Raw genomic sequence first — 65536 nt, forward strand, 5'->3', positions numbered from 1 at the left:
TGGTGGCAATATGGACTTTGGAAGAGTTGGTTGATTTGGCAGTGTTGGCAATGGATTGGTAGGCAATGGTGGCAATGTGGTGGTTGGTAATGTTGGCTGAGGTGGGACTTGGGCGCTTGGAAGTGTGGCAATGTGGGCTTTGGCAGAGTTGGTTGCAGGGACGGAGCTATTGTGGGACTTGGGGGCAGTAGCTCCCATTTTAAAAAAAAAAATTTAGTATATATATAATATATTATTTTTAGCAATTTGTCACTTTGTCCCTCTTAATAATATTATTGATTTTTTTAAATCCTATAAAAAAAAATTAGTCCAAGAACAAAAATTAAGCCCAAACAACACTCAAAAAAAAAAAAAAAATCAAAAATCAAAGCTGATTCTAATTAGATATCTACCTAGCCTAGGAGTAGGAAACACCCAACTTACCTCACACTATAATAAAAGGGAAAAAAGAAGGGGATTTCAAAGCCATTCAAAAAAAAAGAAAAAAAGAAAAGAAAAAGGAAAACCTAACTAACCTACGGCTGAACACAAAGGAAAGGAATTCGGCAGCCAACAGCAGAAGCAAAGGTATCCACTCATCTCATATTGAATCCTTGTTTGGGATGACTTACTTTTAATAATGTGTTGACGGTTGACACTATTGTGACTTGTAAAGAAAACTTAAAAGAGAGCACAGAGCAACTAAGCAAGATTAGGGAGGGACGCTAGGAGCCTAGGACGGAGAGACTCAAAGCAGAATAAACTAGAGTAGAGAGAGAGTTAAAAGAGGGATTTTGCTAATGTTAAGGCACATAATAATTAATCATTTTTTGAAAAGTTTTATTAGAAATTGAAAAAGTATTGATAACTTTTTTAATTTTTTAAAAAATATTTTTAAAAATAGATGTCTTAATATGTGTCCTTAAGACACACATTAATCGGTCGCGAGAGGTAAAAATCTGACTGGCCCATCTTTATCTTTCTCCAATAATTTATATTCTTTTATAAATGAAAAAGTTGTCATCCGACAAACCCAACACCACACGCAACAGTAAACTCTTATTGCCATTGATGTTTTGTAATCTTTTTTTTTTTTTCTTTTTTGGTAGTTTTGTCTTTTAGCAATAGCCTTGTGATGTTTTGTGATATTTTTTGTAGTTTTGTTTTTAGTGTTTTTGTCTATTAGTTAGTGTCTTTTACAACATTAAAGTTGGGTAAATATTATTTGCAACTTTAAAATTTATTGGTTAGTTATTGAATGTCTATGTGCATAGTGTTTGTCTATTGTGTGTAATGATTGTAGATTATTGACCATATAATAACATAATAATTTTAAATTATATTTTATTTGTAGATTATGAAAATGTCAACTACCATATTTGATTTTTTCAAAAGAAAAGTTTCAAATGGTTTAGAAGCTAATACTAGTGGTGCAACATTACCAACCACTAATGTTGAGGAAAATCCTGATGTCCCAATTGAGGAAACTCTCGACGTCCCAATTGAGGAAAATCCTGATGAACCTGTTGAGGAAAATCTTGATGTCCCTATTAAGAAAAGATCTTAACTCCACTCATAGATTTGCCCATAAAACGTGTCAAGATTTGATGAACCAGTCTCAACACATAGACAGGGTAGTGGGCAATATCACTTCAGAACAAATTGCAAATAATCGAGTACGATTGAAGGCTTCAATTGATATTGTTCGACATCTTAACTTGCAAGCTATTGCTTTTAGAGGTCGAGATGAAAGCTCTACTTCAACCAATCGGGGAAACTTTCTTACGGCATTGGATTTAATGGTAGGCTATAATAACAATGTCGTTGAAATAATGGCAAAAGCTCCAAAAAATGCCACCTACACATCACCACAAATTCAAAAAGAAATTCTACTTGTTATTTCAACCAAAGTGAAAAAGGCACAGGAATATATTCTCAACTACAGGAACTAAATCATCGGTTTAGTGAGCATGTCATGGAGTTACTTACACTTAGCTCAGCTCTAAACCCTCGAAAGGCATATGAATTTTTTCGAGTCAGTGATATTTGTTCATTGGTAGATAATTTTTATCCAATAGACTTCACAGATGATAAAAAGAATGATTTGAAAGAGGAACTTGGTCTTTATAAGTGTGATGTAGTTCAGCATTCAGGGTTCAAGATTTTGAAAAATATTTCTGAATTATGCCAATGGATGGTGAGAACTAGAAAATTAGAATACTATTCGCTTATTTATAGAGTGGTCAAGCTTGTGCTTGCTCTTCCCGTTTCTACTGCAACTACAGAGTAAGCATTTTCAGCTATGAATGTCATCAAAACTGACCTTCGCAACAAAATGGAAGATGAGTTTTTGTCAGACGCTATGATGTTATTCATTGAAAGGGAAATTGCTGCGACAATTAGTACCAATTCAATCATAGATGATTTTGAAGATTTAAAAAGACGGCAAGTTCCATTTTCATAAATAATTGCATTGTAATATCTTAAAAAACATTAATTTTGTGTATTTTTCTTTGTTGATGGTTTATTAAATGAATGTTTACTTAGAGTTTCAATTTTTATTTTTTATTTTTTATACTTCTGCCCCTCCTAACTCCGAGTCCTGGCTCCATCCTTGGTTGGTTGAGTAGGAAATGTTGGCAAAGGAGTGCTAGGCAATGGTGGCAATGTAGCTTTAGGTAGTGTGGGAGCTGATAGCAGAGGAGGCAATGTAGGCTTTGGCGGAGATGGGATTGTAGGCAATGTTAATGCTGGGGGTGGAGCAGCTGGTGTGTCCAAAAGGTAACGAGCCGCGAGGCTCACATTGATGCTTGAGAGTGACAATGCTATGATAATAGATAGAAGAAAACAAATCTTAGAAAAAGCCATGGTTTAAATGATAGGAGCTAGTTCACTTCTAGTATTGGCAATTGCAAGTGATGTTAATTCAAGAAACCTTGTGCTCCGATGTATTTATAGAGGCCAAATTCTAAAGGATTTTGAGGACTATGCGAGTTTGATGAAATGTGGTTGTAGGGAGAAACATCAGTTAGTTCACCTTCCAAGATAGGCAAATTGGAGCAAAACTAGTACTAACTAATCTAGAAAGATATATGGCATGAAAATTGACATTCACCTTTATGAAATCAGACCAACCTTTTTTATGGCTCATTAAAATATGTCAATTGAGTTATTGAACAAATTTTGGACCAACAAGTTTGTAGTAGGGTTGACTAGGAAGTTTACTTGTCCAAATGGACCATGACTTCTTGTGACACAAATATAGTCGTACATTAAATGAATATATCTTGCAGAAAGTGGAAATCAAGTCTGCAAAATTGGTGTTGGCGTGTGAGTGTATTCCCTTATCTCATCTCCTTTCCCCTATATATATGTGTGTGTGTGTGTGTGTGTGTGTGTGTGTGTGTGTGTGTGTGTGTTTGTTTCTCAACAAAAAAAAAAAAAAAAGTCTGCAAAATTAATTAATCAAAACATATATCCGTAAGTCTAGAATTTTATGCTTTATGGTGGAATTGGACAACATGTAGTTGGCACAGCTTATCTAACTTTTTGTTGCAAGTATTGTAGATAAAAAATAGGAATTAAATAAAATAAGTATATGACACACTTGGAACCCACAAATAATAGGAAAAATAAGCAAAAGTTAAATAATATAAGTAGGTGACTCGCATGGGCACTACAAATAATAGAAAAAATATGCATTAACCTGGCTTATAAGTGCATCCCAAAAAGATACTAAATGCTCAAGTTTGCTCATTTAATTTTTTTTTTTTTTGAATACAAGCTGATCAACTCGAGCTAAATACCAAAATAAATTACTTTTTCAAGTTTGGTTTATTTACTTGTCAATCAAGCTCGAGTTTGTTTGTGAGTTACGTGATTAATTTATTCTTTTCTAATGTATATAGTATGAACATGACTAACATTATTTACACCTTCACAAATCTAGAATTTTTACCATGAATGAGCTATTTATATAATCAATAAACTACAAATAATAAGTTGATATAATATGAACCTATTTATAAATTTATACAGTCCAATCTCAAGTTTATATAAGTATATTTTTAGATAAGTATACATAAAAATATAATATTATCTATATATATATAATAATAGGTGAAGTTGAGAGAAATTCAAATTAGAATTCCAAATTAAAGTTCCAATTTTGCACCATGTGTCCTAAATTATTTATTATTCAAGAACTTTATTTCTTAATTTTAAAATCAAATGTGGGACCACATCATAAATATTCATCCAAGTGAATTATTAAGTACAAAAACCAAATAGTCTAGAATAATGAATCATAAATAAAAAGTGCTTCACAATAATTTTTTTTTAAAAAACATAGACAATTTACATTTTATACCTAATAATATTCTTATAAAATTTTTTAAAGAGTTAACAAAATATAAAAATGACTATCAATAGTATTTAAATTATACATATAGGAATTATATTATGTATCTTATTGTATATCTTTAAGTGTATTCATGCATATGCATGAGGTTACAAGCTAGTTATATGTAATTAAATAGAACATTATATTCATGAACACATCATCATTATGTTTGAGCTTACCTTATTTAATAAATTTTTGATGCACGGAAAAACTATTAACTCTGGAAAAAAAAAAATCCAACAATAAATAAATAGACATTCCGAAAAAAAAAAATCAATTGAAATGAATTCAAACAAGGCAAAAATGCACTTTTGGTCCTACATTTTGGGCCAATTCTCATTTTGGTCCCTAAATTGATTTCGTTCCTATTGTCGTCCCTATTTTTAAAAAATCATTTCTATTTTAGTCTCTGCCGTCATCCAAGTAACGGAACCCTATTACGTGGCAGACGAATTGACCTGGTTACTGATGTGGTGTTGACGTGGCACTAACATGACATTAAAATATTATTAAAAAAAATTATGTGGCATTTACGTTAGCATGATAAAAAAATTTTCAATTTAAACTGAAAAAATCAAAACAAAAAACTTTACAGTTTTAAAGATTGAGAAAAAAAAATTTAGTGCAATTATTTCAATTTTTCTTGAACTTTTTTAGAAACAAACACTAAATTAACACTATTCACGCTCTAGGTTGGCGTTTTTGTGTTTGTGTTTGTATCTATTTCATTTTCTTCTTTCTTTTAAGATAAACCAAAAAAGTAAAATCAAAACAAAAATAAATTAATAAATATCCCAAACTACATCCTCCAGAGATGCGTATTTATAGTGCTAAAAAACCCAAATTAGTTTGTGTGTTTGTGTGGCATTTGTCTCTCTTAGTCTCTATCTCTCTCGATCTGAGACGACTTGCTCTCAGATTGGGTTGGTTGAAAAAACCCCAAACCACACCGCGAAGTTGGTCTCGTGGCCGGTGCCGTAGTGGATTCGGCTCGTGGCGGATTGGAGATCGGCTAGGAGGAACTGGAGCATCAGCGAATCGCTGGTTTCGGTGAGGCAGCTGTGCCAGGTCTGATACAAGAGGTTGCTGTAGCGAGAGGATTGTTGAGCCGGAGGGATTTCGTCGATCCATTGGATTAGGGTTTCAAGAATGGAGACGATGGAGTTGATGGTTTCAAATTGGTGGCAAGGGTCGGAGAGTTTGTGGGAGAAAAAAAAAGAGCGAAGAAGATCGGCCCAGAAGAATTAGATAAGGAGATCGGCCTGAGAAAAAAGAAGACAAAGAGGCAGAGGAGATCGGCCTAGGTTTTTTGCTTGTTTGTGTTTGTATCGTTCTTTTGCTTCTTTCTTTGTCAATCTCCGACTTCTTTTCTCTCTCTAAACCCGAATCCCTCTTCCTTTCTCTTTTTGATCAACGATGGTGGTAGTGGGTTTGGTTTGGTGACTTTGTGGGCGTGGGTTTGTTGACTGATTGGTGGGCGTGGGTTTGTTGATGATATTTCTGGGTTCATGGGTTTGATTTTTGGTTGTTGATGATTTTTTGGTTTGCATTTGTTCTGGGTTTGTTCTTGTTCTGGGTTTGCTCTTGATTCTGGGTTTTATTTCTTGTTTTTCTGGATTTGATGGAGATTTGATTTGGTTGCTAGATTTGGATTTAGGTTTGCCTGGGATTGGATTTGTTGCTGGGTTTATTTCTTGAACTTGGGAAGAACATGAAGAACAGTTTAATGAAAGTAAGAATAATAATATTAGATTTAAGGCCAAGAAAAATAATAATAATAATATGAAAGAAAAAAAAATTAAAATGCTGATGTGACTTTGAAAAATGCCACATAAATTTTTTTAATAATATTTTAATCTCATGTCAGTGCCACGTCAGCACCACGTCAACAATCAGGTCAATCTGTCTGCCACGTAATAGGGTTCCGTTACTTGGATGACGGCAGAGACTAAAATAGAAACGATTTTTTGAAAATAGGGACGACAATAGAAACAAAATCAATTTAGGGACCAAAATGTGAATTGGCCCAAAATATAGGGACCAAAAGAGCATTTTCGCCTTCAAACAAATAATTAATCAAAAAATCACATGAACCTAAATAAAAAGCATTTAAGGTGAAGAATTAAAATCAATATATTGAGACGCAAATACCAAAAACCCCAAGACTCAAGACTTAAAATTTCAAAATTTATAGAATTCCCAAATTCTACCTCAGAGCCTAACCAAATTCAACAATTTTATATATAGTGTGCATTTGCGTAACAAACATGGCAAGTGTTTTGTGTTTTTCCGTGGGTCTTGCGCATTGTTTACAGACCCGCAAGTACGGAAAATGTAGCAAGAAGTAATAAATTTGGGCCCCATAGGCACTGTTCATAATTTAAAAATTATTTTGCTACAGTGTTTTTAACAATAAGTTTTCTATTTTCAGCAATAAACAGTATCTAAACAGACCCAGAACATGCAAAATAAAAATTTATTGTTCCCTAGGCTAGAAGACATAGGTTGTATATTTAATTTTTCTCAAAAAAATAGAGATATTTTATCTGCCATGTACAATAAAAAAAATCATTAGTAAAAATTTCAACCCAAAAACCAAACCCCAATTATCAACGTATGTCTCTTTTTTTCAACGTTAGTCTTTTTTTTTTTTAGTCCTATCATAGTTTTTATATAGATTATCAACGTTTGAGTTTAAGTGGACTTGTTAGAGAGATAGAATTTTACTCCTTGTTAAGTTTTGATTAAACAAATACAGTATAATTTTATTTTTTAAAAAATGATAATGATAAGTTTGAGTTTAAGTTGGACTTATTATAGAGATAGAGTCTCACTCCTGGTAAAGTTTGAACTAAAAAAAAATTATTTAAATAAAATGATAATTTTATTTAAATATTGTGCTGACATGGAAAATTGTGAGAGTTTCAGAGATTTTAGTTTTATTTTTTTTTAAGTCCTATCATAATTTTTATTTTTATATAGATTATCAACGTTTGAGTTTGAGTTTAAGTTTAAGTTGGACTTGTTAGAGAGATAAAGTTTCACTCCTTGTTAAGTATTGATTAAACAAAAATAATTTTATTTTAAAAACATAATAATGATAAGTTTGAATTTAAGTTGGACTTATTAGAAAGATAGAGTTTCACTCTTGGTAAATTTTGAACTTAAAATAATAATTTGACTTAAATAAAATGATAGTTTTATTTAAATATTTTGCTAATATGAAAAATTGTTAGAGTTTCAAAGGATTCAATTATATATATATATATATATATATTTGGATTAAACTTGACTTGTTTGCTAAACAAACAAACAAAAATAAATATTTTCTTAAATCAAACTTGAGCTGTTTATTAAAACAACTTAGTTTATTTACTGCCAAATTAAAACTATGCCAAGGTATCAGGTTCATATCTCATTGGCCAACTTTGAGCATCCCATAAGTGCTCTGGCGTAAGCAACCGGAAGTGATGCTAATTTTTTTGCTTTTGCTACGGAAGCCCGCTTTGTGAAGTTGTTGTAATCATTAGCTTCAATGGCATCTAAGATCTGTCGGTACAACAGCAACGATGCCCATACTGCCCATCTACTAGCTAAGTTGAGCTCTGAAACCCCCTTCTCTGCTTCATCATAGAACATCCTAGCTCGCTTTATCTGGCCCTTCATGAAACTACGCCATTTATCGGTCACTTTCCCACGAAATATGTCATCATCTGACAGGCCAGCTTGTGCTAGCTCATCTTGTGGGAGATAAATTCTTCCTCTGATAGCACTACAAAGTACAAGGTGCAAGTGTTTTTGCATATAAAAAATAAAATACCCGTCCACAAAATATTTATAGGAAAATTATATTTTACAACACTAAACTATATCCTATATGGCTATAAAATGAATGAAATTGTTCGCGATCAGCTTAAATTTGGCTCATGACTATTGTTTGAACTCAGTCACCAACACAACGAAACAGACTTCAACTCAAATTTCGGTTTCATATGTTTGTGAACACTAAAAGATAATCTTATGCAATTAACATGATGAACAACTTAAATTTTCATTTTGATTAAATCATTACTATTGAAGTGTAAATGAATTAATTAGTAGTATTGGTGACTAATATGCATTATCAAAGGTATAAAATATAAGGTTTAAGTAAAAAATTGTAATATATAAATTAATTTATTTAATCAATTCACAATATATATAATTCGTTTGGGAAACTAGAAAGCTAAACTTTAAACCTAAAAATATAACTTGGAATTAAACTCGTTCATAATAGCAAAGTAAACGTATGTGTGTGTGTGTATATATATATACACCTTAATTAGTGGTCGACTCAGCTCATTTTTACAACCCTTACTATTCATCAACTGGATGAAACGGGTGTTGCTACTTTCTTTTAAACATGTTTACTAGAATATGAAAATGGGAAGATGTATATCTGCGTTATAAGAAGCTTACTCTTCTCCCACGTCTCTGAGTATGTTGGTGAGTTGATTAGCAATTCCAAGGGCTAATGCAGCATTGTAAACACTCTCTATTGAAGCCTTTGATTTTGGTGCTATCCCTATCACTGGAACACTCATAAGCCCCACAGTGCCGGCAACATTGTAGCAGTAAAGGTAGAGCTCATCGAAGTTCTCGTATCTTGATTTTGTCAAGTCTAACTTCATTCCTTCTATCATGTCTTTGAAAGGCTGTCCAATGAAACAAGTTACAGTGAATTGGTCAGTCTTAGCACCTAATATTGTTATACATTCTGTGCTGCCTAATATTCAAGTGAGCATGCCAGTTTGTTTAGAGCATTGGCAGGTGCAAAAATTGATATTCTATTCTTATTATATTACCTATTTAATACTACATTTTATTAAAATAATAATTTTTCTTGACTTTTTTAATTGTTTATTTTTCTTCACACAACAATAATCATTGACTATCTTCCTTCATTCTTGAAATGCGTAAATAAAGAAATAATAAAAACTAAATGGAAATTGAATAATGTCAATTTAAATTTATACGGTTAATATATTAAACTTGTAAATTTAAATAATTATATACGCGTTTAGATCTACGCATTTTCTGCGTTTTCCTTTTTTTGCTGCGTTTTAGCTTTAGGAGATAAAGTTACTGTTCACACACTGTACACATACTGTTTCATGCACTGTTCACGCACTTTTCAGCTACATTTTCATTAAAAATAAGTCTCACAGCATTATTCACACATTTAAAAATTATTTTGCTACAGTATTTTCAGTTTTCAGCTGTATCTAAACGGATCTTATACACTAACATTTTTAGGCAAAAACATGTAAATTCTGATGTGAGTGTTTTAAGCCATTTAGAATATACCTGTATATCAATAGGGTACTTTGATACAGTATCAGATAGAGCAACATCATACACATCACACGGTCGACCTTCAAAAATATCATTTAATCTTTTCTCCCATATTTCTAGATCCTTGGGTGTGGTGTATGTAGCATTAGGCCCATCCACAAGCTCGTCAGTTCTCCTGCACCACACTACAGAGAAGAAGACATGCCATCGTTTCAATCCACACTTTTAATTATTTGACTCTAGCTAATATAGTGTTGGTTATAACCAGTGAAGTTGATACCGTACCGATACCAGCCGGTATGTATCGTACCGATACGTGTACCGATATCGAAACGATAACGTTTCGTATCGGTTTAAATATCGGCCGTACCAACCATGTACCGACCATACCATCCAATTTTGGACAATACCGGCCGGTACAGGAAAAAACTTTTTTTTTTTTTTTAGTTTTGTAATTTTGAATTTTTGTAAGAGCATAATGGTAACTTATTTACATTAACTTATTAGTATTATTTGTTTTTTTAGTATGCAGTGAACAATCAAGCTTTCTATTTTTTATATATATATATATATATTCTTTTAATTGATGTTAAAGTCTAAAACTATGAATAATTTGTTCTGAATTGAGGTAATGTTTTATGATAAACTTTTATATTTATTATAATAATATGAAATTTTATATGCTTATAAATATGGTTCTAGAGATTTTGTGTGTATGTGTGTGTATATAATATATATATATATATATATATATATATATATATATATATAAAAATAGTGGTAAACCCGAAACGGTATACCGGTATTGACCGGTACCTTAAATATATCGTACTGCTGGCCAAACCGGTACAACTTCCGGTACGATATTGACTTCCTTGATTATTACACATACATTGTACATATATACAAATTGGTTTTTAACTGAAATCATGACTGTGTGTATAAGATTAATTTCTGGTCTTAATATATGTACATCAGCTTTCAACACTTTTCATGTTTTAAAGGTGGACATCAATTTTTTGTCTTTTGAAAAAATGTTTACTACAATTGTGTATATTATACGATAGAGTGAGTATAAAAGAATGTTTACAGTAATATATATAAGCACTAGTTATTTAAACAGTAGCCAGATCAAAGTAAAACATAAAGCTCAGGTGTGATATAGGCTCCGCCAAATACCAATAATCGCCCAAAAAGCTCTTCGCAATTCTGGCATCATGAGTAATGTACCTGAAAATCGCACATGAGAAGCTCAGTTCAACAGTATTTCCCCAATTATATTTTAAAAGTAATTTATAATGCATCAATTAAAAATGATCACCATAAGTTAATTTCAAAAAATGTACTCATAGTCATAGCTGAAAGATTTTTTTTTTTTTGTTGAGAAAACTGAAAGAGTCAAGACTTAATGGCTTGTTTGGATTGAGGGGAGAAAAGGAAAGCACAGTAGAATTGGCCGAAAATTAGGTTAATTTCTTGCCAATTCTATTCTACTCCTTTCTACTCACCCTCCTCCTCCCCCCCCCCCTCCCAAAAAAACCCTCCTCCTCTTCCCCCCTCCCAAAAAAAAAAAAAATCCAAACAAGCTATAACAACGGATGATACTAATGGTGGTTGTTGTTGTTACTATTTTTTTAAAATAATAATAGGTTGGTTTGTCTAATCTTCCTGAACATGAATATATTTAATTTGTTTATTTATTGAAAATTAGTTAAATTATAAATATACCACAAAAAAATTATAAATTTTAAAAAGTTATTTATATACGGTTAAACTAAAAAGTCTTTTATTTTGCATTGTAGATAAACTGCCTAATAATTCCATTATATGTTGAACAACATTAGAATTTATTTATTTTTAATAGAAATGGTAGAATTTAGAATGTGATCCTTCAAACAAGCACTTAAAATATTATCAGAATTGCAAAAGGATCACACTAAAATGAATTTTACATATACATATACTTTTATATATATATATATATATATATATATATATATATATATATATATATATATATATATGGGTTGGGTTCAAATTACACCTAGTGTAATTCTAAGCAATGTTACATCACCCAATAATTTGTTATAGAATTTATATTTTGAAAATTCCACCATTGAATTACATGTTCTATACGTTCTTAACAATCATGTCAATTTTCATATCAATTGGATGTTATTTACCATTTGATCCATAAATTTATCTTTTATGCATTATTTTAAACTACAAAAACTTGAATTTAAAAAATTAATTGATGACATGGCTATTAATTTTTGATTATCTTGAAAATTGATATGTGTATGTGTATGTGTGTGTGTCTGTGTGTATAAATATATATATATATATATATATATATATATATATATCGGAAATCAGAATATATATATATATATATATATTGGAAATCAGAATAATAACTACAAAGTTCTAAAATTTTGCATCTTATCTCTCACATGTAACAACCAAAAAGATGAGTCTTGAAAAACAACAAGAAACTTTGGAAAGAAAATCGTGCATTTAGGCTCCCAAAATGTGGAACCAACCAAACTCACAGTGGACTTTGAAAAAATCCATATATTATAGTATTTTTTTTTTTAGAAATGATATGTTCACAATATTTTCACAACAAATTTACAACAAATCTTAAGTGGCAGGTTGTTATTAGTTGTTATTGTTGGGGTAAAAAAATAATCTTAGTGTTAGATTTAAATTCAAACCAATAACAACTAACCACCTCTGATTTGTTGTGAAAATATTGTAAAAATGTTGTGAACGTAGTATCTCTCTTCTTCTTCTTTTTTTCTTTATGGAAAACATATGTTATAGTCTTTAAAACTGCAGAAAAGGGTAAAGTTCACTTAAAAATAGAAAAGAGTAAAACAAAATCAAATTATTATTATTTTGACAAAAACATAGTCTTTTTGGTTAAGAATCCAAAATCTTTTTGTTTAAGAAGTATATTGAAATATAGAATACACATATATAATTACTCACCTCAGATATATATTAAAAAAGAGTAATTAATTATAAAATATTCCAATAATATATAAATTTGTACTCTATTATTAGTAAGTCCATAATTAAATTCAATACGGAACCTACTATTCAAATAAGAAGAAGGAGCTAAGGTAACGCAGGCTTGTCACCAAATGGGACAACAAAAGTGGTTGAATCGATGTGGTTTCTCACCCCAAAAAGGAAGAAGAAGAAGGAGTATGCAATTAATGTATTCTCAAAATATTCTATAATTTTCCATTTAAAAGTAACAATATTTTTTTAATAAATGGTTTTGCTAGAAATTGTTTTCTAAAAAAAATCTCTCATTTTTTTTTTTATAAGGAAAATTATGAAAAGCTTATTTGTTTTCTTAAGTTTAAGATTAAAAACATTGCCCTTTCCATGTCCGGAACATCAAAAAATGTAGAAATTCTTAGAAACAAAATAGATTTTTTTATCACAAATAGTGTTTATTAGACATATTTACACAGTTTTAACACGCAACCCAAAAAAAAATGGCTTTAAAGTCACGCTCTTCAAATTAGAAATAGTGATTCAAATTACGATTTTAATTGTTTTTTGGGTATGTATAAAATAATTTGTAGTAACAATCTTTTTTAGTAGAGGGTTACGCTGGGAATTGTTTTCTAAAAAAATATCTCATTTTTTTTTATAAGAAAATTTATGAAAAATTGATTTGTTTTCTTATGTTTAAAAACATTAGAAAATGTTTGGTTGTGATCTTGAAAATAAGATTAAAAACATTGCCCTTTCCATGTACCTAACATCAAAAAAAGTAGAAATTATTTTCTTAAAAACAAAATAGATTTTGAGCACAAATAGTGTTTATTACACATATTCACACGGTTTTAACACAACCCAAAAAAACAAAAACAAAAAAAACAAACAAACAAACAATCAATGACTATAAAGTCACGATTGTCAAATTAGAAATAGTGATTCAAATTACGATTTCAAATTTTTTTTTTTTTTTTTGGATTATGTGCAAAATAATTTGTATGTAACAAATTAAACCCTAGGACGAAATACATACTAAGAGAAAGAGCAAGTACATATACCCCAGTAAAATGTGTTGTCATAGTCGGCACAGAACTCTCTACACCTTTCATAAGCTTCATTCAAACGATTCCAATCAATGGTAGTGGTACCATCATTCTCAACTGGTTTTTTCAGATCCAATTCACTCTCTCTCCTATGCTCTCTCACCAGAGCTGCTTGCTTTAGCACCACTTCATACACCCTCTCCTCTGAGGATCTTGATAGGTTTGCAACTGCCCTTGAATAAGCAGAAACCCCAGATGAAAAACTAGTTTTAGAGCTCAACTTATTACTACTACACCTCCTTTGTGTGCAATAATTTCTGGGCAAAGAGTGATCACGAGCATTCACTCTGGGGCAAACCACGCAAAGTACAGCAGACATCTCAACTAAGCAAAGATGATCTTCTTAATATTTTTTTGGGAATGAGGTAGGCTCTTTGGATAAGGTAACCACTATATAATAAAGATGATCATCTCTATAATAAATGCATGCGCATGCCTATGTCACCACACCACTGACCAGTAGTTACTAGTTATTAACAGTAACGTCGAAGAGTACACAGATACTCTCTGCAGAATTGAATGTGAACGACAATTTGCTACAGTATTTTACTATTCACCGACGTACGTTTTGAACCCATTGGTGGTTGTCAATCTACAAATGTTCTCACAGAAGGACCAGCCTAGGCCTAGGCCTAGGCGAATTAGGCTACCGCCTAGGTTCCTATTAGAGAAAAATCCCAAATTTTGGGGTAAAAAATTGGTATTTTTTTTTTGAAAATGGGAGATATAAGAAAAAAAATTAGTTTTATTATTTTTCTTTACTTTCAAGAAGTTTCAAAGTATTGAGTAATGTTAGAAAGAATACAACTTTAAATACATGTGTTTTATAAATAGAATAATGCTATAGTTTTTCAAATTATTTTATAATATTTTTTATAAACTGTTGTTGTAGCTAATTTCTTACTGGTTCTCATTTTTTACATTACTTTTTTATTTATCTATAATCATTCTTTACATCATCAATTTGTAAAAAATTTTGTAAAAGAATTTGTATCTTTAACATTTTTCCTTACAAATATATGTGTCATTAATCGTAAGAAATAATTCAGATAGGAAAATGCTAGAAATAGTATTAATTTTACTTGAAAATTTTACAAATTGATGTGACAATTAATACGATATGTGGACGTCAATAACCTATTAAATGCATTTTTGAATTTTTTTATGATTAATGATACATCTTTGTAAGCCTCATGTTGTAAAATTTATAATATCTCTTTAAAATTTATAATGACACATCTTTATAATATCTCTAACATCATTCATTCAAATACTTGTTTATTATCTTCTTGAAGTGTCACTAATCGCATTCATTTCTACATCATTTGAAATTTTTTTTATATATTTAGAATTTTTCCCAAAAAAAAAAAGCATATTACAAAATAAAAGGAATAGATTTTTGTTATCAGAAATTATGATATTAAATACTAGTTAAATATTATTTAAGTGATAACAAAAATGTCTCATTTAAATGTATCGTCTTAGACCTCCAAATTTGTTGCACCGCCCTTATCTCACAAGTACGTACTCGCCACTGTATATGTGTACGTAGTAGGTCCTCCCAATTCAACTTTTCTATGGATATATTTGGTTGGGTCATGGTGCCCTCAATAGTTAACCATCTATTTTAGGAAATTTTTGACACAATTTTTATGGGAACTGAAAAAGGCTGTCAAAATATTAATTTTTTTTTCCTTTAAATGAATAGTTAACCATTACACTAGTATTTCCCCGTTTGATTTAAGGCTTTTGTTAACGGGTGCTGTTTAGCACATGCTAAGATTGAATTTTTTATTAATAAAGTATAGTACTATAGTTGCTTTTTGAGAGTAGAAAAAAACATGGTAATATAGCACTTGGGTCTATTTGAGATCTGTTAATTTTGCTGAAACTAAAATTTTTTTGCTGAAAGTACTATAAATAAACGTAAAAGTTAGATGAAATAGTACAGTGAGACCCATAAATAGTACCAAAAAGTGTAGTAGAGCCTATGAATAGTAGCAAAAATAAGCTGAATAGTAAAGGAAAAAACTTAGATACAGGGTCCGTTTAGATAGAACTTATTGCTGAAAACTGAAAACTGAAAACACTGTAGCAAAATAATTTTAAAATGTGTGAATAGTACCGCGGGACCCATTTTTAATGAAAAAGTGGCTGAAAAGTAAAATTTGTGGGTCCGTGAACAGTGCACGAATGCACTGTTCACGGAAGACTTGGTCAACAATTGCGGCTGGGAAGGGAAAAAAAAAAAAAAAACTGAAGGCAGAACGCTGGACTCAGGACGCTGGACGCAGCCTCCCAATCCAAACACACGCACAGTAGATTAGGTGTTGTTCTTGAGAACAAAAAAGATTAGATGATGTTCCTTAAGTTCCTCTCTTAAGATTTCTATGAGAAAAAATCCACATGACAGAATCTTAAAAAAGGAACCTAAAGAATAACACCTAAGTCGTGCTCAATAATAAAATAAGCTGGCTTTTTAATTTTTGCCAAACACACACTTAAAGTATCAGTAAAGCATAAAAAATTGGACATTTTACAACAGGACCAAATACCCTTTTTGAGTTCTTTCATCTTCCTTCCCTTTACCAACATTTTCTCAGTTTGTACTTTTTGAGTTTTTTCTTTTTTTTCAGATCTACAAAAACCACCACCCAAATGCCCAAATTTCAAACCCAAGCCAAATTGTCAAGCTTTTCACGTTCCAAATTGAACCCAACCACCAAAGCAACCCAGATACAACCAAAAACAAAGGAAGGAAAAGTAGAACTAAAGGCAGAGAGTGATATAGGAGAGCAACGGCTATAGAGGTGGTGGTGGTGGCACCAGTGAGCATAGCTAATAGAAATGGTGGTGGAGCTCAAGGCTTTGACCTTGGCTGATACGAGAGAGAGAATCCAAGATAGCAGAGAGGGAGTGAGAGAAATCTAGTGGTGGTGGGTGGGTTACAAATCTGGTGGTTGCGGTGGTGTTGGTGGACTTTTTTTAACCCAAAGATCCAACCCACACACTCACCAATCTCACCAGAGACGAAGCCAAGACTTAGAGTTAGGGGGGGCAGAAGTATAAACAAAAGATAATTTTTGAAACTCCAAATAAACATTCATTTAATAAACCATCAACAAAGAAAAATACACAAAATTATTGTTTTTTAAGATATTACAATGCAATTATTTATGAAAATGGGACATTAGATTTTCCTCAACATTAGTAGTTGGCAATGTTGTACCACTAGTATTAGCTTCTAACTCATTTGAAGTTTTTCTTTTGAAAAAATCAAATATGGTAGTTGACTTTTTCATAATCTACAAGTAAAATATAATTTAAAATTATCATGTCATTATATGGTCAATAATCTACAAGCATTACACATAATAGACAAACACTATGCACACAAGCAGTCGACAAATACCCAACAAATTTAAAGTTGTAAATAATCTCTTTAATTATTTACCTAAAAAAATTTTTTAAATTTTTTAAAGACACTAATAGATAAAAACACTACCAAACAAAACTAAAAATCTACAACAAAATGCATAGAACTGGTAGAACAACACATGGGCATCGTGTTGTTTTAGTCAGTAGACTAGAGACAAGACACCACCTAACTGCCATTTATTATAATTTCATTTTTTAAAAGACACTAATAGATAAAAAAAACTACCAAACAAAACTAAAAATCTACAATAAAATGCATAGAACTGGTAGAACAACACATGGGCATTGTGTTGTTTTAGTCACTAGACTAGAGACAAGACACCACCTAACTACCATTTATTATAATTTCATTTTTTTAAAAGACACTAATAGATAAAAACACTACCAAACAAAACTAAAAATCTACAATAAAATGCATAGAATTGGTAGAACAACACATGGGCATCGTGTTGTTTTAGTCACTAGACTAGAGACAAGACACCACCTAACCACCAATTATTATGAAGAATATATATATACATATATATATATATATATACACACACATAATATTTTGGAATACACTAGGGGCATTCTTAAGGCCAAAAGGCATAACATTCCACTCTTATTGCCCAAAAGGAGTAATAAAAGCAGTTTTATACCTATCATTCTCACTAATTTGGATCTGCCAAAATCCAAATTTCATGTCAAACTTAAAAAATACCACAGCCTCACTCAATCTATTCACAAGATCATTTTTGTTAGGTATGGGATACCTAATCCATTCTAAAACCTTATTCAAGGGCTTATAATTGATCACTAGGCGAGGGGTACCTCTCTCAATTTCAGTATTTTTTTGAACATAGAAAGCAACACAAGACTAGGGAGACTTGCTATTTCTAATGAGTTTTTTCTTAAGCAGATCATAGATTTCTTTTTAACAAAATTCAACAGTCTCAGCATTCATTTGAACAGGGCGAGCTTTAGTAGGAATATTCTTTTCATCAAAATCTTTAACATAAGGTAAATCAACAATATGTTTTCTTCTATGCCAAAAAGCATTGGGAACATTAGAGCAAACATCATCAATCAGAGTTTTTTTGAAAATTATCAATTTTTTACTGCAACAATTTATCAGAAAGTTGTTCAGCAATTTTCTTGTATCTAACTTCTTGTTTAAGGAAGTTTAGATGGTTAGTTTTAGCATGAATCATATTCAAAGTATAATCAGTATCAGTTTCAAACTTTGAAGCAAATTTGAATTTTACTTTCTATCCAAAAGGATCAGTAGTAATTCCATCATGTTCAACAAGGAAGGGATACCAAGTATTTATAAATGGAAGTCCAAGAATCACTTTATCAGTCATGTTTTTAACAAGAACAGAGGGAATCTTGAAGCAAACATTATCATGGCAAACATGAGCATGATTCAATTCATATCTAATTTTCATTTGAGTACCATTAGCAGAAAACAATCTTTCAGTTGATTTTTCAAAATATTTGGAAGGGATCAATCCTTCCCTGATACAATTCATATCCGCACCAGAATCAATCATAGCAATAACATTGAAATGATAATCATGGGAAATAATAATTTTTACTTTTGTAAACCATTTTGGAGGCAGCATTTTGTCAACAAGATTAAGTTGAGAATTAGCAAAACCTTTATCAAAAAGAAGAGCTTGTTGAGTGGATTCATCTTTATTCTCATCTTGATTATTATCAAATTGATCTCTATCAAGAGTTTTATCAATTTTTAATAGTAACAATTCTTGTTTATTGTTATTACTTTTAATAGTTCTAACTTCATTCTTTAGCTCAATTATCTCTTGTTTGACAACATTGATTTCATGTTGGAGATCATTAACAGTTAATTCTTTGGGTTTCTTTTTGTTAAACTTTTCCAAAGTTTCTTCATCTTTGGTTAACATATTAACAGATTTAATATTATTACAACAGGAATATCTACCACTAATTTTATCATCAGAAAATAGAGTAAAAGACACAGGATTGGGTTTGTCAACAAATCTTTTAATTTCTAGTAAATCATCATCGAAAATCTTTTTAGCGGAAACAGAAGATAATGAGGCAGAATCTGTGTTTGCATCAACAACAATTTCTTTCTCATTTCTTGAAATAATTCGAGTAGCACTTGTAGAAGTACTCTCAGTTTTGACTTTCAAATCAGCAAGCATTTTTTCAACAATCTCAAGAGTTTTTAAATTTTCATTTTGAAGGGGTAAATCAATCAAAAGTTTCTCAAGTTGTGAAACAGCAATTTTTTCAACAAATTTTTCTTCAATACGGTCAAGCAGTTGACCAGTAACATGCAAAGATTCATTAGCAAAATGGTTTTGTTGAATAATAGCAAAAACAGGGTTTTTATCATCAGCAATCTTGAAAGGGGAGGCTTTACCTCAGTATTTTGGCAAGTTATCAAAATAGTCTCAAGAAGTGGATGACTAGACCTAACAGTGGTTTTGTCTTCCTTAACAAAATTTGATTTTTTTATCACATTCAAATGGTGTTTTGAAACTTCATCTTTTGAAACATAATAATTTTCAAGGAAATCAAAAAACATAATATGTTTTTCAATTGATTCATTTTTTCTTTCCGTTTCCTTTTAACACGATCCTTTTCAGACTGAGCAAAAGTACTTTGGTAATATTTTCTTTTACTTCTGTTTTTAGCAGAAATAAATTCATTGTACAAAGCAACCATATCAATTTCAAAGTTCTCATCAACAACATTTAGAACTCTTAATTGACTTTGGTAAACAAGGGTTTCAATAGGGGGAAAATCAGAAACAGATGGAGCAATAGATTTAGTATCTTCTTCTTCTTCATTAGCAGTTTTGCTATATGGAGAGGATGGCTCAGGTTTAGTGGAATAAAAATCAGTGCTAACTTGGGAGTTGTTACTTGAAACTCCTTTTAGCTTCAAATCAGGTTTTTCAAAATTCTTTTGAAAAAATTCATCAAGATCGTGATCTCTTTTTGAAATACTTTCAAATCCAGCAAAGGAATGTCTTCCTTTGTTGATCCTCAAGGGTTTTTTATCACCAAAACATATTTTAACAGTGCCATCAAGATATTCTTGAATATGAGTAAGATAAAGTTCATCAAAAACAGATTTAACAGGTGGAGATTCTTTTTCCAAGACCCATTCTTTGGGAAGAGTAACATCTTGCCATTGAATCATTTTGGGGGCTTGGATCTTAGCATTAGGAGTAGAACATTAGATTAACATGGTTTTACCAGCAGGATCTCTTTCTCTAGCACGAGGACTCAATTGAGAATCAAGCAATCGATAATAAATTCGGTAAATAAGAGCAAAAGGTTTACTACCTTCATCCATGTCATAACCAGATGTCAATATATTCAAAGTCAAAGCTTTAACAATATTAGGATCATCCAAAGCAAGAGCAAGATCAAGATAACAATCAAAATAAACAGGACCATCATACAGAGAAGCAGTAATCATACTAAGAATACTATCATTAAATCTCTTAAATCTAGCATCTCTTAAACACATGAGAACAAAAGCATTAATTCCTTTTCTAGTCAATGGTTTAATAGCAACTTGAACAAGACCAATATGCAAATATTTGAGTTTCTAAGTCATAAAATCATTAATATTTTTTCTGGAAAACAAACAACATTTTTCACGAGTTTTACAGATAGAAAAAGTTTGTTCAACAGTTCTAACTCTATATTCAGAGAAAGCAATACTCTCAGTCCAACTGAGATGGTAAACAGACTTAGAAGGCACTTTTGGAATATTCCATTTTTGGAAATCAGGGTACTCACTTTCTTCAACAGTGTGATCTTCCTCATTCACAATATCAGGAGGACAACCAGTCCTGGAACTAATAGTTGGTTCTCTACAACTTATCCGTGCTATCCTAGTTATAACACTCAAATATCATGTTTTTCTCACAACCGTTACATTTCGTAACACATACCGTAACCAACCCTATACCTCTCATGCCCTACACACTCTCCTGGCTCAAACGGGCCTTACTGTTTGGTTTTGGGAATTCACTTTACAACTACGGTGGCGCCAATGACGTTAAGAAGGGAACACGACAACAAAGTATCACAGTTTCGGGTAGACACAGACAGATCACAAAGAACACAACAACTCTATGAGCGGCCAAGGAAAGAATGGCTCTGATACCAAGAAGGGGGTGGAACACGTGCTGAAGGCGGAAGCACAGTATAATAATATATTGAAATCAAGTAACAAGGCGGTAGAACCGGCCAAACAGTGTATAATCAAAGTAAGCAGTATATGAACAAAGTAATTTAAAATAATGAGGCGGTAGAACCAGCCAAGCAGTATAACATAATCAAAACAGTTGCAATATAATCAAAGTAGTGAGGTGGTAGAACCAGCCAAGCAGTTTAATATAATCAAAGTAAAGTAATATGAAACACAAAGCTGAAAGTAGTAATTATTGAAAATAGATAACAACTTACAGTAATAGTAGTAACAGGATCCCAACTGATTAACAGTACAAAGCTTGAAACTAGTTCTAGTTACAAGATTCGTAAACAATTGGGAAAATAGGGAAACAGTGAGAATTCTGAAGAGAAAATCTAAAGGAAGAAAGGTTTCCTAAAGAAAGCTCTAGAGAAATTCTGGTTTGAACATAAAGGACATCCCCCCATAAATAGGCAAAACGTAGTGAACAATAACAGTGAACAGTAAAAGTACAGTGAACATTAGTGAACAGTGACGGTGAACAGTGACTTTCCTTTTCTTCATCAGAACCAGCAGAATCTCTTTAACTTGCAGAAATACTTCAACATTATTACCCCTTTTGACGTTTTATGCTGAAAGAGATGCGAAATCCCCTTTAGCAAAAGCAGTACCGTTTGCGGGGAACAGCAGTACAATTATTGAAACTTTTACCAAGAGTAAATATTGTAGCTAGTTGGCCATTGTGCAAGCTAGACAAATAGTGAGAGCAGTATCAATCAGTAGAGCACTAGTAGTGGCCTTTGTGCAGGCTAGACAAATAGTGTAAACATCATCAATTAGGGCCTTTGTGCAGGCTAGACAAATAGTGAGAGCACTAATCAGTACTAGGAGCATCTGATGGATAATCATCATAGGGATCTCGTGCAAGATTGGGGTCCCATGTGAATGTTGCGAACAGCAGAAACATAAGGTTTTATACCAAAAACATAAATTCTATCTGTGCTTCCTATGAAGTGGTAATCTTTCCATAGGTCTTGGATAACATCAAGAATTCGATTATTGAAATAATTTCTCCAACTGTTAGCAAGAGCATCAGGATATCTAAATGAAAGGTAGGTGTCTCCTTCATACCAGTTACCTTGATGAGTAAAGCCATTAATGAGAACAAGATGCTTTGAGGGCTGGACATTCATCCAGTTATCTCTCTCCCATTCTGATAGAGTGCTCTAGCATCTAATAGAGATAAAAAGGACTTTTGATTTCTACAACAGCCTTTTGAATAATATCAAGGAATTGACTAATCTGATCATGACTCATCAAGTTTATGAGTCTAATAAAACCAAATTCAAACATCTGTGAGAGCCAATAGGGATCTCTATCCTCATCTCTATCATCATCTAAATCATCTAAATCATATTCATAATTTACCAAAAAGCCAGAGAATGGATGATTAGCTTCATACACTCTGAGACTTCTCCCAAAGTGTTCTTCCCAAACAGCTTGAATGTAAATGTCATTAATATCATCTGAATCATCAGGATCGGGAATAGTGGTTGTAACAAGTGTTTTGAAATATTTAAACCAAAGATCAAAAGATTTGGTCATGACCTTGCTTTCAAAAATACAGGATTGTATTTCTGTTGGCAAGCTGGCAACAACACTTCTTAGCGAAGATTGGGTCTTAAGACTCAGTCTAGCATAATCAGTATCCACCATATTCTTTTTATCCATGGAATGGATTTCCTCTTTGCCAAAGAGTTGACTAGTGAGGCCAATACTTGGATCATAAGCATGGCTCTTATGAGCCTCATTTTCTGAAACAAAGTTAGCAAGGTAATTAATATAGGTCTCATTTTGAGCAATAAGGTTAACATGGTGGCTTGTGGAGGCCTCATATTGAGCAGTAAGGTTAACAAGATGGATTTCAAGTGCTTGAATAGTTTTTTGGAAAAGGGTGCGCTGGTTTAAAGTAAAAGCAGTTTGGAGGTTGTCAAGAATGGATTTAATGGAGTCTGGTAATTCACTGTAGACTCCACTATGGAACTATAAGGTTCTAGACAGAACTTCCTGCAAAGCAATTACCATATCACCACTGGAATATGTCGCCTCTACCGAGACAAATTCCTGAAGGGATATTGCATTACTCGGTTTTACCCCAAAAGATGCGCCTTCATGCATTTCAAAAGGATAGCCATGTGCAGGTGCTTTCCCCTTGTTCTTCTTCTCTTCTAAAGAAGACATTATATTCCACCTATTGGTGGTGTAGATAATTGTAATCCACTTATTAGTGGAACTTATACCAGCAATATAATTTTCAGCAATGCACGTTTCATTTTACTATTGTAAGCATTACCTGTAAAAACATTTGTGAAGCATTTGACAGAACACATTAGTGGTCTTTGGAAAAGTACATAAGTATCATGAGGCAATTCAACAATATGTTTTCCTTTAGCATGAATCAGATTCAAAGCATAATCAGTATCAACTTCAAACTTTGAAGCAAATTTGAATTTTACTCCTTGTCCAAAAGGATCAGTAGTAATTCCATCATGTTCAACAAGAAAGGGATACAAAGCATTTATAAATGGGAGTCCAAGAATCACTTTATCAGTCATATTTTTAACAAGAACAGAGGGAATCTTGAAAAAGACATCATCATGACAAACATGAGCATCATTTATTTCATATTTGATCTTCATTTGAGTACCATTAGCAGAAACCAATCTTTCAGTTGATTTTTCACAATATCAGGAGGACAACCAGTCCTGGAACTAATAGAAGAATTGGTTCTCCACAACTTATCCATGATATCCTAGTTATATGTATGTATGTGTATGTATATATACACATACATACATACATATATATATATATACACATACATAACTTTAGGCCTTATTAAAGATTGAAAGAGAAAGATCAAAGATGGAGTCAGAGTCTACTTCTCTCTCTCTTTGACTCTTTTTTTCTAGTCTCTTCTTTTATTTTCGGATGTGGTGGAGTCTCTCAGCTTTGCCTCTCTTCCAATTTTCTTCACAAGACTGTCAACACATATGATTAAATCTAAGTTAATCAACCAACTAACCAAGCATTAGAGATTCAGATATGAGAGAGGGATAAAATGTTACCAGGTTTAGGGCCTTTGGGCGGTGCTGATTGCTGCGATGGACTGATGGTGACTGGTGGTGTCAGGTGTGGTGCATTGGTCTGCCTTTACTTCTACTACATTGCTGTTCTGCTGCAGTGCCGCTACCTAACTCCTCAGTTCTGAGGTCTTCTACCATCAGTTAGGTTTTCTTTCTTTTTTTGCTTATGTTTGTTTTGGGTTATTGTTTAGGCTTAATTTTTGTATTTTTGTTGTTGGGCTAATTTTTTTTTTATAACTTTTAAAAATATCAATAATATTGTTGAAGGGGCAAAGTGCAATTTTATTGAAACAAATTGCTAAAAATAACCCCCCCCCAGGTCCAACAATAGTTCCATCCCTGGATCTCACCACCATGCCTCACGACCAATCTCTCCACCATGCCTCCAAATCAAATCCAGAAATCACCGCCATTGTGACCCACCATCGAAACCCACTTATTAGGACATATGTGGAACTTCTTAAAATATATGTTATGTGAATTGGCTTTTCCTTTGACAAAACACATTTTACTTATAATTGGGTAGATCTAGGATGGGTTTAAATCTTTAAGCAACTTTACGTTCAGGTTAAGAGTTAAAGCATGCATATTTGTTCAAGAAACAAGTGAAGAATTAATGTATTTTAAAGCTCGACATATTGAATCTATCAAGGTTTAAAAGAAGCTTTTCCTCGATACTCAACAACTGCTCGATAGATAACCTATCTATCGAGACTTACGAAATCAGAATTTCTAGATTTGATTTTCGGCTCTTGCTGAAATATTTGTGTAGGGTTTTTTTTTCTCACAACCCTAGACATATATAAGGCTTATTTTAGAGGTCGCTACAATGGGTATGCACAAAGAAAACACATGACAAAGTGATTGAGTGCATTATTCTCTCTGTAAGAAGTTACTGCATCTTTTGTGCCTTAGAGTTTTGTAACCAAGTACTTCTTGATCTTCATCGTATTGATGAAGTGAAGAATTTTGCAACCAACATCTTCTTCAAGTTGGTGAAGTTAGTCACGTACTAGGATCCATGCATCATTGGTTAGTCATGTACTTGGATTTGTGCAAAAGGGTGGCGTTCATATATTGAGGAGTTCAAAGGTTCTAAAGCAGTAGAATGTTTCTACAGTAAGTTCATCTATAGGGATTGTAAAGTCTAGGGACAAAGGTCTTGTACTTGATCTGAAACTTTTCTTTACTATAGTGAATTGCTTTTCAGGAAGAATTTCCCTCAAGTTTTTACTGTAAAACTAGTTTGTTTCATTGGTTTTCCTAGGTCATCATATCTTGTCTTATTTACTTTTCCGCTGTGCATGATAGTGATGTTAGTTTATTTTAACAAGGTTTATTCATAATAAATCTAATTAATAACTTGGATTTAAAATTTGTTAATTATATCAACCGGGGTCTAAATTTCCCAACAAGTGGAGCAAGCACACTCTAATTAGGTTTTAATCTTTGCTGTGTGATCCATTGACCCCTCATGGAAACTCTTGATTGTTTTGATTTGCATGATCTTCTGTTGAATGATGATGACGATATTCAAGATGCCTATTGCAAGCTTTGTAATTTTTGTATGAAATCTCTTAAAAGTTCTAAATTAAAAGCTAATTTTAAAAATGTCAAACTTGAAAGAGATGAATTAATTGCAAAATTGGATGAAGCCAATAATTTGAATGAGAAATTTAAAAATCAAATTTCATCTCAGGTGGACAAAATTAAGGGTTTGGAAGAGCAACTAGTTGAATCTAAAACTAAAGCTAAAAAATTAACTAGTACCAAACTTCTTGTTGATCCTAACTCAAAAGAAAAAGGTTTTTATATTCCTCCATTTAAAAGGAATAATGAAGAGTTGAAGGCTAATATTGCTAGGATAGACAAAGGTAAAAATTCTGATGTAAACACTGAAGTTTCTAAACCTATATCTAAAACTCCTTCTAGGTTGAATAAAAATTATGAATTTGTCCCCACTTGTCATCATTGTCATATTGTTGGTCATATTAGGCCAAACTGTCCTAAACTAAGGTCTTTGTCAACCTCTAAGGTTAGACCTCCTTCTAGGAAGCATAGTAGTCCTAAAAATGCTCATATTTGTTACCATTGTGGTGTTTCTGGACACATTCATCCTAATTACTTTAAGTTGTATCCTCAAAAGTAAAAGTCCAAACAGTCACAAGTTTCCTATCAAGGAACTACACCTTTGTTTGGAGAGTTATTAAAAGTTTTAAGCTTTTTAACTCAATTTCAAGAGAATTCTAATTCTTCTATGTCATTTAGTAGACATACTAGGACACGTTCCTTTTCATCTTCACAGCCAAAGACTCATGCTGTGTGGGTGAGAAAGGAGTTTAGAATTTAATTGTCTTTTCTATTGTCCTCTGCTTTAATTCTTTCTATCTAAAATAGGACTCTTTTTGCTTGATTTTTTATCTACTTTTGGAATCATACTTTCATGCATCTACATATTGCTTTCATACTTTCATATTGTTTATCTGTTTTTGTTTGGTTGTTTAGTTTTTATTTTGTTTTGTTTTCAAAATTAAAAAAAATCAGAAAAATAAAAAAACAATGTGTGTACGTGTATATTGGTACTTGTGTACTTTGGATGGCCATTGAAACAAATTTTTCTAAACTCTGTATCTTTTGTAGCTTAGATAAGCATCTCAATGCACAACTAAGCAAGTGAGCTTTGTAGCCTGTGTTTGTCATGAGTAAGATTAAGTAATCTCTTGTACTTATTACTCATATCACTCTTTTTGACGAGAATGACTAGAAAATCCTAAGAGAAATGCATAAATAACCATCTCACCACTATTGCCCACCAATCGTGGATGACATCTGTATGCTCCAGCATAGCAAAAGTGCAATGTCAAAAACATAACATAATTGGGTATTTTCTTCTCTCTCTCTATATATATGTCCATGCATGATATGCTCTAAAGAAAAAAAATGCAAAGAAAATTAAAAGTAAAAAGAATCAAAATACTTTTAAATATGGTTGCAAAAGTGTTTCTAGGAGATGTGAGAGTTATAGGATGTACCTCGAAGGTGATAGCCCCATCAAATAGTTATGATTGTGTGTGAGTTAAATTGATTTTTTCATATCTCAAATTGTCATAACATGAGAAACTTTTGCAATCTTGCGATGTTCTCACCCACAACACACAAAAATTCTTTGCTACTTTTGATACATGTGCAGGTACAATGTGATTTGGTCAACACAAGGAATACATGTGTTAATGTATGCTCACTAAGCTGTCTTGACTTGTTTTTAAAATATAAAATTGGTTAGATTTGTTTAGTGTGTGTATGTGTTTTGGTTCTAAATGCTTAATTTTTTTTTATTTATTGAGAGATGTTTTTGAAGGCTTAAAATGATGTTTGGATCTTTGGTTGAGTAGCTTGCTGCATCCATTTTTGTGTTTTTCCTTTCTTTGAAAAACGATTTTTATCAAGCTCGACAACTTCTTGACAGATCCTCGACAGCTTTCTATCTATCGAGCCTCTTGTTCTTCTTTTCTCAATAGGAGTTAACGCAATCTTGATCCATCAAGGTTTCTAGAGTTCTTCTCGATAGCTTCTCGACAGCTTCTCAATCCCTTCTCGACAGCTTCTCAATCCATCAAGAAACTTTCTATCTGGCCGATAGATCCTCTACAGACTCTCGATCCATCAAGGTTGGCTTATGCTCGATAGCTGCTCGACAGCTTCTCGATCAGTCGAGATCCTCTTGCATGAATTGTTTTTCACATGTTTTGCATCTTTCTATTATCTTCTCATCCATAGCATCTTGTTTCATTACATTCATGCATTTATATGGACTCCTTGTGCCCTCTTGATCATCTTTTTGTTTCTCGGGTGAAGCTTTATAATTTCTTATTCTCTTTGTCAATCATGACAAAAAGGGGGAGAAAATGTGGTTTTTTTTAAAGATTCTACATGTTAAGGGGAGAAATACATGCCTTTGTAAGGGAGAGTTGTGTTTCATCTTGTTAGGAGGAGTATTTACCTACTTGTTCTTTTAGGAGCTTCTTTTAGCTTCTTGTACACCAGCTTTGTGACCATATTTACGTACATTATGCTTATCTTTGATATATATATATATATATATATATATATATATATATATATATATATATGATGTATGTTGTTCTTCACCTATCTCTACATGTGTTGTTTCTTTTCTCTCTTTATACACATGTTTCTTTATGTATGCAATCTTTTAATTTCTGTTTCACACTAAGATGCCTTGATAAGTTTTGTTTAAAGTGTTTCATAAATACAAGTTGTCAAAATCTATCATGCCATGAACTCTCTTCTTGCAAAGTTTTTCAAGAGTTTGTTTGGGGATTAGATTTTATTGTATTCAAAAATTGTTTATGAGTTTAGTGATTTAAGACTTCTCTCAAACTTCATTTGCTTGCTATAATTTCATCATGAATTGCCAAAAGGGAAGATTGTTAGGACATATGTGAAACTTGTTGGAACATATGTTATGTAAATTGGCTTATCTTTTGACAAAACACACTTTACTTGTAATTGGGTAGATCTAGGATAGGTTTAAATCTTCAAGCAACTTTGTGTTCAAGTCAAAAGTTAAAGTCATGCAAATTTGTTCAAGAAACAAGTGAAAATTTTTTGTATTTTAAAGCTCGATAGATTGAATCTATCGAGGTTTAAAAGAAACTTTTTCCTCGATGCTCAACAGTTGCTCGACAGATAACCTATCTAACGAGACTTACGAAATCAGAATTTTCAGATCTAATTTTCGGCCCATGCTAAAATATTTGTATAGAATTTCTTTTCTCACAATCCTAGACATATATAAGACTTATTTTAGAGGCCGTCACAATAGGTATGCATATAGAAAACACATAAAAAAGTGACCAAGTGCATTATTCTCTCTGTAAGAAGTTGCGACGTCTTTTGCGCCTTAGGGTTTTGTAACCAAGTACTTCTTGATCTTCATTATGTTGATAAAGTGAAGAACTTTAAAGCCAACATCTTCCTCAAGTTGATGAAGTTAGTCATGTACTAGAATCCGTGCATCATTGGTTAGTCACGTACTTGGATTCACGCAAAAGGGTGGCGTTCATATATTAAAGAGTTCAGAAGTTCTGAAGCGGTAAAAGGTTTCTGCTGTAAGTTCATCTACGAGGATTGTAGAGTCTAAGGAAAAAAGTTTTGTACTAGATCTAAAACTTTTCTTTACTATAGTGAATTGCTTTTCGGGAAGGTTTCCTCCCAGATTTTTTACTGTAAAACTAGTTTGTTTCATTGGTTTTCCTAAGTCATCATATCTTGTCTTATCCGTTGTGCATGATATTTGATAGGCCGAGAATGTATTGACCCCTTGTGATAAATTAACCAATTAATTAACCAAGTTAATTAATTAATTCAATTAACATGCAATACACGTGGTAGCACAAACAAATCATCAACTAAATTAAAATGCAACGGAAAATAAAGTTGGCACGGTGATTTGTTTACGAATGGGGAAAACCTTCAAGGCAAAACCCCACCGAGTGATTTTAAGATCACCACTCCCGAGAATCCACTATTATCACAACAAGTGGTTACAAGTAAAGGAAACCCAGTACCTTATACCAACATACAGTTGAACCCTTACTCCAATACACAATTGGACTTGTTCTGTAGTGACAATCTCTCATTTTCAATGCACGGCTCCTAGTATATGACTAACCAATAGATAAGCAGATACAAGTACACTTACTCACCAACTTGAGAAAGATATTGGCTGCAATGTTCTTCAATTCATCAACGCAATGAAAATCAAGAGGCTCCTTGGTTACAAAACTCAATGTCATACAAACACAACAGTTTCTTCAAGAGAATTATGAACTAAGGCAAATTCTGTCTTCGGTTACAATTTGCATGAAAAAAATTTTGCCTCACACTCGTGCAACCTCTGACGACCCTTAAAATAATCCTTATATATGTTTAGGGTTGTGAGAAAAGAAAGCCTAAACATGCATACACGGATTGGTGTGAAATCATATCTGAAAAACTGATTTTCATAAATCTTGATAGATAGGTTATCGATTGAGTAGCTATTGAGTATTGGGCTGAAGATCCCTTTTAAATATCTATAGATGCTATCTATCGAGTTTTAAAACCCAGCACTTCTTCACTTGTTTCTTGGACAGATTTGCATAGCTTCAATACTTGAGCTTGAACTCTTATTCCTTGAAGTATTAAACACATCCTAGATCTACCCAATTACAAGTAAAGTGTGTTTTGTCAAAGGATTATTCAATTCTAAATAACATATGTTCCTAACATCATTCACATATGTCCTAACAATATTGACGTGATATTGATGCTAGTTTATTTTAACAAGGTTTATTCATAATAAATCTAATTAACAACTTGGGTTTAAAAATTATTAATTATATCAACCGGGGTCTAAATTTCCTAACACCACTGAAACAATCGGAAGCCACAGGGAGATCAAGCTCAGAGAGAGAAGAGAAAGAAGAAGAAAAAAAATAAAAGGAGGAGAGAGACGGCAGGTCTAAACAAAGAAGAAGGAAAGAAAAAAAAAATGTTTTTTAAGAAGAAGAGAGTGAAAGCTTTACAATAATTTTTTTTATAAGATATAGCTACAGTAAGCTGTCAAAGAAAACAGCTTACTATAGCTATAGCACCTTTGGTGGGACCCACTTTTTAGTGTTTTAGTTGCAAATATAGCATTTTAGCATTTATACCATCTTTAATGTGAATGCTTAACAAAACCGCCAAAATGCATGCTATAGCAAAGATGTTATAGTTAAAAAAAACTAATATTTCATTCCACAAAAGTTAAACAAAGCAAATTTGATGGTTGTGGTTGTTGTTTATTGTGTTGGATATATTATTTTATTATGTTAAATACTAAAATAAAATCATTGATGTTGGGTGTTTTGTTAAGTGTGGTGTTAAAATAGATAACGTAGTGTTTTGAATTGCTAAAAGTTATTTTTTTTAGAAACCTTGATGTAAATGCTCTAGAGTAATGCTAAAGATACAAATATTTTTTATATAAAAAAAAATTACAAATTACTGATGTGGTAAATGGTTATTGGTAAATAAAAAAGTGATGTTAATGGTGGACCTAGATGAAAACTGTTGATGCCCACTTTGGACAAAAGAGCCTAATAGCAAAAGAAGCCCAACAATATGAAAAAAATGGAGAAAGAAAGTAGTAAAATAAAGACCATTGGGTCAAAATAGTAGAAATAATGGTCAATAGGCCCACAAAAATAATAAATGGCCAAGGAGAAAGTAAATGGGTTGAGGAATCCCAAAGAATGAAGTAGTAAGCCCATGGAAATTGTAAGAGATGGCAAGAAAGAAAAAATAGGCTGGGGAAGCCCAAGGGAAGAAATTAGTAAATTCATGGGGTTGGCTCAAAGGCCAATAAACCTAAAAGGTAAGGATGTGGTGATTGAACCGAGGATGCCCAAAGAACGAGATGGGCTAAGGACACCTAAGGTACAGAATGGATTGGCCCAGCAGGAATGCTAGGCAGTAAAAACCAAAAGAATGAATAATATAAGAAATTGACATAGCAGGTGCTTCAGCCCGTAAGCCCAGAGGTATCAACAAGGCAAAGGGATAAATGATATCATAGTAGGAGCAGTGCAGTGGCATGGCAGGAGCACCAGCTAGCCCACGGATGCAGGATAAAAAAGGACATGGGCCAAGTAAAAAAGGGGAAAGCCCATACCTAACCAATGCCCGGTCCAAAGAAGGGATGCAAAGAACGAAAGCCCAAAGGCCCATGTATCATTCATGCCATAAAAGTTAAACAAATACCAGAGCGTACAGCAGAATTAGACAAACCTGGAGGCAATGGCAAATGCGTGAAAGCCAGAAAAGCAATGGACTCAGACGAAAGTAAAGCACGCATACAAGGCTCAAGCACCACCTACCTGTACGCAACCAATAAAGGGGAGGTGGGCCACGAGTCAGAGGTATAAGAGGGTGTGGTCTAGCGGTAGGGAGAGAGGGAGCCTATTTTGGGGTTCCCGCTCAAGCTCTTTTGGAAAAAATGTCCTGCTGGGATGAAATCTCTCCCAAAAGAGGTAAGGTGAGCTGGAATCACTAGATACATTGCTATAGAGGTTGGTACGGGAAAGGTTTAACCTAGGGGTGTCAATTCGGGTTAGTATGTTAGATTCGTGTTGTGTTGAGGTAAGGGTATTCAACTAAATGGTTCAACCCCAACCCAGCCCATTTAATAATCGTATCATGACCTTCAACCCTAACCCGACCTGTTAATAAGGCGAGTTGACCTGACCCAACCCATTTGACAAGCATAATAAACAAGTTGTGTTGGATTGACACGAATGTAATACAACCCATTTCAACCTGCATAACATTAAATATAACATCCATCTAGAAATAATTTTTTTTTAATCCAAAAAGTAGTGCATACACTTCATGTCTTCAACCCACATCCAAAATAATATAGTTCAACAAAAATATAATATTCATTTAGAAATAAGTTCTTTATACTCCAAAAGAAGTGCATACACTTCAAAGAGAGAGAGAGAAAGCAATAACCAATTTGAGAGTTGACACTTTGAATTTGAAAATTGGGCGTGAGAAGAGTAGTATGGCTGAAATAAATAAAATAAATTTTTTTTAAAAAAAGATATTTATAAGAAGGATTAGAGATTTAGGGTTTGTAGGGTTATGAGATCTAGGGTTTGTAAAATTTCAATTTCCAATTGTATCCCTTATAAATTTTTGTAATTACTCACTTTTATTTTTAAATTTAAAATATATGTTGGATATAAAAAGTATTTGACAAATTTAAAATAAAATAAACATTTATTTGTTATACGAGTTAAACGGGTTGTATTAAGTGGGTCATTTCAGGTTGACACAAATAAATTAGCGTGGCAAACATGCTTATTGCAAGTTACACGAGTTGACCTACTTATGACATATTTCTTATCGTGTTGCTTTCTAGTCGACCTGTTTATGACCCAAACCCATTAAGGCCCAACACTAACCCGAAAAAACTTTTGTCGAGTTCGTGTCGTGTTCGCGGATTGGGTCAAACATTGACACCCCTAGTTTAACCCTTATTCGGATAGGAGTGTCAAGGGATGTAAGAGACAAAACAAAATCACTTTTGTCTAGGAATGAGGAGTGGTGCAACTAACACAGTGTAGTGGTAGGGGCTGGGCAGCTAGCAAACCAGTGGGCAGTCCTGGAATACGTTAATTGCTAAATTTTGAAAATTCAAATATAATTCAATATTTGAATAGCTATTGTCAATGGTTTTAATCAGGAAATCTCTGAAAATTAATATGAATTTTAATACCATATATTGTTATCTTTTAGTATACTTTCCTTTATAAACTTTTGCTTTAAAATGTTTCTTTTAATATATTCAATAGTAGCGTTATAGATAGAAAGTATCAAATATTGTACAACTATATATTTATATAATTTATTGTTGATGGGTTATAGCATTATGTAAGGTCACAATTTGGGAGTCCTCGCCCAACAAAGAGGAGGACGTAGGCCCAAAAAACCCGATACAATGAATTTGTAGAGTGTGGGCTAGAAATTTTGGTTCTCGTTAGTTTCAATGATCATGGCAAATGACCCAAGACCATAAAACCATATAAAGGAGCAAGTTTACAAGATGAAATTTATCCTCGGACTCAAGCTGAGAACCGAATGTTAATATTTCTTCTTACTTTAAAGATTCTTTACAAACATTTTCTCCCCTTTGCTCTCTTGGACCTCCCCCTCTCTTATAGTCCCCCTCTCTCCTCCATTCAGATTGCCCCGCCTTCCTACTTGTCCCATCCGCCCTTTCTGGAAGTCCCTAGATCACAGCTGTAAGGCTGAAAATCACTGTTCAAGTATCACTTCCTCATAAATGCGGCCAGAGACTTTGGCACAGAGCATTCAATGCAGGTATGGTGGTAGCAGCTTTTTCTAAGATCTTTTTTCTTTTCTCCCCTTGCTCTCTGTGCCCCTTCTTTCCAGACATCTTCATCTCCAAGACCTTCTAGAATATCATTCCAATTAACATGACGTACCACTTAATCCTTGCTGTACTCCGCCGAGGAGGTAGTCTTCCTCAAATTATTCACATCCACCTCACCTGTTACATTTGCTTTAGGGGCTGTAAATTCGATATCGTTATTATCATTAATCCATCCTTGGACATTCAAAAGTTCTTGGCTAAGCCCATGACCCAAAAAACGTATCTTAGGCCTTTTGTCCCCACACATTATATATTGCTTTTTATTCTTGGTTGTAATTATTGTGTATAGTCAAAGTTTCAAAGGAAAGTATTATTTGATATCTAAAGGACAGCCACGTTAGGGGCTGTTATTTTGTTTTTAATGGCATTATGACACTAAAAGACAAACTTGATTTTGTTTATTAACTTACCTCAGATAGCAAACATTTTTATTTTTTGGCTAAGGACAAGCAACATGTCTGGCCCTATATATATGGAAAGAAATAAAAGTTTCTGATACACATTTTTATTTTTGAATTACAAAACTGCAAACTTTTCTAAAACAATTTTTTTATTGTCTTAAACATTTACTGTCTATTGCTTCTTACTACTCACAAAAATATTTTATCTTTTACAAAATGTTCTAGGAAAAGAAAGTACTATAGAGAGCTTATATCCTACAAGCAGTATAGGCTCTCAAAGATAATCAGCAAAGGTGATTTGGCTGTTGTATCCTGGGGACAACGAGTAGAAACAATTTGTCTAACAACATCGGATATACCATAGACGACACCATTTGCCTCAAGACAGTGACTTGGTCCACGCCTCATCTTTGTCACCTCTTTTTGGTAAAATTAAATTGTGTAATTTCCAAGGAAAATTCAGGTATTATCACTCATTTATTTCCAATAATTTGAGACAAATCGATATGGAGAACACAAAATCATCCTTGGAAAATGGTAATGTTGTGTCTAATTCCTCTGGAGCGGGTGATCTTAATAAGCCATTCCGCTTCCGTGGTGTTAACTTTAAGAGGTGGAGACAAAAGACTTTATTTTATCTTACTCTATTGAATGTGGCTTATATGTTAATTGGAAAAAAAAATTGAACAATTGACCGAAGAAGAACTTTCTCAACATGAAGAAGATGTTAAGAAATGGGATAAGGATCATCTTTACTGTAGAAATTATTTACTTAATTGTTTTTCTGATGATTTGTATGATTATTATGATCAAGCTTACAAATCAGCCAAAAAGATATGAAAGACATTGAATCAAAAATATGATACAGAGGAAGCTGGATCCAAGAAATATGCATGTAGCCGATTTTTCAGATTTCAGATTGTTGAAGGCAAGTCCATGGTGAAACAATCCTATGAACTCCGAATGATATTACAAGATGTTCGATCTGAAGGCATTCGAGTAGATAAACAAATGCAAGTTTCAGCCATCATTGACAAGCTGCCTAAATCGTGGAAGGAGTTTGCCAAAGTCCTAAGACATAAGCAAACGGAACTCTCTATTGAATCCCTTATCACCTGTTTGAGAGTGGAGGAAGAGGCAGGGAACCAAGACAAAACTGTTGAATTCCATGGAGCAAATGGTCCTAAGGTAAATTTTATCTCTTTAAATGAAAACCTGCCAAAAGCCAATGCAAAAAATAATGACTATGTAAGGCCTAAGAAAAGGAACTTCAAACGTAGGCCAAATGGAAATCAGCCTCAACATAAGACCCACTCTAATCAAAGAAAGAACCAAGCACACCATCCTAAGCATGCTCCAAATAATGGTAGCCACACTAATAATAGCAATTATGCATGTTTTGTATGTGGAAAGCCTGGACATTCGGCTAGAAATTGTCATTTTTGAAAACATGGGCATATGGCTCAAGCCAATGTCATTGAAGAGCCTCTTATTGCTATGGTTACCGAGATTAATATTCTCGAAGGCTTAGGAGGGTGGTGGATTGATTCTAGGGCAACCAAACATGTTTGTTATGATAAAAATTGGTTCAAGGCCTACACCATTGATGTGCATGAAATATATACAATAAAATACTCACATATCTACATATTTAGCCTTACTTTTATGTTATTTTGTTACTGATTATATAATATCTTTGTGTTGCAAGTAACAAGAGCTTTAGAGGCAAAGTGGGGCTAAGCCAATTGAATCAAGCCAACTTTCATCCAACCAGGCATGAATTCAAGAGAAGACCAACCCAATTAAATTCAAGTCCAAGTGGAGCAAGGAATCAAGGAAATTTGCACCAAATCCAAGTCCAATTCGGATTAGGATTCTAGCCTGCACATCAGTAGTATTTTTGGCATAACTTTTGGGTCAGATATCCAATCTAGATGATTCAAGTTGGGCTGGAAATTTAACTTAAAGGGCTACAACTTTGTAGTTTAACAAAAGTCCAAATTCTGACGTTAAATGGGCCAAAATCATCGGTTAAGTGAAGCCTAAAAATCTGGGATTTTCTCCAAAGGGAAATGGGATTCCTTGACCTATTTAAAGGCTCTTTAGGGAAAAAAAAGATGAGAAAAACCTGAGAGGAAAAAGGGGCACCGCATAGAAGAACTTGTTTTGGGAGTCATTATGAAGAGGAGGATCTGAGGACAAAGGCGAGAGCTTCATTGATCAGCCAATTCAGATGAAAAACATAAGTTTTATTTGTTTTCTTTTCAATTTTATTATGAACTAAATTTATTTTCTAGAGCATTGATGTAGTCTAGCAATGAACACACAATTTATATTCTGAGTTATTTTATTTTTAATATTTCCATGATTGAGTGTTTAATTCTTATTCTTAATGCTTACTATTTTCTTTATAAATTATTGTTTGATCAATTGAATTACAATGAGACCGAGAGGTGATTTGTTATTTTAGTTCTAGAATTAAACATCATTAGTTGAGCAAAAGTAGAGATACTTTACCGCGATTAGTGTGATTTTTCAGAAAACTCAAAGTACGTAATGAGTCTCCAATTAATTAAATTCACATAGAGATATGGAATTGTTAGTTGAAGATATTTTTGGTATTATTCAGAGAAGATATTGAATACTTAAGGAATTTTTAATCATCAACGGGAGATTATTAGAATTTAATAATTAGGAAGAATAAATTGTGTGGGATTTGTTAGGTGAAATCAACCGCTCTAGATCCATTCTTATCATATTTTTACAATTTTAGATTTTTGCATTTTGTTAATCTTTTATTCGTAGATTTATTTTTATTAAATAGTTTAATTTAATTCAAATAGTAGAACGTTCCATTTATTTTCGATTTTCCAAATAGTAATCAATTTAGTGAATTTCGGTATTCAATAACATAGTTAATCCCTGTGGGTTTGACATTCGTTTTCTAAAAACACTTTACTACTTGTTACGATTCTGTGCGCTTACAGATTATTTTACGCAAACAACCATCTTGGATGAGAAAAAGAAAATTATGCTTGGTGATTCTCATACCATTGAAGTTGTGGGTATTGGAGAGGTGCTTCTCAAATTTACTTCTGTAAGAGAAGTCACTCTCAAAGATGTCTTTCATGTTCTTGAAATTAGAAAGAATCTAGTTTCTAGTTTTTGTTGAATAAGGCTGGTTTCAAGCAAGTTTTTGAGGCTGATCAATATGTACTCTTTAAAAAGGGCATGTTTGTTAGCAAAGGCTATGCTTGTGATGACATGTTTAAACTTAATGTTGAGATGAATGAAAATTCAAGTTTTGCTTATATTGTTTCTTGTGTGAATGTTTGGCATGGTAGATTATGTGATATCAATAATAAATATATGAAAAATATGAGTGGTTTAGGTTTAATTCCTAAACTTGAAAATGAACTTGAAAAATGTGAAATTTGTAGCATGACTAAAATTACTCAAAAGCCTCATAAATCAATTGAAAGAAATACTGAATTACTAGAGCTTATCCATAGTGATATTTGTGAATTTGAAGGACATTCGATTTTTCAAAATATTCATATGTCTATCTTATGAAAAATAAAAGTCACGCTTTTGAAAAATTATCAATTTTCTTAAAAGAAGTTGAGAAAACTTTTGATAAAAAGGTTAAAAGGTTTAGAACTGATAGAGGAAAAGAATATAATACTCTTGGTCTTAATAATTATATTCAATCTCTTGGTGTTGTTCATGAGACTACTGCCACTTATTCTCCATTTTCAAATGGAATAGCTGAATGTAAAAATAAGACTCTTATAAATTTAACTAATGCTATGCTTGTTAGTTCTAGGGCTCCTAAATATTTTTAGGGTGAAACTGTTTTAACTGCAAATTTTGTTTTGAATAGAGTACCTCATAAAAAGACTTTTTTAACTCCTTTTGAATTATGGAAAAAATTTAAACCAAATGTGAGGCTACCTGACCCTAAAAGACCTAAACTTTCGGTAAAGGCTTCTACATGTGTATTTTTGGGTTATTCTTTATATAGCACAACTTATAGATTTTTTTTTATATTGATAATAATACAATAATCGAATGTAGAGATGAAATTTTTCATGAAAATAAATTTCCATTTAAATATAAAAATAGTGGGGGTTTTGAACAACAAGCAAAAATTGAATGTTCAACATCTAAGTCAAAAAATATTAATGAATATGAGATTGAACCTAGGAGGAGTAAAAGACCTAGAATTGAAAAGGTTTTTGGTCCTGAATATTATGTGTATAATTTACAAGGCGACCCTACTTCTTTAGAAGAAGCTTTATCTTCTCCTGATTCGGGTTTTTGGAAAGAAGCCATCAATGATGAGATGGATTCTATTATCTCTAATGATACTTGGAAACTTATAGATTTACCTCCAGGTTGTAAAACAATTGGATGTAAATGGGTACTTAGAAGAAAATTAAAACTTGATGTATCTATTGAAAAATTCAAAGCAAGGCTTGTAGCTAAAGGTTTTAAACAAAAAGAAGATATTGATTTTTTTTTTTTTATACTTTTTCTCCTATTACTAAAGTTAAGTCTATTAGATTATTGATTGTTATAGCAGCTATTCATAATTTGATGATACATCAAATGAATGTAAAGACGGCATTTCAAAATGGAGATTTAGAAGAAGAAATCTACATGGACCAAGCAGAAGGTTTTACAATGCCAGGTAATGAGCACAAGGTATGCAAATTATTAAAATATTTATATGGTTTAAAACAAGCACCTAAACAGTGGCATGAGAAATTTGATCAATGTTTGCTTTCAAATGGTTTTAAAACAAATGAAAGTGACAAATGTATATATTATAATAACTTTTGATGATGCTCATGTTATAATTTGTTTATATGTTGATGAACTTCTAATTTTTGGTCCTAATATGAATATTATAAATACTGCCAAAATACTTCTTAAAAATAACTTTTATATGAAAGATTTAGGAGAAGCTAATGTGATTCTTGGCATGAAAATTTCTAGAACTTCAAATGGCATATTTGTAGATCAATCTCATTATATAGAAAAAACTTTGAAAAAATATAATTACTTTGATTGTAACCCTGCAAGTATTTCCTTTTGACTCTAATGTGCATCTTTTTCCTACTAAAGATGAAAATGATATTTACAATCAAAAGGAATATGGTAGTATTATTGGAAGTCTTAGATATGCTACTGATTGTACTAGAGCTGATATTGCTTATGCCGTAGGAGTTTTAACAAGATTTACTAGCAAACCTAATTTTGAGCATTGGAATGCCATGACTCAATTAATGAGATATTTAAAAAGAATTGCGCACTATGATTTGCTATATCAAAAATTTCCTGCTGTTCTTGAAGGATATAGTGATGCTTGTTGGAACACCTTATCAGGTGATTCTTTGTCTACCACTAGCTATGTATTTACAATAGGAGGTGGAGCAATAAGTTGGAAATCTAAAAAACAACAAATTATTGCTAAATCCACCATGGAGGCAAAATTAATTGCCTTATCTTCAGCTAGTGAAGAAGCGGGTTGGTTACGAAATTTATTATCTGAAATTCCCATGTGGGAGAAACTTATTTCACCCGTCTTAATTCATTGTGATAGTACTGTCACTATTAGTAGAGCGCGCAACAAATACTATAATGGTAAATCCAGATCTATTAGAAAAAAACACAGGACTATGAGATCATACATAAACAACGGTACCATAAATGTTGATTATGTTAGTACAAATGATAATATTGCGGATCCATTAACTAAAGCTCTAGCTAGAGATAAGATCTAGATAGCATCGAGAGGGATGGGACTTAAGCCCAAAGAAAAATAAATTACCTATGAGGATACCCTATCTAGGGACTGGAGATCCCAAGAACTAGGTTCAAAAGGAAAAACTAATCATAGAATAGTTTGATTAACATGCACTAAATATATGTATGAGTAATAATACTCATGTCCCTCCCTATGGTGTGCGTGCATGTATCTTATAACGTTATATAGGATGAGTTTTTATTTATTAAAAAAAAAAAAAAAAACTCTTAATGTGGACTATAGCTCTTATGAGTGGGATGTAAGAGTTACAAAAACATCCTTGATAGCCACACCTAAGTGAGCATGGAAGTGAGGCCGCTTCGTTTGAGAATGGGGCTAGTTCTCTAAATAGCTCATGGATGCTGGGATAAAGCACAATGCCGTAATGTGCTAGCTTAGAAGCTTGTAGTAGAGTACTAGAATATTATGTGTGTGATGTATTGTTTTGTATCCATAGAAAACGTTATAGTTCAAGACTTAGATCACTATTAACTTTAGAACAATGTTGCTGAAACACTAAATGAGGGTTCAAGCCATTGACACTCCCATTATGCATAATGTTCTACTTAACCCAGAAAAATTGTTCTTATATATATATATATATATATATATATATATATATATATATATACACATATATTTACCTATTTATTTTTTATAAAAATAAGTGGGGGATTGTTGGATATTCTTATAAAAAATATTATATTTATTTTAATACTCATTTATGTGAATTGAGAAAATCAATTATCCCTTAATGTCAGATGCGTTAATTGCTAAATTTTGAAAATTCAAATATAATTCAAAATTTAAATAGCTATTGTCAATGGTTTTAATTAGGAAAACTCTGAAAATTAATGTGAATTTTAATACCATATATTACTATCCTTTAGTATACTTTTCTTTATAAACTTTTACTTTAAAACGTTTCTTTTAATATATTCAATTAGTAACGTTATAGTTAGAAAATATCAGATATTGTACAACTATATATTTATAAAATTTACCATTGATGGGTTATAGCATTATATATTGCTTTCTATTCTTAGTTGTAATTATTGTGTATAGTCAAAGTTTCAAAGGAAATATTATTTGATATCTAAAGGACAGCCACGATAGGGGCTATTATTTTGTTTTTAATGGCATTATGACACTAAAAGACATACTTGATTTTGTCTATTAACTTACCTCACCTCAATGTAAATACTTTGGCAAAAGGTTTTGACTGGTTTATATAATATATATATATATATATATATATATATATATATAAAGAAAGCTATTGATCACATATTGATTTCAATAATTTTATGATCATTTAAAGTTTTAAAGATAGCAAATATTTTTATTTTTTGGCTAAGGACAAGCAACATGTCTGCCCTATATATATGGAAAGAAATAAAAGTTTCAGATACACATTTTTATTTTTGAATTACAAAGCTGCAAACTTTTCAAAAACAATTTTTTTATTGTCTTAAACATTTCCCATCTATTACTTCTTACTACTCACAAAAATATTTTATCTTTTACAAAATTTTTTGGGAAAAAAAAAGTACTATAGAGAACTTATATCCTACAAGCAATATAGGCTCGCAAGGATAATCAACAAAGGTGGCTAGACTGTTGTATCCCAAGGACAACGTGTAAAAACAATTTGTCTAACTATATCGGATATACCATAAACGGCACGATTTGTCTCAAGACAATAACTTGGTGCATGCCTCATCTCTGCCACCTATTTTTGATAAAATCAAATTGTGTAATTTCCAAGGAAAATTAAAATATTATCTCTCCTTTATTTTCAACCTAAATATATAATAAGAAATCAGATTCATAACCAGAGTCCATAAGAACCAGTACAAGAATAATATGTCACACATCCATGACCCTATAATGACACTAATAAACCTTCAAAATATCTTACACGAAGAATTTCCAATGGACACACTCAAGCCTGTAAAAAAAGACAGATACATAGAACATTAGAACCCATATAGGTTCTAATGTATACAATAAGTAATACAAGTACTGGTGAAAAGAATAGTCCAAACAAAGCTAGAATAAAGAATGGAAACGTAGCATCTCAAGCAATAGTGCTTCACTTTGAGGGGGGTGGAGAGAGGAAAGGAATTGTTGGGATCGTGGTCGGAATGGTGGGGATCGAAGGAATTGTGGTTGGGATGGTGGGCAACGGATTAGCTGGCAGAGGAGGTAGTGTCACCTTGGGAATTGTGGGAAAGGTTGGCAATGTTGGGGCTTGGGTGCTTGGCAATGGTGGCAATGTGGACTTGGGTAGAGTTGGTTGATTTGGCAGTGTTGGCAATGGGTTGGTAGGCACTGGTGGCAATGTGGTTGTTGGTAATGTTGGCTGAGATGGGACTTGCATGCTTGGAAGTGGTGGCAATGTGGGCTTTGGCAGAGTTGGTTGAGTCGGCAGTGTTGACAGTGGAGTGCTAGGCAGTGGTGGCAATGTGGCTTTAGGTAGTGTGGGCACTGATGGCAGAGGAGGCAATGTGGCCTTTGGCAGAGATGGGATTGTAGGCAATGTTAATGCTGGGGGTGGAGCAGCTGGTGTGTCCAAAAGGTAACGAGTCGCGAGGCTCACATCAATGCTTGAGAGTGACAATGCCATGATCATAGACAAGAGGAAACAATACTTAGAAACAGCCATGTTTTATATGATAGGAACTGTAAGTTGTGGGAATTGATTCACTTCAAGTATAGTATTTGCAAGTGGTGTTGATTGAAAAAAAAACTTGTACTTTGTGGTATTTATAGAGATCAAATCTTACAGGATTTTGAGGACTAGGAAGAGCTAATGTGAGTTTGATGAAATGTAGTTGAAGAAAAAAAAAACATCAGTTAGTTCACCTTTCAAGGCAAATTGAAGGTTCAAAACTACTAACTAATCTAGAAAGATTAGGAAATCAAACCAACCTGTTTTATGGCTCATCAAAATATGTCAATGAGTTACGTACAAATTTCGAACTGACACATGTAGTTGCGTCCACAAGGCAGATTACTTGTCCAAATGGACCATGACTTTTTGTGACACAAATAGTCTTCAAAATTTCATTATAAATTTTTTTTTTTTTTTTTAAATCCTGAATTTTCTGCTTTATGGTTGGATTATATTACATGTTGTTGGCTAATTCCCAACCAAGAAAATATGGTCACCTAAACAGGAGGTCAACCAAAGATACGTAAATCAAAGGTATTTATATAATTATAACAATATACTATATATAAAAGCATGAGTTGCTTAATTAATTTTTTTTTTTCGGTTGAATAACAATTTAATTGAACAAACCCAAAGGTAATTGGGGGACTAAGCCCAATTTTCTTGTACAAGGATCCAAGGGGTATAGAGGAAATGAAAGAAGTTCCTGGGCCGAAGAAGAAGAACCCCAAATTATGGGCCATTGGGCTGCTACGTTATGGGCCATTTCTTTGGAAACACCTTTAAAATAGCCTATTGCAAACCCCATGTAGTTGTATCCTTCAATTCCCGAAGCTCTCACCTGTTATGCATTCTCAAGACAGGAATAAGGAACACATAGAAGAAATATTCTTCAACTGGCTTGAATTTTACATATTCTCACGTATGGGACAACAGAACATGACTTTCTCCAATATGAAGACACACTTTACAGACTTAGAATCGTACAAACATGGCAGGATATCAGGTTCACCTCATTACTAACTTGGCCAATTTTGAAGGTTCCATAAGTGCTCTGCCATAGGCTATGGGAAGTGATATTAGTTTCTTTGCTTTTCCTACATAAGCACGCTTTGTGAAGTTGTTGTAATCATTAGCTTCAATGGCATCTAAAATCTGTCGGTACAACAACAATGATGCCCATACCGGCCACCTACTAGCTGAGCTAAGCTCTGCAACCCCCTTCTCCGCTTCATCAAAAAACATCCTCGCTCGCTTTATCTGGCCCTTCATGAAACTACGCCATTTATCAGTTACTTTACCACGAAATATATCTTCATCTGACAGGCCAGCTTGTGCTAGTTCATCTTGTGGGAGATAAACTCTTCCTCTGCTAGCACTGCAAGATCACATACAGGTGTAAGTATCCAAGACTAAAAAATAAAATGTCAATCCACCTCTCTCCCTAAATTACATGAAGCCAATCTCAAGAATTGGAATCATCATCAAAAGTGATAAACTTAAATCAAAGAATCTATTGAAAGGGGTGCAAAAAAAAGGTTTTATAATAACCACCTAGAATAAAGTCAAATACATGTGCTTTATAGACACCATATATAGCTGTAAAATGAATTAAGTTGTTCCTGAACAGGTCAACTTCAATTTGTGAAGCTTGTTTAAATTCTAACTCAAGTTAAAAGCTCAAGTACATAAGAATTAAGCTTAAACAAACCCAATCAGCCTCTCCAAAAAAATATTGGATGTAAGGCTGCATGCTATGACCTCTCCCAGACCCCGCAAAAGTGGAAGTTTTGTGCATTGGGTAAAGCCATCATTAGCATGTAAAACTAAAATGAGAAAAATTTAGAACTGCATTTTCATTTCATGTTTAATAAAATCATTACCATTGAAGCATAAATGGAAATTTAGATAATCATTAGATTATAGTTTGGGTGAATGCAACATCCAAGGCATGACTTTAAGTTTATTAAGTAAAAATTGTATTAATTTACTTAACCAAATTTGTATTACATGTTTACTCGACTATGAAAATGGATAGATATGGAAAAAATCATATCAAATTTGTATGGTATATATGCAATTGTGCATTCTAAGGAACTTACTCTTCTCCAACGTCTCTGAGTATGTTGGTGAGTTGATTAGCAATTCCAAGGGCCAATGCAGCATTGTAAACACTCTCTGTTGAAGCCTTTGATTCTGGTGCTATTCCCATTACTGGAACACTCATAAGCCCCACAGTCCCAGCAACATAGTAGCAGTAAAGGTAGAGCTCATCGAAGTTCTCATATCTTGATTTTCTCAAGTCTAACCTCATTCCTTCAATCATGTCTTTGAAGGGCTGTCCAATGAGACAAGTTATGGTGAATTGGTCAATCTTAACGAAAATAGACATTTAATCTAATATACAAGTGATCAAGCCAGTTTGCTTAGCCATTTGGAATTTACCTGTATATCAACAGGGTACTTTGAGACAGTATCAGATAGGGCAGCATCATACATATCATATGGTCGGCCTTCAAAAAGGTCATTTAACCTTGTCTCCCATCTTTCCAGAGCCTTGGGTGTGATGTGTGTAGCATTAGGCCCATCCACAAGCTCGTCAGTTCTCCGGCACCACACTACAGAGCAGAAGAAATGCATCCTTCAATCAGCAATTATAATTATCTAACTCTAGCTAAGCACAATAAATATCCATGGCAAAGTAAAACATGTAAAATGAGAAAAACATTTTTGTTGGCAATCTTGGCTATGTTTGAGAGTCAACATACAATCTCAAAAAAGAAATGTTAGATATATAATAATAATCAAGAGAAATGATTATTGATTCCCAAATGGATATAGAAAAAAAGGAGGGATAGCGAGAATTATGAATTTGGCCTTGAACAATCCATAAGGATAAGAGTTCATTTTGTGTCTAACCTATCAATTGTATCAGTTTAAATGTTTAATCCCTTAAGTTTTGAAAATGGTTCAATATTATCCTCAAACCCATTTTCATTCTAGAAATCAATAGATTTTGTAAAATGGTTCTACAAAAAGAATTTTCTTTCAGCTAATCATAACTTTCATTCTTAGTGATACGAGATCAAAGAGTACAGAGAAGGCATAATTTTAACTGTGAGTGAGGCAAGAGTAATATTGAACCGATTTAAACATTTCAAGAATTACATTTACAAATCGATAATTTCAAGAGTAACTGTCATTTCAAAAGGAAAAACTAAAAGGGCAATGCTAGAGTCACAAAAATGTTGACGACTTAAGATTGTGTAACATCATTTTCTCATGGATATACCATTAACACAACTTTTAACATATACTAACCACAATATGAAATCTCAACAATTGTTAAAAAAAAGTTATGAAAATCTTTTGTGTCACTACTTATTAAATCAGGAAAAAAAAAACCGTGCATACCATAAATTGCCCAAACAGCTCTTCGCCGTTCTGGCGTCATGAGTAATGTACCTGAAAATTGCACCAGAAGAAGCTCAATTAATCTGTATTTTGCCAATCGTACAAGAAATTAAGATTCAAAATGAAAAATGCAAAAGTTAAAAATTACTGAGTTGAGTTAATTTTAAAGAATGTAGTCATAGTTGATAGAGACTTATGCTGGTTGGTCTAAGTATTCTAATCATAGTAAAATGATTTGTGTAAGCATTAGCTAAGGCTATAAGACAATAAAGGGGTGGGTGAAGACTGCAGACTCAGTCCGAAACCTCCCCCACTTATGTTTACCAGAATATGTAAATAAATAAATAAAATATAAAAAAGCTCCAAGCTTTGTTTTTATGTTGTATGCATTTGCTTTTAACAAATCTGGCGTCAGAATAATACCAGCACAATTCTAAAATTTCATATCTTCTCTCCCAGTTTTCTATGTAATTTACTGTGTTGCAGTGTTCATCAATTAATAAAATTGCCATATTTTCTTCACACAAAAGGAAAGAAGTGTGACAGGAAACAGAAAAAGGAAAACAAACTTATATATATTGGGAGAAAAAAAAAATCATATATTATAAGTCTTTAGGGCCATAGAAAAGTGAATTTATGAAACCAAAGACTTATTCTACTGCAGATCCAAAACCTTTTTGCTTATAAAATATAGAATTAATGGACCCCAGATAATTTTTTAAAATTTTTAAAAGCAACAAGATTATTTAGATAGAAAGTTAGAAACAGAATAGATAACGGCCACACAAACAGAGAGATGAGCTGAAAGAGCAAAGTACCCAAGTAAAATGTCTTCGCATACTCAGCACAGACCTCTCCACACCTTTCATAAGCATCATTCAACAGGTTCCAATCGGTGGTACCATCAGTCTCAATTGGTTTCTTCTTCAAACCCAGTGCACTCTCTCTCCTCCACTCTCTCACCAGAGCTGCTTGCTTCAGCACCACTTCATACACCCTTTCCTCCGAGGATCTTGATGGGTTTGCAACTGCACTCGAATATGCAGCAACCCCAGATGAAAAACTGAGCTTAGAGCTCAGCAGCTTATTACTACCACTACTGCTACTACTGCACCTCCTTTGTGTGCAACAATTTCTGGGCACGAGACTGAGCAAAGAGTGAGCATTGTCCTTGGGACAAACCACCCAAAGAAGAACAGCGGACATCTCAAAGCTAGCGCAGAGAATCTGAATCTTCTGAATATTTTATCTAGCTTCGAGTTTAGTGTAGCTTTGAGGCTTTTTCAATGGACCTCACCTCTAGTGTAGCTTCTTTGAAAAGTAGTTCAGTTTTTTTTTTTTTTTTTTAGTTTTTTTTGAGTCTACAAAATAAAACAATGTTACAAATTTTCTTAATTGGCTGAGAATATAAAAAAGTTCCAATTTCTAGTTTGTACTGCGATGTATCTAAAGATGAAGGCTATATGTATGAAGAGACAAGTCAGAAAAGACAACGAGTATTTCAGGCCATTGTGGTTTGTGAGGATTGAGGAATATGCTGTTTATTATATCCTTTAGTTGATACAAGGAATTGGAATGTGTGGACTATGTTTGGTAAAATCCACACTGAGTAACTCGATGGGATTGGGTGGTTATCTATCTACAAACGTAGGCACAAGTAGTTGCCACTACGTAGATAAAGTATTAAATACATAATTGTTAATTGGTATAAGATCGAAAAAGCCGTCTTAGCTCAGTGGTAGAGCGCGTGGCTTTTAACCACGTGGTCGTGGGTTCGATCCCCACAGACGGCGCTCATGGTCTTTTTGATTTTTAGCAGTAAAGATATTTGAATAAATTCATGATAAAAAAAAGTAATTAATCTCCACTTAAGTTATTCATTAAAAAGAATCAACTTAAGTTCCTACACATATTTTGGAAAACTTTTTTTTTTTTTTCATGAAATGACTTAACACTAAATACAGATGTTCATATCAAACCTATTTATAATGAAGTTTAAAAAATAGTATATTTTAGGCAAAAATACTTTTTCATCTTTGTCAAGTTCATCCCTAATAATTTTGATGCTCATCAATATAGTTCTTATATATGGTCCAAATTGATCTTTTTCTCTTTGTCTCTTTTTTTGAGTGAGTCTCAACTTATAGTGTCTGCTTCTTACAATACTTTTTTATCATCACACCAAGACACCAATCAATTTTTGGTGTAGGCAGAGATTGAAACTCACATCTCTTATACAACCATCAGAGACTTTACCAGTTGAGCTAACTAGAACCCACAATTCAAATTGATCTTGATGATGCTTTAAATTGATCTATGACATGGCAAACCTTGACACAATTCAGACAAATCACATTATTAATTATTATAAAGGCATCACCAATCTTAAGGATGGAAAAATTACATTGCTTAAAACTAAACTTTTTTTTTTATAATTAAGGAACCAAATTATTAGAAAGTATCCTTTATTTTAAAAACTAAAAGTATAGATTGGACATAGACTAAAGTGGCTACCAAAAGGAAGATGTAACTAATCTGTGAATTTTGTTATTTTTTATACCTCACCTGTAGGGGTTGTTGATGTTGTTAATTATGACTGTACTCTAACATGCTTTGTCCTGATACTCTTGTTATTCCTTAGCCTCGCTTAATGAATTTGTTTTTCCACTAAAAAAAAAAAAAGAGGTCACCAAATACCTCTAAGCCTAGCATTTGGATTTTTTTTCCTTAGTTTATTAACATATATACTTATGTATGGTATTTTAAAATCTCATTTACTTAAGAAAATGATTGTATAAACTAATCCAATTGCACATCTACATTAACGTAAAATAGAAGCTAAAATATCTAAATTAGAAACATTCTAATGAATCCAATCAAACTAATTGAGTTTAAGCCTACAAACCGATGCATGTAGGAAAATGAGTCATTTTATAATCAAAATACAAAAGTTATTATGATAAATGAGGTTCAATTATGAAAACCATCTTTTTTTTAAAAATAAATTAATAATAGTTAAAAGTGGGAGGATTTAAATCCTGAATGTCTGTGTTATATGATATTCTTTTTAATGCCGTGAAGAAAAGAGGGTTAGATCCAAATTAGGTAAATGAAAATTTGTGTTGCTCCTTTTGCGAGGTTGGACTAAGATAAGAACAAAGAAATTGAAAAAGATAAATAGTTTTCTGTTAATTATCCCTAAGGGCGAAACTAAAATTTTTTGTTTGGGGAGCTAAGTTGCAACACTCATATATCTATCGAGATGAATTCCCCCCACCCCCCCCCCCCACACACACACATACACACACACACGCGCGCGCGCGCGCGCTTTTTTTATTATATACACACACACACACACAAAAGCTTAGTATTTTCAATCAAAATTATGTTAATGGCGATTTTTCACAAATAAAATTCAATTATTCCATTTTCATTGTGAAATTATTAAAAAAATTCGAAATTAAATACAAATTATCAAATTTTATACTAAAGCAAGTAAAAAAATCTTTCAATTCAACTACTGAAATTCTCAAAAACATAAATGATTCAAAACTTGAAGGAATAAGTTAGGCTTCAAACATATTTGAAACTGTCTTACTCTAACTCATTATGTGGCAACTAAAAACACATTTCATATGTTGTTTTAGTGACACAATTTTTTTAATAAGTCAATGACTTGTTAAACGCCACATAACGGGTTGAAAAAGATAGATTTAAACATATTTGATGTCAAACTTTATCAAATATTTAACAGATATAATAACACATTTTACAATAAAAAAAATAGAATTGTTAAAAATAAAGTTATATCTCTCTAACTATTAAACCAATTTTTTTTTAAGAGCATTATTGAACTAATTCAAATATTTGGGGGACTCACTTTAATTTTTGTAAAATAAATTTTGAAAATATTAAAATAATTATATATATATAATTCAAAATAGGGGGTGGCCCCACCCTTATACATACTTGTGCCCTTATTATCCCAAACATCTTTTACGTTAAATTCAAAGAATCTATTATTAATTGTAAAAACATTTTGTTCTTCTTGGTCAATTTAGGGAAGAGTTTCAACCTATGACGGATCTCTTATTCAATTATTTAAGATTTTATCAGTTGAATTAACTGGAACTCACAAAATATCTAATGCTAGATCTATAACATATAAAAAATTTAAAGAAAATTCACGTTCCATTCCCCTAATTTTCTTTGATTTTGACAAATCTTTGTGATAAGAAAGGTGGTATACAACCCCCTTAAAAAAATAAATAAATAAATAAGAAAGAAAGAAAGGTGCTATACGTGATTATATAAATAATAATAAATGTCATTACTGGATGATACTACAAAAACTGATCGAGTATTTTCAAATCCCATACACTACGCCAAATATTCGAAGATACTCACTTTGTCATACACCATAACGTTACACGTGAATCATCCCATTCCCATACAACTATGTTACATCATAGCATTCTTTATAGGGCAGTTTCTATATATTATATAAGTGAAAAGGATACAAAGTTTGACCAGAATAATACATATATATATATATATATATATATATATATATATATATATAAAACACTCAGTTGTCATTGTCAATGACATTAATTAGACTAGCTGACTAGGAATAATCATGCACATGCATGAATGCATTTAAAATTAAATAAATGTTAAAATTGTTGTTTAAATTTAATACTATTTATAATTTTTTTAAAATTTTTTATAAGATAGAACATGTGGTGATCTTTGTTGTGTAGTGTTTTTTTTTTTAGAAAATTGTGTGATGATTTTTATTTTATTTTTGTTGGAATGTGGTGATTTTTATTAAGTAGTGTGATTGGTTTTTATTTTATTTTATAATTTATCAATATTAAACTCTTAGTATTTTGCACTCATTAACTCACTTGACACGTAACGCAAAATTATCCTACAATTGAATTTTAATTCGAAATTTAATTTAATTTTCTCTGAATTTTGGCTTTAATTATATATATATAGATTATTATTAATTTTTTTTAGAAGAATATGGATTATTATTAAGAATGCGTTTTCTGTCTTTTAAATTTTAATGGCCATACTTAAAATTAAAAAGATTCTAAATGAGTAAATGGGGATATATAATAGATTAAGTTAGTACTTCAAATTTATATATTTTTCATATCTAACTCTCTCCTCATTATTTCTCACCCAAAAACAAATAAATAAAAACTCTTATCATTAAATAACATACTTGTATTTCGATTGTTGCCTATATTAAAAATTAATTGGTGTCTTAACTTAATAAAAAATAATCATCATAGAACGGACACCATAAAATAAAATCTTTTGTATCTATTAAAATTAATACACAAAATATATATAAGTTAGGAATGTGTCACTTTTATTTGACCTAACTTGCGGCCACATGTGGAATCCATGTGATTAGGTAGGAAAGGCACGTGAGTGAACTCGTAACCTTGATGTTAGATGAGTTCAAAACACATACCCCTCCAATCGTCCCTTAACTTAGGACATTGGTCCTACACAGCGTGTGAATTGCCGATATATATGTCTTTGTCTTTGTCTTTGAGTCAACAATTCTGACTCCGAAAACATTTGGTGCTCTGTATGCAGCCCATGTTTTTGAAAGTTCCAAATGCCTTGTTCACAAGGTGAAGATTACGAATCCTTTTGTATATCTTTTGTGGATATCATGAATCAAATAAATCTATATATGCACCAAAACATTTTTTTACATAATTTTAAATTCCTTCAACACTTTATGAATAAAAATATAATTTACACCCTATAAATTTGAGAAATTGTCATTTTGGTTCATTAAATTTAAATTTTGTTACTTTAGTCCACTAACTTTGATAATATTTTTATTTTAGACATTATGTTCCATTGTTGTTTGAAAAATGTCACTAAAAAATAATGTGTTTGGTAGAATGATTTTTTTTTTTTTTAAGAGTGTTAAAAAAATATTGCTCAAATTAAGGTGTTTAAAAATTTATTTTAGAAAGCTCCTCACAGTAGATTTTAGGTTTTAAACCATGTATTAAAGTGACATAAATATATGCAAATCGGTGGGGCCATGCAGATTAGACAACACACCACAAAGCCATCTCTCCCACGTCAGCTGTCCTCTCTCTTCGAATAAAAAATTATAGCGGTATACCAAACACGCAAGATACATTTTATTTGAAATATGGAACCAAATACCCCCTTTTTCTTTTTTTCTTTTTTTCTTTTTTTTACAAGTACTTTAAACCATAGTTTTCACGTTATTTTAAACAACAATATTAAAAAATTTCAACCAGATGAGCCCTAAATATATTTACTCTCAAATGCATAAGTCATCTCCAAACTAACCCCCTCCAAAACCCGATTCAAATCAATTAATATAAATTATCATAAATATATGGGTTGTATTAACAAATATCCTTAAGGCAATTATTAATAAATCATAATAGAAAAATTTTGACATCACTTTTATGGGAAATAGAAAAAACTGTCAACAATATTTATTATTTTATCATTCTCCCAATAAAATGTTTCTAAAAATTGACCAATGCCCACATTGGTTAATATTTCCTTAAGGACAAAACTTAGATATAGTACCTTAGGTGCTGTTCTTTAAATTCTCCTCTTAGTATTTTGTCATGTGGCTACTTAACTAAAAAAATACACTTTCATCCCATGAGAAAAAATCCACATGACAAAATGTTAACAAAATAACCTAAGGAATAGCAACTAAGTACTATACCTAAGTCTTCCTCTTTCCCTAAATATATTATTTACAACATAAAAGTGTGTTGACAATTCCTACCATTTTCTAGAAGTTCCAATGCTCCATGGAACTTATTCCGCAAAAATTATTTTCCTTACCTAACATGCAATATATAATAGAAAGGAAGTGTAGTATTTAGGTACTGTTTTTTAATTTATCCTTTTAAGATTCTACCACGTAGATTTTTTCTCACGGAAAGAAAGTACTTTTTTTAGTTAAGTAACTACAAGGCTGATTCTTAAGAGGTGAACCTAAGGAATAACACCTAAGGTACTATACCTAAGTTTTGTACTATATCTGTTATGTTATTTCTTTCGTTTTCATGCGTTCTAATAAGTATTACTGTTTCCTTAAAAAAAACCTAGTAGCGGGTTCTAGTTAGCTCAACTGTTAAAATCACTGATGGTTAAATAGGAGATTTTAGGTTTAATTTTCACATATATTAAAAACCGACTCATGTCTTTATCTGATGATAAAGACAGCAAATTCGGATGCCATAAATAAGGTGGTTTGACACCAATTTCTTGCACTAAAAATGGCGTAAGCCCTCTATATCTTTATGTTCAAACTGAAAAACCAATAAGTTAAGTTTGGAGGTAGATTAGTAATTTAAAAATACAACGATTCTCAATGGTCCCTTCTCCTAGGATATATGTTTGGCTATTGGAAATTTCGAATTTTAAGGGTCTGTTTGAATAGAACTTATTGTTGAAAACTGAAAATACTGTAGCAAAATAATTTTTAAATGTATGAATAGTGCTATGAGACCCATTTTTAATATTTTTTTCTGAATAAAATGCTTGTGGGTCTCATGAACAGTGCGTGAACAATGATAAACAGTGCATGAACCGTACAATTTGTCTCTGCATAGTGAATTCTTGCGCGGTTACTGTTCATGAACCGTACAAGTGTCTTTAAACAGTGCATGAACAGTAACCGCACTGTTCATGCATGCTGGGAAAAAAAGAAAAAAGGAAGGAAATGTGAAATAGAAAATGCAGACGTGCAAAAGTCCTATCCAAACGCCACCTAAGAGTTATAAATTATTATTAAGAGTTTAATCTTATAAGATACAGGGACTTGACATTATCATTGGCTATTAATTGAACCCCGTCCCATTATCAACCTATGGAAAACAAAAACGAAAGTAAGGTTTTACCTTATAAGAATCAAAATGAGTTATTCTATAGTCACAACAAAATCTCACAATATTTTCACAACAAGTGAAGAATCAATTCAATATAGGTCAAAATAAAATTTTACTACAACTCAAAACAATAAAAATGTTATGAAAATGTTAAGAGATTTTTGTTGTTTCTAGACTTTCTCAATTAAAATCTGTAATAGTTGAAATTTATGTTATTTGGAAATAAATTGAATTTGAATGTATATCATAGTATTATATTATAGATGAGCAGTGGAGCACTATATTTAAAACTATAAGTTAATTGTTTAAAATGAATGTATACATATCATTTTAATATTATTTTCGTAACTAACTAAATAATAATGATAAGGGTAAACTATATATTTGGTCCCTAACATTTACACTGTTTATTAATTTGGTCCTTAACGTTTCAAATGTGTTAATTTAGTCCCTAATCTTTTGGTATTGTATCAAATTAGTTCCTGCTATTAATTGATAGATAGAAAATGCTGACGTAATTAACAGTAAAATAAAATATATAATTTTCATGCCACATAAACTACCATATGTATTGCAACATCAACACAATATAAAAAAATAAAGAAAAAGTTAGGGACTAAACCTTGTACAGCCACCTATCTTAGTATATTTTCATATTAAAAATTTTATTTCATTTACCTTTCCTTTACTTTCTTAGGAAGCCTATGGGGGTTAAAAAACCCAGAATTGAAAATTCAATTTACTTCATTTTCCCATATTTTTCTAGCAACCAAACAAGAAAAAAACAAAACAAATTCCAAAACCTAGAAAGGGATGTAGAGAGAATCACAATCACAATCACAATCACAATCATAATCGGACTCTGTTATTTTTGCTGAGTGTGCTTGATTAGATTCAAAATTCATTTTGTTTAGGTGCTCAGGGGTTTTTGATCTTTTTTGTTTAGAATTCTGGATCTATCATTTGAGGAAAATGGGATTGGCCCGATTGGGAGTTTCGAGAATGTAGAGAGGAATCAAGGGAAGGATCTTTGAATTGTTGAATGGTTGGAGTTGGAATTAGAATAAGGCCAAAGGTGTTAAATAGTCTGGACCCAGCTATTGATTTATGGCAGTAATAGGTTTGAAAATTTTGAAGTGACGTGTTGACATTAGTGAACTTGTAAGCCCAAAAGAGTTAATTAGGTGGTTTGAATTTTTTCTTTCATTGTGATTCCTTACGGCATCTCTTTCTCTTTGTTTTATTTTTTTCCTTGTTTAATTACTAGGAAAATATGAGAAAATGAAGGAAATTGAGTTTTAAATTTTGGAAAATTTTAACCCCCATATGGTTCCTAAGAAAGCAAAGGAAAAGTAAATGAAAGAAAATTTTAAATCTGAAAATATACTAGGAAAAGGCGGCAGTACAAGGTTTAGTCCCTATTATTATTATTTGTTTTTGTGATGGAGTGGCAATATATGTGGCAGTCTGTGTATCATAAAAATTATATTTTATTTTTACCGTTAGTTATGTCAATATTTTCTATTCATTACTTAATGACAATGACCATTTTGACACAATACTAAAATGTTAAGAACTAAACTGAAACATTTGAAATATTATAGTCTAAATTAACAAACATTGCAATGATTAGGGACCAAATATGTAGTTTACTCTAATAATAATTTTGATCAATACAAATACTTTCATAAACTGATAGAAATGCCCTTAGACATTAATTACCATCTTACTTTGGTGAAAAATAATTTTTTTTTATAAAATTTACTTAATGAATTTTTTTTTAAGAAATAAAGAGTGAAAGTAGAATTTAACTACTCAGTGATTCTCAAGTATGCAAAATATAGGGAGTAGAAATTTCATGAATAAAATGTGGGAGTTTTTTTTTTGTTGAAATTTTGGTGTTTTATAGAAATTGATATGACCAAAAAGACTGTAGGTTCTAATTAATGTTGCATAACTAAAACCTAGCTTCCATTTGTCCTTTTGCTCTCTTCATGGACTGCCATACTCTGCCTTGCTCCAACACCCCACCCCCCCCCCCCAAAAAATAAATAAGAGAGAGAGAGAAGATACGATTTTAGCCGTTTTTGTATTATATTTATTTAATGTAAAAATTTGTTGTTTGATTTGTTCCTGCCAAATCAATTTTAAGGTCCGTTTGAATGTAACTGAAACTGAAAATTGAAAATTGAAAACTGAAAAATACTGTAGCAAAATAATTTTTTTAATTTGTAAATAGTGTCGCGAGTTCCTTTTTTAATAAAAAATTGGCAGAAACAGTGATAAACAGTGCGCCACTATGCATAAACAGTACGCGCACAGTGACGCTTGTTCCCTGCAGCAGAAGGAAAAAAAAAAAAAAAAGTTGGAAACGCTGAACGTTGGACGCGTTCAGCCACATCCAAACGCCCTCTCAGTATCCTATCTATTCGCTAGTGTTTTTTATTTTTATTTAAAAAAAAACCAGTTAACAACTTATTTAATACACGTAAAAGTTCAATAAAATATGATTTTATCTAAAGCAAATGATATTCTCTTCCTCTTTTATTTTGTATACAACTATGTATTTGATTTAATTAGAGAACTTGATGTATTGCACCTAAAATATTGAACATAAGTTTTGCCTTTATACTTCAAGGTAAATTAATACTTTTGTTACACGGAATAAATATATAGTTACAATTAATTGAGGTGTGATGGTTTGAACTTTGAATGTCTATATATTGCAAATATTAGGAGGAATCAATTGAGTTACAAAACTCTTGACATAGAATAAAAAGTTTTATCGCAGAATATTAATATGTGGCATTTAGTATCCTGAGTAACCATACACTTTTTATAATATTTTATTTTCCTTCCATTTTGTTTTTCTTTTATAATTACTATCTCTTTTTTATAGTTTTTTTTTTTAATCATGTTTTTTAGATAAGTAGATAGTTAAGGGGAGGGAAGAGTGAAGTTTGAAATATAAACACAATACAGCACAAAAAATGTGATTATCACTGTAATGTGTTTGAACTATAGGGAATTTCTACTAATTCCTAAACCTGTGAAAAACAAAAAATAGAGAAAACACACGCCAAAGAAAAACAATCACACGCACAAGACAGTATTTACGTAGTTCAGCAATTTGCCTACGTCCACGGAATTGCAAGGATTTCATTATTATCAGGGAAAAATATAAAGGTGCAGCTACAATCAATTTTCTCTCTCAAAACCGACTACAACAACCACCAAACCCTAATGACAAAAACTACATCTTTTACCTCCTGCGTACAGCATACACAATGGGCTACAAAAAGGGGCCAAAAAATCCCCCATTAAAAACCACACAACATTATTTGGGTCGGGTCAGGTCATCAACCGGATCAAACATAAACTAGGCTTCACAAAGCCCAGCATGAGCCTCTTCTTCTATAATTACTTAAACTAGCTTTAAATATGTCTTAGAAATAACATCATGGGAGATTTCACAATCGTCATCATAATTATCACTTTTATAAATTAACTTAGCAAAATTTATAATTACTCACAATCGTCATCAAAACCACCTTCGCACTTGTGCCCCTAAACTTATTGATAGAGTTGTAAAGAGTCATATAACTCAATTAGTTGTAACTACCCGTATTTCTAATAAAAACTTCCGAAATTTAAATCTCTCTGCCCCTAACTATTGAAGATCAAAATAAACTTATTAAAAAATTTGAAAGCTTGCTATTTTAGGTTTAACAATGTCAAATTAATTATTCACAATTTTAAATTAACTCTACTAGACGTGTGGGACTTAACAATTCACACATAAAGGAAACCACATAGATAAGGTAAAGACTCATGATTCCCTTTTCATGTTGATAGTAGTGAGGAAAGGACACAAGGACAACAACAATTAACAAAATTGGTATTTTTAGCATGAATGATCAATATGTAACTAGGGGAAAGTTTCTAGACTGCAAGAAGAGTATATTAGGGGGAAGATCCTTTATACTGCTTTTCGATAAAGACAATGCCCATCTTTTACTTAGTCATTTTGAATGTGGGCATGATAATGTGGTGATTAAGATGGCATACATTTTGATATAAATATTCAATGCAGGTAAATGAGTTTTGAGTCACTTTTTGGCCGTTTCCTGAAAATGGATTTTAGTATAATATATAAGATTTTGCTAATGTGTGTCCTAAGGGCACACAATAATTAATTAATTTTGAAAATATTTTTAAAAAAATTGAAAAAATATTGACAGTTTTTTCAATTCCTGAGAAAATATTTAAAAATAAATAGCTTAAAGGCACACATTAACCGGACTCTAATATAGATGGCACTATTATCACTTAGATCCATCAAATTTTTCCTTCGGAAAAAGTGCATTCACGACATAGCAGTATAGGACATGTAAATATGAACCACAAACACCCATTCGTAAAAGAAAAAAAAAATGGAAAGATTATTATCAAGATGAAAATAAGTTTTATGATGCATGGCTCTTTAATTTGTGGTATGGACTATGCACTATGGAGTATATGTAATGCGAGAAGCGAATTTCAATTATAAAAACAAAAACAGAGAAAAAGGCAAAAACATTTTATTGATGTGAAACCCCAATAAACTACTTAGATTATTGGATTTGATTATATGAGTAGTGTGCCTGTTGTGTAAGCCATGAGTGTACTAATTAAATATATGTATTAGTTCTAACTAGGCTGTATAAAGCCCTTACGAAATTAAAGCACACTAATTGTGTACCACTTAATTATTTTTGCTTAATTGCATTATCAAATTAATTATTTTATTTCTAACATTTTGTTATGTGCGTGTGAAAATTGAATACTTCTTAGCATTCTAAGAAAATATGATCTTATACAAGGTTTATTTTACAAATAATCTAGTTTCTTACATCATCAGGTCCATCACAATAGAACCAGCTACACCCCGAATACATGGTACCTGTTTTTATATTGTAATTAATAAGACAATTATTATTCTACAGTTAATTTGACTTTCAAACCAATTTGAAACAATAAAAATAAAAGTCAAGTAATTAGAATCAAAAAGTCAATTATTATTCACTACAATTTTCATAAAATATTAATGTCAAGTTGTTAATATTAATAATAACGTGTTATTAGAAGTTGTTAATAGCCTACAAGGCTACAACAAGTTTTGGTTTAGAGTACGTAGTAGCATATTTCCACATGATCAAATATTTATTATACGGTGGCCAAGGGTTCAAACTTCAAAATCTTCATAAATTTCTGTGTTTATAATAATAATAATAATTTAGATCAAATGGTATTTCTTCTCCTTGCATATGATAAAATGAATAACGTCATAGATTCAACCGACAAATATGATGAACTCATTGAATACGTGTTTAGTTTACCAAAAAAAAAAGACTTTCGTTTGTGCTGAAAAGTAAAAGGTCAAAAAGAAATAGAAAAGAGGTGTGGATCTTCCAGCCAAGAAAAGGGAGAGATCGAGGACCATAAAGAAGATAAATTTGAAAGCTTGAACAAGTGATTGATATTCAATTTCCAGAGATATCGAAACAGAAATACACTGATGTGTCCCAAAACAAACCATGGGTTTTCCAGCAGTGCACTTTTTCTTTTTTCTTTTTTCTTTTTTGGGTCGTCTTTAAGGACCTTTTGCTAAATTGCTACCCTAGTATTCATCACATTCATATTCATATAGGTCCACAAATGCATGTGTTTTCTTTTGGTTATGACATTGGACAATGACCCATCCTTGTGTTTGGAGCTTTGTATTATTTTCAATATTTTGTACGTTTGCTTTGTGAGTTTGTGTCTTTGTGAGGCCACTTGGTAGCCACAACAAACACCTTTCGATTTCATGGTTGTCCAAGCTTGGAATCTCCTCGAATGCTTGGCTTTTTTTGTACAACTCACAACAAACCCCTTTCGATTTCATGGTTGTCCAAGCTTGGAATCTGCTCGAATATTGCTTGGCTTTTTTTGTACAACTTGAGTGACAGTCGTAGACGTTGGTGTCACTTGGCACTTGCCAACGGGAACAAAACAACGTCGTTTTATTATTACTAGGTTCCATGCTCGTTTCTTTGTCAATGCTTTTGCGCTTTATTGGATACAAATTGGCCCCCCACCATCTATCATGTGTCCAAAACATTTACATGTGTTACAAATACACACGCACATAGATATGTGTATATAAAATTGAAATCTTTGAGGTGGAATTCCTATGGTATTGAGACAAATCAAACACGTGATATACAACATTCTAGTGCATGATTCATTTTATATTTTTCAATCTCTCGTGAATGGTCTATTTGGAATCTGCTTATTTTGCTAAAATTAAAAAAAATTTACTCAAAATACTGTAAATAAAAGTAAAAGTTAACTAATAGTACAGTAGACCCATGAATAGTACCAAAAAGTGCAATGGGCCCATAAATAGTAGCAAGAATAAGCTGAATAGTAAAATAAGTTGGCAAAAATAATTTTTGCCAAACAAACACGAAATTTGTGGATCCACCAATCTTATATGTTATGAAATAAAATTTCAGTTTCTTGTTATTCTAGTGAATTTGGACATTATATAGTACCTTAGTATTGTTGTTTGATAGACATAGATTATAAGATTCCAGCCTGAGATACATGTGAAATTTATTGAACTTAACAACCCAAGCTTGGGGTTCAAGTGATTGGCTAACACTAATGGCATATTTTGTAGTGCTCCATGTCCATTATGTGAGAGAGAGAGAGAGAGAGAGAGCCTAGCTTGTAGAGCGTGGTACTGGTATCCCATCACAGCAAATGAACCTTTATATCTTAAAACTATGTAATGTTTCTCAAAAAAATAAAAAAAAATAAAAAAAACTATGTAATGGGCCATAGACCTGAGCTTGCCTTCAGCTATATGGGGCTGGGCTGGGCTTTGGGTAGTTGGGTTCCTTTGAGTTCTCTACAGCTTCATCTTTTTAATGTAGGTTGGCTATATATTGTGACTTATTAATCAAAGTAAGAGCCCAGTTTCGTGTAAATATTTTGAAACTGCGAGGCAAAAATATTGTTGTTATTATGATTTTCATGTTGTAAGGAACTCATCATCATGGTTTGATTGTAGTGTTATTATATAATTTATACCTGCTGTTTGATGGAACGCCTAAGAAATAAATTAATTTGTGAAAGGTATTTTGAGAGTTCCTTGAATGGTTTCTAGACTAGTGTGCGGAACTATATATAAAACTTTTTGTGTGTGCGTGTGTGTGTATGTTGTTATATATAACAATATGTACATGGAACTTCATGGAATTAATGCCAAGGGATGAATTAAAATGTGAAATTTTGTTTTGTAAATGAGGTTTCAAGTGATAGTTTAGAGGTAATGACATTTCTTGTAGAGCTCATTTTTATGATTTGAACCATCCCCTTCTATCTGCTTCTTTTTCTTTCTTTTTTAAATTATAATTAAAAAAATATGTTTCATGAATAAGCTTATTGTTACTCGACAAAAGATACTAATATGCCTTACAATAAATTATAATTATGAAAAGTTGGAAACCACACTATACATACGGTCGAATCAATTGAACCATTTGAGAACTTTGGTTTGGTATGAAAAAATATATGATTTTCCAAAAAAGAAAAATATAAGACTGGACAATTTTAAAAAATAATATTGAACTGCAAGGTCTCAGCCAAAATATATATATATATTTTACAGACGGCAAGCTTGGCAAAGGAAGACCTCAAGCTTCATCCATCTTACAGACGGCACAGTACTTACTAAATGAGTTCCAAACGGCAAACTTGAAATTAGCTAAACTTGTCCATGATGAAATTGTGCAATGGTAGCCATCGATGGATCTGTGGTTCAAAGTTAATGTTGATGGTGCAACCTTTGCTCAATCTCAAACTGTGGTGTTCTTGTTCATGACTTTGCTGGGAGAGTGGAGGCCACTCTAAGTAAATGCCTACCTATGCCTTTGGGACCACTTAAAACCGAAGCTAAGGCCATGGAGGAGGGTATTCAATTTGTATGGGAAGTGGATATTTGCGATGTGGTTGTGGAGAGTGACTCACAGATTGTGATTTCTGCTTTGACAGGGTCTAGTGAACCTCCAGTTGTTATTGCCAACATCATTGAAGGAATTCACCATAAGTTGTATGAATTCAGAAGGATACAATTTTTTCATGTAAAGAGACAAGGCAATCGCTTAGCTCATATTTTGGATCAGTATGCCAAGAACATTGATTCATATGTAACTTGGATAGAGAAAAATCTACACATAGTTATGCCTGTTTTGACTCATGATGTATCGTTTTTATCTTCGTATCAATAAAGTTACAATTTTCTTATTAAAAAATAGAAAAAGAAATTGTGTAATAGAGAGATTCATTTTAAAACGTATATAAAAAAAACACACACACGTAGTAGACTTGCAAACATCCCCCCAAAAATTCTTTATTATATAAAATTTTTCTTTATATAATCCAATGTCTTCACATATATTTAACAACAGTCAATCCTACCATCCCTAAGCTATCGTATCAATTTATTTATATTGTTTTCGTGTTTACGTATATTGGTAAAGCCATATGTAGCCTAAGACTAAGAGAGCCAAATAACCTCTTAAAACTCTTTATGCATATAGCTTAGCGTAATACGATAACTTCAAATAGTAGAACAGTGCCCCCTCCGAATAAAATGTTGCCCAAAATACTCTGTTGGTTCTTGAAATTTACTATAAGTGAGAGCTTATGGTGCTTTTGTTCATTGTTGTTAGGCTTTTGGAATTTCTAGAGAGAGAAATAGATTCAAAGAGAACCATTGTCTTCTTAGACTCAAAAGGTTCAGCACAATGTTTTGAATTTCCTATTTTCTTGGCAGACAAACAAATTTGTTGTGTGGAAGACTGGTTTCTAATGAGTTTGGGTTAGGTCATGGGTTTTTTTAAGGGTTTGTTTGGGATCTACTTATTTTGCTGAAACTGAAATTTTTTTAGTAAAAGTACTATAGATTAAGATAAAAGTTAGCTGAAATAGTACAATAGGACTCATAAATAGTACTAAAAAGGTGAAGTGGGGCTCATGAATAGTAATTAAAATAAGCTAACTTTTTAATTTGGAATCAAATGCACACTAAGTGGCAATATTATGTGGGTTTTTTTAAAATATTAAAAGCGTTGCCACGTCACCTAAAAAGAGTCTCTCAAAAAACTATTTTATCTGTGGTACCAATGTTGATGCTCTAATAGTGTATCCATGTCTTCCTTGACATATATGTGGTCCCTTCACCTTCTCCAACCTATTGTCAGAAGTTTCTGGTATTGTAGCCATAGGCATCTCTAACCTGAAAAAAGTAATTATTATATATAAATTATATGATTTTTTTATCCTTAAAAAAATTGTGATCACCTTAAATATTTTTAGGCCCAACATAATGAAATTTTGGTAAAAATTTGGCAACAAACTTGGTTGTAGACTAAAGCTACAACTCTACTTAATATTTTTTTTATTAGAAGTGAATTTTGGCAAATCTACCATTGGATTATATTTTCTTCTTACATCCTCCATATTTGCAAAATTTCAATAAAATCAAAGATCAATAACAATGTCATCATTCAAATGTTTAAATTTCGAGTTTTTGTAGTCTAAAATTATACATAAGAAATATGTTTATAGATCAGATAGTAAATAACATTCAATAGGTATGAAATTTGACATGTGTTTTAAAACATAAAAACAAGTAATTCAATGGTTAAATTTTCAAAATAAATATCAATGTTAATTTGTTTAATGAGAGTTGTAGCCTAAGGCTACAACTAAGTTTGTAGTCAAACTTTTTCCTTATACTCCAATCCCCTTAACAATATATTAGGCTCTTACAAACAAAAAGTAAAAGTTCAAAACAAATTTTATTGAACTAAAATTTTAAAATAGACATAGCTTGCAGAATTGATAATGAAACTATCACATAATGATTTCAAAATAAGAAAACTCATAGAAGGAAATTGTAAAACTATGTATTTACATGTTTTTTTTTTTTCAATATATAAAATTCTATTTTTATTAGATTTTGTATAATTTATGTTTTTATAATAATCATTTTGAAAAAAAATTCAAGAACCCGCTGCTAGGTGTAATCCCATTGTCATTAGAACCCTCTATTTGCAACAAGACCACTGCTTTTCTTAAGACAACCTAGGTTCTTTCTCTTCAATATATATATAGACACAGTGAAAAAGACAAGGAATACAAAATCAGTGAACAAGATTATCCTATAAAAAAAAAAGTATAAAGTCTCACTTCTTTTGGTTGAAAACTGAAAAAGTGAAAAGGCTGAGATTGATATATAGGACTATCACTGAAGTGTTTTACAAAATGCTGTCCTTCGAGTGACATTATGGGCCAAAAGTTATTTCTAGAACTATAAATAAAATCTCAAACATTCAAAATAACATAGCTTAGTTTTGCTCCAAAAGGGGTGACCTGGGGGTTGGAATCCATGAATTAGATTGGTGGTGCCTAATTGGAGCCTGGACGAGTATTCGAGAACAAATTTGAGCATCTTATTGAGGAGTTCCTGCTTACCAACTCTCTTGAGGTGTTACGACGAAGTCTATGGTCACTCCAGACCAAAGTAACTATGACTCAAATCAACATTTTCTAACAGAGTGTCCCTTTGATCACGTCCAAGAGAGTGAATCACAATAATCAC

At 32.1% G+C, this 65536-nt stretch overlaps 3 protein-coding genes and 1 non-coding gene across 5 annotated transcripts; 1 reads left to right on the forward strand and 3 right to left on the reverse strand.

Annotated features, from left to right (window-relative positions):
* Positions 1-7696: 7696 nt before the first annotated feature.
* LOC142638986 (phytoene synthase 2, chloroplastic-like) lies at positions 7697-14187 on the reverse strand. 2 transcript variants are annotated; one of them, XM_075813067.1, is made up of 5 exons: positions 13792-14187; positions 10895-10945; positions 9728-9900; positions 8840-9075; positions 7697-8153 (listed from the first exon to the last, which is right to left on the reverse strand). In XM_075813067.1, the coding sequence occupies exons 1-5, from the start codon at positions 14153-14155 to the stop codon at positions 7790-7792; spliced, it is 1188 nt and encodes a 395-aa protein (XP_075669182.1). In that variant the 5' UTR covers positions 14156-14187; the 3' UTR covers positions 7697-7789. The 2 variants fall into 2 exon arrangements, with proteins under 2 accessions (XP_075669182.1, XP_075669184.1); XM_075813069.1 differs by lacking the exon at positions 10895-10945 and having other exon boundaries at positions 13792-14175.
* A 28442-nt stretch (positions 14188-42629) lies between these two features.
* On the reverse strand, positions 42630-44054 carry LOC142641155 (uncharacterized). The gene has a single exon (XM_075815550.1). It carries the CDS (start codon positions 43490-43492, stop codon positions 42920-42922), a length of 573 nt encoding a protein of 190 aa, XP_075671665.1. The 5' UTR covers positions 43493-44054; the 3' UTR covers positions 42630-42919.
* Positions 44055-44065: 11 nt separating this feature from the next.
* LOC142641154 (phytoene synthase 2, chloroplastic-like) lies at positions 44066-48397 on the reverse strand. Its single transcript, XM_075815549.1, has 5 exons — positions 47734-48397; positions 46916-46966; positions 45947-46119; positions 45604-45839; positions 44066-44879 (listed from the first exon to the last, which is right to left on the reverse strand). The coding sequence occupies exons 1-5, from the start codon at positions 48119-48121 to the stop codon at positions 44510-44512; spliced, it is 1218 nt and encodes a 405-aa protein (XP_075671664.1). The 5' UTR covers positions 48122-48397; the 3' UTR covers positions 44066-44509.
* Positions 48398-48636: 239 nt separating this feature from the next.
* Positions 48637-48708, forward strand: TRNAK-UUU (transfer RNA lysine (anticodon UUU)). Its single transcript has one exon. It is a non-coding gene; the product is annotated as a tRNA-Lys (tRNA).
* Positions 48709-65536: the final 16828 nt, after the last annotated feature.

The sequence above is a fragment of the Castanea sativa genome, chromosome 6 (assembly GCF_040712315.1).
Source record: "Castanea sativa cultivar Marrone di Chiusa Pesio chromosome 6, ASM4071231v1".
NCBI classification, from domain to species: domain Eukaryota; kingdom Viridiplantae; phylum Streptophyta; class Magnoliopsida; order Fagales; family Fagaceae; genus Castanea; species Castanea sativa.

Coding starts and splice junctions, on each gene's coding strand:
- LOC142638986 (XM_075813067.1), bottom strand. CDS start 14,155: ATGTCTGCTGTACTTTGCGTGGTTTGCCCCAGAGTGAATGCTCGTGAT. Junction 10,946..13,791: donor TGACAACACATTTTACTGGG/GTATATGTACTT, acceptor TGCGATTTTCAG/GTACATTACTCATGATGCCA. Junction 9,901..10,894: donor AGCTTTTTGGGCGATTATTG/GTATTTGGCGGA, acceptor TCTTCTCTGTAG/TGTGGTGCAGGAGAACTGAC.
- LOC142641154 (XM_075815549.1), bottom strand. CDS start 48,121: ATGTCCGCTGTTCTTCTTTGGGTGGTTTGTCCCAAGGACAATGCTCAC. Junction 46,967..47,733: donor TGCGAAGACATTTTACTTGG/GTACTTTGCTCT, acceptor TGCAATTTTCAG/GTACATTACTCATGACGCCA. Junction 46,120..46,915: donor AGCTGTTTGGGCAATTTATG/GTATGCACGGTT, acceptor TCTGCTCTGTAG/TGTGGTGCCGGAGAACTGAC.
- LOC142641155 (XM_075815550.1), bottom strand. CDS start 43,492: ATGGCTGTTTCTAAGTATTGTTTCCTCTTGTCTATGATCATGGCATTG.